Source organism: Gossypium raimondii, chromosome 7 (assembly GCF_025698545.1).
Source record: "Gossypium raimondii isolate GPD5lz chromosome 7, ASM2569854v1, whole genome shotgun sequence".
Classification (NCBI taxonomy): Eukaryota; Viridiplantae; Streptophyta; class Magnoliopsida; order Malvales; family Malvaceae; genus Gossypium; species Gossypium raimondii.
In genome coordinates, this window is record NC_068571.1 from 31,613,761 (window position 1) to 31,685,849 (window position 72,089).

The following is a 72,089-nucleotide window of genomic DNA, read 5'->3' on the forward strand; positions in this document are numbered from 1 at the left end:
GCCCTAATTATGGCTCAAGAATATTTGAATAATGTGTTTTAATTGTGTGGGGTGCCTGGATATATTGTTTCAGATAAGGAAACAATGTTTGTCAACACTTTTTTGGCATGAACTTTTAGGAAATTGGGGTATAAACTTAAGATATCAACAACCTATCATCCCTAAACAGATGGTCAAATTGAGGTTCTCAACGGGTGTGTGGAAGGGTACTTGAGGTGCATGACTAGGGAGAGACTTGGGATTGGTTTTGCTAGCTACCACTAGCTGAATGGTAGTACAATACCTCTCATTATTCCTCTATTGTCACTACTTCTTATGAGGCCTTGTATAGCTAGCCTCCACCATTGCATTCTCCTTACTTAGTAGGGTCTTCTTTGGTGGCCACAGTTGACAAGATTTTACCAACAAAGGGGAAAAAAATGTGAGAATGCTCAAATTTTATTTTCAATAGACCAAGAATAAGATGAAACATATGGTATATAAGAAGGTAGTGATAGGGATTTTTCTATGGGTGATAGGGTCTATTTGAAAGTACAACCTTATAGACAATACACAGTTTGTAAAGGGGAAATCAAAAACTTAAGAGCAAGTACTTTGGTCATTATCTAGTGGTGGACAAGGTTGGGAAGGTGGCATATCAATTATAGTTACGAGAGAGGTCTTAAGTGCACCCTACTTTTCATATGTCTCAACTAAAGAACCATTTAGATGATCAAATTTGCCAAGCTGACTTACTTATTGTTGGCTCTTATGGGGAAATGGTTAAGGAACTTTTAGTTGTATTTGACAGGAAGATGGGCAAGAGAGGCAATCGAGCTGTAATAAAAAAACTAGGTAAGGTGGACAAACTTATTCCTTGGAGATTCGACCTAAGAAAACCTCTATGATTTGCAACAATAACTTCTTTCTTTCAATCCTTAAGGTCAATGATCTCTTTACAATGGAAGATATTGTTGTGAATGAATAAACTGTTATAAGGATAATATGTTGTATGGAATTTTGTGTATCTGTTTTTGTGATACGATGCATATTGTCGTTGTTTGTTGTAATGGTCATTAATAGATTATAGTTACTAGACTGTTATAAGTAAGCACCAATAGTGATGTGGAAGTTTCAAGCAATCAATTTAAGAATTCTTTTTCCCTTCTTCTTTCTTCTCCCTCTTCTTTTTCCCTTCTTTTTTTCTTTAAATTTAGTGTTAGTAATTGGGTATCACCGGAAACAATAGCCATGCACCTTAATAGAAACACAATATAGTGAAAATAGAGAGCATCAATTGAAACTAACAAAGAAGCATTGCCTCAGCTTATAGATGATGTAATTAAAAAGTGGGATCCAACAAAATTATTTTTTATTAATATCTAAGACATATGAAGAATCCTAAGTTATCGTTGAAGTCACCACTGTCCTTAGTAGTTTTCTCTTGCCAAATTAGGCACTAAAATAACTCTCTTCTTCCCCTATTTCTTGTTCTGCCTTTGGATTGTTCTAAAATAACCCCAAATCTCATGAACTTGGAACCCAAAATTTGAACCCTACTTTATCTGATCTTGAGCCTTTCTCTAAAAAGTTTTGATGATGTGTTTCATGTTGCTTTTAATTAATTTGGGGTTTAAGGTTGATAAGAGTTGCTTATATGTAAATTTTAAGTGTTAATTTTTTTAAAATCAAGATTAAATTCATATAAAGCATAAACATTGAAGGCTAAATTTGTTATTGTGCTAATTTTAAACTATCATGTTATCTTTTGATCACAAAGTTAACGATATTTAATAGAATTGGACAAAAATGACAAACAAAATTAGTTAAGTGATTGGTTTATAACTTTTTATAGTTAAATGACAAAAACAAACTTAAGTATAGTTGGGGGCCTACAATGTAATTCATTCTAAAAATATTAAAGTTTAAACCTTAGAATGAATTTCTCAAGAACAAAAAACCTTAAAATGAAAAATTCTCAACAAAGATAGAAATCCTATTACAAATGTAAAACATACAAATGTGTGTGGAAACTATAAATTTAAAACACAAATGTGTTTTTGAAATAAACATACAATAAATAATGAAAGATATTGTTTGAAACTAATTAATAATAACATAATAAATATGTACAATATTAAAATGAAAAAATTAGATTAAAATTGTTTATCATGTTACGAGTTGGTGTCGAGTTGTGACACCAACTCAATCAAAAATATATGTCACACAGTTGATGAAAGTAATAAAATGTGCATAATAAAATTTAAAATATATAAAATATTAAATAAAATTTAGTTGAGTGGTAAAATAAAAGTTTTACTAACTCAATTAATTTGGATTCAAATCCCAATATATATAATTTGTTTTATTGTTTTTAAAATGAAGATTAAATTACTCTTGAATAATATAAAATTTTTAATTACGGAAGGACATTTCGCAATTCTCTTAATTGAGCTGATGATGCGGTTGAGAGTGATATCAACTCAATAGAACATTTAATAAATAGTATAGATAGAAAATTTATTTTTCACCATATTTTAGTATACGGATTAGTAATAAATTAATTTTAAATAGTAATTTTAATCATCCACATGAATTGTTTTTGAAAAGAGAAATTTTTTGTTTATTTTAGAGAGGTTTTAATTTTTGAAATTTTGATTAATCATTCTAATTTCAAATTTATATTTTTATAAATTATTTTTTATTTTAGGTTTAAAAATAAACTTTTTCCATAGTAACCGAACTAAGCTTCCGCAAAGTTGTCTCACTTATAAATCCAAATGACTTTTTTAATGAACTTGTAATGCCCCCCAAAAGCTACGCTATACAATTTCTTAGAGGCTTCAGCCAAGTTTTTGGCTTGACTTGTCTTCCCCTCTGCCCTCTGTTTTCCAATTTTGTTTTTGGCTACATTTTTTTCTCTTAGTTTTCATTTTGTGTATATATATATATATATTTCCCTCCCTTTTTTCTTTTTGAAAAGGCTTTAAAAATTGCAGATAGTAACTGTCACTAACAACTCCCTCCCTCCCTCCACGAACTTTCTTCTTCTTTTTGTTTTCCTGTTTTAAATGCGAATCCTCTCCTTCATTTTCCATTGCTTTTAAGTCTTTATAAGATCAAAGACAAAACGGCTGTTGCTCTGTTTTGTCTCTCTCCCTGGTTTTTGTTTGGTTTGTCTGAAAATATTCGAAACCAATTACCTAAACAATTTTTCGGTCACCGGGATTTTCGAAAAATGAAATGGAACTTATTTTTGAGTATTGACTTCATTAAGGTGAGTCTTCCCCCCCCCCCCTCCCCCCCTCCGTTTTGAAGAGAAAGCAACGTAACAACAACGACCGTTGCTTCTCTTTTTCGTCAACTAATTTTGTCGTGAATTTATGAGAGATTGATGATCATGGTCTTTATTGGATCTTCATTTTGTTCTTCTTCCATTTTTGTTTTGTTGAAAATATATTCTGTTTTATGTAACTTGTTTTCGTAGTTAAAGTAGACATGATTTTCAGTGCTTTCTTCCTCATACTCTCAGGTCTCCATTAAGAAAACGAGGAAAATGAATGAACATTAACAGTAACTTGTTTTACACTCTGAGAAAAAAAAAATACTGTGCAGGTTAGGTAAAGTAGATTATAATCATGGCACAAGTTGAAGTTTATGTTTTATATTAAAAAATTTTCTAGATAAACCAATGATCTACTTTTTATGTTTAATGGATATTAATAATATGAGGTTTTGCTAATAATCTGATGTGAGGTTTGGTTTTGTTTGGCAGGGCCTGGATTATAGGACTAGACTCAAAAGGTTTGAATTTATTACACTTGAAGAAACCGCCACATAACTTGAACGAATTCATGAATCTCCGGCGACAAAGATTTGTAAGGTTTGTAGACAGTTCCAGTTTTGTTTGTTTGCTTTGTTTTCGTCGGTTTAACTTTAGAATTATTGACATATTCCAAGTATATAGTACAAATCCTAGGATGAACATATAAATAGTAGTCAACAATAAGGCCCTGTTTGGAAACTGTGGACGAATTTACATGGTTTGATCGTTGCCTTTTCTTGAATACTAAGAAATTACGACTAGTCTAACTTGTTTCAAATCCAGGTTCCAAGATTGGAATTCAGATGATGGATTGTTTCAAATGAAAGTTGGACAATCATTGAATGCATTTATGGAGCGTCTCCAAGGAGTGTTTGAGAAGGGTGTTGAAAGGATTAGAAGCTTGAAGAAATCAATAAGTTTCCGATCTTTGGGCAGTAATCCGGCAACTGAGAAGGCAAAGGCATTGGGTTCCAAGAAGAGAATTCTTAATCCACAGGGACAGTTTCTTCAGACATGGAACAAAATGTTCCTTTTATCATGTGCCATTGCTCTTGCTGTGGATCCCTTGTTCTTTTACATCCCTGTGGTCGATGGCCGTCGCAAATGCCTTAATTTGGATGACAGATTGGAAATTACAGCTAGCGTGCTTCGAACATTCATAGATGCCTTTTATATACTTCACATGATCTTTCAGTTCCGCACTGCATTTATCGCCCCGTCGTCCCGGGTATTTGGTAGGGGTGAGTTGATTGAGGATCTTTGGCCAATAGCGAAGAGATACTTGTCCAAGTATTTCATCATTGATGTTCTGGCAATTCTTCCACTCCCACAGGTATTTGATGCACCTAATTTATTTCCTTTAGCTTCAAGTTACACATCAAACTTGTTTCGAACAATATCATGATGGTTCTGTTGTTTTAACACTAATGTGTTTGTTTTGCTTAGGTGGTAATCTTAATTATAACTCCAACAATCAAAGGCTCGGTTTCATTGGTCACAAAGGACTTGTTGGAATTCATTATTTTCGCCCAGTATGTTCCGAGGATCATTCGAATCTTTCCTCTTTACAAAGAAGTTACAAGAACTTCTGGCATACTTGCAGAAACAGCATGGGCTGGAGCTGCTTTGAATCTCTTCCTCTATATGCTAGCCAGTCATGTAGTAGGAGCCTTTTGGTACTTGTTCTCAATAGAACGAGAAGACAGCTGCTGGCGCAATGCCATAGGCGAAGGTGAAGAAAGTGCATTGTACTGTGATAAACACACTACGACCATAAACACCACATTAGTGAACTTGCTGAATAGTTCATGCCCATTTATAAATCCTGATGACATAAAGGATTCCAAGGCCTTCAACTTCGGTATATTCATCGATGCACTTGACTCACGGGTGGTAGAAACTTGTGATTTTCCAAAAAAATTCTTTTACTGCTTTTGGTGGGGTTTGCGTAATTTAAGGTTTGTAAACAATGACCCTCTCTAGTTTAGTTCTTGAAAAGTTTGCTAACTTACAGGTTCTTTTCTTATTTTAGTTCTCTGGGTCAAAATCTCAAAACCAGCACTTTTGTGTGGGAAATACTCTTTGCTATCGTGATCTCCATTGCTGGACTGGTTCTGTTTTCACTGCTTATTGGGAATATGCAGGTGTTTTTTAATTCATCGTCATTGTTTTTATTTTTATTTTTATTTCATGTTGCTAACTCTTTCATAGTACCTGAACATTACTTGTTCCGTTTTGCCAGAAATATCTGCAGTCGACTGGAGTCAGAGTCGAGGAAATGAGAGTGAAAAGGCAAGATGCAGAACAATGGATGTCCCATCGAATGCTACCTGAGAACCTGAGGGAACGTATTAGGAAGTATGAGCAGTATAAATGGCAAGAAACCAGAGGGGTTGAAGAAGAGACGTTGATTTCCAGCCTTCCTAAAGATCTCAAGAGGGATATAAAGAGGCATCTTTGCTTGGATCTTCTCAAGAGAGTGAGTGCGCTCCTAATAATTTCCATCTTATGAAATGAGCATGCATATTTACGTCAAAGATTATTAACCTATAGATTTTCCTTTTAGGTGCCAATGTTTGAAAAAATGGATGAGAGACTGTTAGATGCAATGTGTGATCATCTCAAGCCGGCGCTTTACACTGACAAGAGCTACATCGTCCGAGAAGGGGATCCAGTAGAAGAGATGCTGTTTATCATCCGAGGAAATCTAACAAGTACGACCACCAACGGTGGAAGAACCGGCTTCTTCAATGCAGTTCATCTCAAGGCTGGTGATTTTTGTGGAGATCATCTTCTTACATGGGCCTTGGATCTCCAGTCCTCATCCAACCTACCTATCTCAACTAGAACCGTGCAGGCCTTAACTGAAGTTGAAGCCTTTGCTTTAATGGCTGATGACTTGAAGTTCGTTGCCTCCCAGTTCCGTCGTCTTCACAGCAAGCAGTTCCAGCACACTTTCAAGTAAGTCTAGAAGAAATACACTTCGCTTCCATAATTACCAATTCGAATACTTGCCTCAAGTAAACTTTATTTTCAGGTTCTACTCGGTGCAATGGCAGACTTGGGCAGCATCTTTTATACAAGCGGCATGGCGCCGGTACTTCAAGAGGAAGCTTATGAAATCCCTTCGTGAAGCAGAGGATAAGCTGCAGAATGCTTTGGCAAAAGAGTCCGGAACCTCGCCAAGTCTCGGAGCCACTCTTTATGCATCAAAGTTTGCTGCCAATGCATTGCGAACCTTGCGGAAAAATGGTTCGCAAAGCACCAGGCTGCCTCAAAGATTACCACCACTTCTTCCTCAAAAACCAGCCGAGCCTGATTTTACAGCTGAAGACAGCTGATTAACAGTTTTTATCATAAAACGCATTATTCCAAACAGATATATGTATAGTTTTTTCCCCATTCCAAGTTTATTTCCTGAGGAAATTTAAGTTATTATGAAGTTTTCTATACTACATGGGTGATTTTAAATACAGAAACGGAAAAAAGAGCAACGAAGAAAGTATGATTTCACATTAACGTCATGTATGATCTTATTTGTCCACAACTAGGATTTGTTATTCATTAAGTACAATGTAAATTACTTAAAGAAATTTAAAGGATGATGGATTGAGCTAGATATAATTAATATCTTCCCTAGTGTGGCACAACACGATGGTATATCAAACGAAGTCAAGGGAAGAGCCTGCAAGAAGAAAACTCAAATCAATGTGGCCTTAAACGTTGAAAACACTGATGAATGAAAGATGGAAACAAAAAAAAGGAAGAGATTGGTACTTGGAACAATAATCTTTGTCGCCGGTAATTGGCGGAAGAGAAACATCAACACCGCATTGGGTAGCAATTAAAGGTATCCGCGCAGTGAAGGAGTCAGATGTGCCAATATTTGCTAATGCATTAACAAGGCACTCGCAGATAGCCCGTCGGTCATCTTTGGTCTGTGCTTCGTAAGCAATAGTTTGAGCACCCAAACAACATGCCCGCGATGGAACATCTGCAGCACCGTTGCCAGACAGGAAGCTGAGGCATGGGAGTAATTCTATGGCAACTTCAGTGCAGGAAGGTGCTGCTGAAATTTCTTGGACAGTCAGGGCTGATAAAGTAAGCAAGAGGAGCAGGGGTAGAAAGTTGAACGAGCGAGTCATGGTGGCCTATGAATTTATTCCCTGATGTAATTTTGGGGTTGTTTCAAGGACGGGGATCCCAACCTTAAAACATATATTATATATATACCCTTTTAACTGCAGTTTGTTTGTTAGGGGAAGTAGTAGTGAATGTTGCAACGCGAGATTCATGATAATGGAAGTTTGGAAGTGATGCGTCTTCAGCTATTAGAATAATAGGAAAAGAGAATTCAAGTTGGAAAGGTGATTGGTGAATAGGACAGGCACTTAGCACTGTCATTTTTTCAGCCTTGAAATGCTTTTGTTCTGGCCAGCAACCTCAATCAAAATGATCAATTGCGCTTAAAGTCTAAACGTAGGATCTGGAATCCTGCGAATCAACGTCTGAAATTAAACGTAAAAAATTATGAACAAGTAAGGGTAACATTTATTATTATTATTATAAAAAAATGAATAAATAGAAGTGAAACGTAAAATGTTTAAACCAAAATTTCTTTGTTTTAGAAGTTTATGATTAGGTCTTCTTAATTGGTTTTAATTTAATTCTTAACTTTAATTTGTTTTATTATTGAATTTCATTTAAATTTATGAAAGTGAGTAATCTCATGTGTTAAAACAAGGTTGACTTTAAAATCTATGAGCTTTTATTTTATTTCAATACATTTGAATAAATTTAATTTATTATCATCAATAGTTGTTTCATACTATCACTTTTTCTTTATGTATAATTGTTTAATTATTATTATTATATATTTTTCACACTTTAATATATAAGTTAAAATTATAGTGAAATGGTAAGAAGGTTAAAATATAATCTTTAGAACCCATTAATTGAAAATGAATATTCTTTTTAAGCAGGAATAATTTGTTGTTGGAAGTGAGAAAATACACCATTTCAATTGAAATATTTTTCAATCGGGAATAACATGTTTAAAAGTGAGAAAATCAAGTAACTTCAATGAAAAAAATAAAGTTGGAAATTACTATAATTTTATAAAATAAATTAAAAATATTTTCTCGTCTTAATAGAAAAGTTAGAACTCCCATACCAATGATTTGTACAGATGTTACGAGAGTGCCTACTGAACATACTACTTATAAGAGTATAATTGGAAGGCTGTTGTATCTGACTTTGCGTCAGTGTTGACATTTGTGCTAAATATCAAACAAATCACATAAAATCACATGTCAAAGCAGTAAAGAGGATTATCATATAAGTTTTGATCAAAGGACAATGCTGTAAGTCTTGTGGGATAATAGCGATTTTGATTGGACAGGTAATTTATATGATCAAAAAAACACTTCAAGTGATATAGCAAAAAGAGTTGTTGTGCTCAATTGCTTTAGAGTGACATTGCTAGTGACCACTGTCTACTGTGATAATACTAGCGTCATTAATATTTCTAAGAACTCATTGATGAACTTGAGAATTAAACATATTGATATTAGTTGAAGTTTGTGTCTATACAAAACCAATTGACAGTCACAAAAATCTTAAATGCAGCCAAGTTTGTAACCTTGAAGAACTTTGTTGGTATTGTTTTCAAAATTTTCTCTCCATCTCTTAGATAGTTCCCTTTTTGGGACAATATTACCCACGTCTTAGTCTCCACTTTTTCCATCACTTCACTAAGTTTTTTTGCAAGACCTAAAAGTTCAATCGTTTTTCTAAAGGTTTAATGTTTCTCTTTTGTCAACCAAGTTTCTTTCTTCATCTTCAAGCTTCTTCTTTGTTCTAATGGCTTGAGTCAAGTACACCTCACAAGATCAATTCGAAAGACAACAACATGAACTTCAAACGAATGAAGGAGTTAACCCAAACCCTAAAAATTCTGAAGGCATGACTCATGAGGGTGAATCACATGGAGAGTCGGTCATAGTGATGGACTCGGAGGCCACTACCAATGCCACTACTCTTGTGGCGGTTGTTCAAGGGACTCCCACAACCATTGTTCCTTATACCTCATCTAAGGATTTTGGGGGTATGAAAGCTACAAAGGAAGTGGGAGAAGCTACATCACAAGCCATAGATGTAGAAACCATATGAGTTAATCCTTCTACACAAACCCTACAAGTTGCCGCTAAGATTGATAATCTTCTCTCCAGTCTATATATGCCAGAGCATGTTTCTATGCCTAAGTAGAAGATTGATGTCCTGGTCAATGTCATCACAAGTTGATGTGCATTGAATCCACCAAAAATAATTTTTTTTGTACTTAAAAAGAATATATAAATAGTAGTATAGGAGTAGGGTCAATCTACAGGAATTGAGATATCTAAATTTATTTTTCCTTATAACCAGAATGCGTAGTAGACAGTTATTGTGCCCACAACTCATGTTGACCTATATGAAATAAAAGGGGATTAAATATGGAAAATAAACAAATAACATAAAATAATTAAAAAAACAAAATTAAACTAATAAACTGAATGGAAGACACTCTAGCTTCAGGCATGATTTAGGCTTCGACTTCAAGCTAATCTCAAACAATAAATTTTTTCCTCCAACCAATAAGTTGGTTATAGTGATCGAGAAATGTCTCAGACTACCAATCTTTTTGTGTGTAAATTAACTACGGGAACACTCGACAATTAACCCTTACAGAATGAACAGCTCTGAATTCGCGTCCACGATTGAGCCTTGATAGCCTTGCGAACTAGAAAGACTCGGCTAGAATCAACGACCTCAACAGTGCAAGCCATTTAAATTTGATCGTTATTTTCCTTGATGGATCTAACCTCTCACTCAATTAGTTGCATCAAGTTGATTGAATTTTTAAATATAGATGGTTAAATTTGTTAAATTATTTAGAATTAGGACCAAATTGATAGAATGTGTAAATATTGAGTACTAAATATACTATTATACCATTAAAAAAATGCCACATCATCATTTCGTTAAGAATTTAATGGAGGTGACCAAAACAAAATCAATAATAACGTTAATGATTAAATTAAAAATTTTATAACTGGATGGCCAAAACAAAAACATACTAATATTTGAATAGTAAATTGTATAGTTCACCCTTAAATTATTTACTAATTATATATAATTGACAAATACTTCGATGTAGCAAACTTCTAATTTTCTTGGCTAGTAAATTGGCCTAATATATTAAATTGGTTCTTAACTCTTTTTTTCTTTGTTAGTAGTATCCTACAATTAGTTTTTGTCTCTTTTACCAAAAGATAAACAAATCCAATAAAACATATCTCATGTCAAGTTCTTATTAGTTGGTGTTCATTGTTTTTAGTAAATTGAGATAAAATTGTTTGTTTAGGTGCTTCTTATAATTTTAAACTTTTCAAGGATGAATATGAAAATAAAGTATGATTCAAAAACAAATTTACAAATATTTTTTTTAATCTAGGAAGCAACAACCAAATGGTAAAAGTACAATAGAGGCTGTTGTATCAAGAGACGGATTGCATTTTGCATACTTTACTTGAAAAATGAGTAAATTAATCCCTATACGATAGATAAAAAAACAAATTGTCCTTTTTATTAAAAAATTATCAATTTCTACTATTAAAACTTGGCGTGCTTGACAGAATAACTAGACAAATACATTGGCATGCTACATGTTCCTTTGCTGACATATAATGACCAGTTTTTAACCGTAAGAGCAGATAGAATTTTTAACAAAATGATCAGTTTACTCTTTGATCTAATATACAAAAACTAATTTATCCGATTTTTAAATAGATTGGACAAAATGCAATTCAAAAATTCATTTCTCAAATCTTTAATGCTACAGATAGCAAAAGATAATTTACACCTTCATTTTCCAGAGTAGGTTACGCACTTGACAGAAAATTGTGAGTCCTTGCTTTTCAATATAGTAAACATATTCTGGGGACTGTGGGAAGGGATAATTCATAATTGTCATGGATGGTCAAAATCAATAGTCAAAATTTACAGCTTCAATATAGAAAGAAACTTGATTTGAAGCTTATAGCTGCAGTGTAATATATTAAACTATTTTGGTAGATAAAAAAGGTGAATTTAACTATACCCTGGCACCCTGAAGATATGTTCCTCCCCACTCTCCTCATCAACTTTAACAATCCATTTGCTCTTAGCAGTAGCAGTCTTCTTCAGCGGAATTCCCCTTTTAATTTACGTTCCAAAGTGACCTCCACCACCCTGATCATGCCTTTCACTTGTGTTGGTTTTTCCAATTGTAGTAATTTCCATTCCTTTCCCAATGGGATGCTTCATGGACCTCACTGTAACCTTATTCTTCTTTCCTACGATGTGAGCTCCCAAGCCTTGTTTGTCATCCGATAAGTTGGTAGCCACTACTACTGCCCTTTTTGGGTTAACTTTTATCGTATTTGGCAACTTTGGGTAGTCACCATTCTTGCAATCAACTAGAGAAAAATCAATCTTTCCATAATTTTGTAAGTTTTGAATTCTACAACATCAGTGAGACCTAAATCTTTGCTTTCTCTTTTGACTTCAGGAAGGGCTGCCTCTGGTAGAATGCAGACAAATTTGGCCCCAGTATGCTTCGCAGCAGTGGCTAATGCTAATGTGGATGGTGATACACGGGGTTTAACCTCCACTATCAGTTTAGATTTCATGCGTGCTGCTAAAGCTGATATGAACTCGTTGCTTCTAGGCTCTCGTGTTTTCCACTGTAAAAAACGAAAGCAGATCGTCATTATTTATCATTATTTCTAAATAAAAAGACTTGAAAGCATTTTCTTTTCCCTAGTTGATTTTGCAGATCATTATTTATCAGCTGGTTTTCTGCCAAAACTAGCCAACAAGGCAATGGAAATAAGAAACTTTGCATTCATCATCCACCAAGCATCAACGAAATATTTCTATTAACATTCCAAATATGACTATAAAAAGGAAAAAAATGAAGAAGTTGCTTAATTACCAATTGGAGAGTCTCAAGATATGCTTTAGTAGCAGATGCTGCAGACCATTCCATTTGGACAAGAAAAAGGGTATTTGGCAAAGCACAAGATCAAGGAGAGGGAAATCTTTGTGTTCCAATATTCAACCCTTTTCTTTCTTTCGTTTTTTTCAACCTTTCCTGGAATCTTTTGTTTAAAATGAAGGAGGAGAGGAGGCAACTTGCGACGCAAAACAGTAGGGGGTTGGAGCCCTGTTTATAGGTAAACAAAGGCCTGCAATATTGGAACTTGTCTTTCATTTTTATTATCAGTAAAAATCTAGGTTCCTGCTTTGACCACAGCCAACTTGTTTGATTTCTAGTTTGACAAAAATCAGTAATGAGTTTGGCTCTAGCTTTTGATTCTCACCATGTCCTAATGAGTTTGACTCTTGCTTTTGATTGTTGAGTATGCCAAAAATTATGGGTTTACATTTTTAGAATGGCATAACAGAAACTAGAGTGGTTTGACATGCATGCCACTTGTATCTTCAAACCATCCAAAATAGTTTATTTCTAAATTTTTACTAAGAAATTGAACTCAAAATTTATTTTATTTTATAAAAATAGTTTTTGCTCACGCACAAAAAGTTTATTTATTTAAATATGTATAAATACATATAAATTAATTTGTTTTCAAATTTATATTTAAGCCTTTACAAACAGTAGAGTACTTCGTTTTGTTTTTTAGAACCAAATATGCACTATAGTAAATAAATGAAAAGGGTTAAATATCTATTTAACTCTTTCTTGGCACCTCCTCCAAATTCATAAATATTTATGATTTTTTCTCAACTGTTTTCAATTTTATTTTATAACAAAATATATTTATAACTATTTATATAAGTAATATAAAGTTGCAATTTTAAAAAATAATCTAATGTGACATAATTTAAATATTGTTATTTGTCGCACCATATTTACATATTACTTGAAAATTGAATAGTAATATAATTTTGCATTTAAATGCTTAAAATTAACTTAATCAAACACTAAATTTCGGTTTGAATAATCATATACATGAGTTCCTTATGACTATGCTGTGTAGTAAAAAATTACAAAGTATAACATTAATTTTAAATTTAAACATTCCCATTGATTTTGCTTGGTGTCAAAGCTTAATAATTGTTAACTTTGGGTGAACAATTTCATTGTCTTAATAAATGTTTATGGGTGTCAAAGCTTAATAATTGTTAACTTTGGGCGAACAATTTCATTGTCTTAATAAATGTTTATGGGTGTCAATGCTTAATTTCATTATATGGCTTCTTCTTTAGACCAGGAAACCAAAAAAGTGAGATTTAAAGAGAGAGATGGTGATGCGGATGTTGACATGGTTGTGGATTTGGACTCGCAACCAAAGGTTTCATGGAAACAGATGTTAATTGGTATAGGGGTTTCGGAACAAGAAGAAGGATCTCGATCATCTGAAGTCGAATGTACTGAAGATTTTGAATTCCTAGAAGGCGATGTTCAAAAAAACTATTGTCAATGGTATTCCTAGAAGGTTATGTCGCCTTGTATAATCGAATCAGTAGTTTATGGCGCCCATCAAAACCATTCCATTTGATGGATATTGAGAATGGTCACTACCTGGCCAAACTTTAGTGTGTCGCCCTTTCGCAAGGACCTTGGATCATATATGGCCAATACCTCATTATTCAGCATTGGACAAAATCTTTTAATCCCAAGAAACCTTACCCGAGTATGGTGTTGGTGTGGATCAAGCTGTCGGGCCCCCCGAGATTTATGCATAAAAGAAGAATTTTGGAAACAGTTGGAGGGTTGGTGGATAAAGTGGTCAAATTTGACTTCAATAAAAATAGCAAAACCAGGGGTCGATTTGCGAGAATGGTCGTCTTCGTTGATCTTGACAAACCCTTGGTTTCTCAAGTGCTGGTAAATGGAGAACTACAACGGATTGAATATGAGGCTCTACCGACCATTTTCTTTTCGTGTGGAAAATATGGACATCTAAAAGAGTTGTGTCCATCGCCAGTGTCTGATAAAGGAAATGAGACCGGAAAAATAAGTGGTAATTTAGAGTTACCGAAATCGACGACTGAGGGTGAGGGGCCGACGTTCAGACCGTGGATGGTGGTGGAGCGAAAATCTCGACAACGACTGAAGGATCTGAGAAATCAGAGGGAGGGAGATACAGAAAATGAATTTTTGGGATCAAGATTTGCGGCATTGAAGGGATTAGAGAATTTGGAATTAAGGAATACGAAAGGGATGAGAGGATTTCGGTGGGTGTAAGTGAAAAATTAAAAGATAATGGAAAAATAGCTACGCGAATTTCGGGGAAAAGCAAGGAAGGTTTTAAGAATGGTATAGTTGGTAATTTGGGGGACTCAAATAATGATTTGGGTAATGGTTTTTTTTGAAGCGGGCTCCAGGCCTAAAGGGGATTTTTGGAAAATAAAGGAAATTATAGGTCATAACAAGGTTGGAGGAGGCCCTGGTTCTCTCACAAATGGTGCAGATCGCAAGTCAAAATTTGGGGAGATTCGGTTTAAATGGGTCAACGAGTTTGGGCCGAAAACTCAAAAAGAAACGGATCTGGGCTTGAGGTCTGTTGGGTATTGCATGATGAGCTTCTGGATTCCATGAAAACTTTACCTGCTAATTCTTTCCCTAAACTTGATTAGAATGATGAGTTGTTCCTTAGAAAAAAAAGTTTTGAATGAAGAGATAAAGGCCGCCATATTTGACATGGCTCCATAAAAGTGCCTGGAAGTGATGGATATCACGCACTCTTTTTTCCAAGTCAATGGGAGCTAATTGGTGGTGTAATTTGTGATTGGGTAAAGAAAATTTTTGATGGGCAGGTCATTGATAGGGAGCTTAATAATACTTTGCTTGTGTTTTTTCCTAAGGTTCATAACCCTGAAAGCTTTACTCAATTTTGTCCAATAAGTCTTTGTTCAGTTCTTTACAAATTGTTCATGAAGATTATTGCAAATAGATTTAAGGTGATCTTTCCCAGAATTATTGTACTAGAATAGGCTGGCTTTATTGTTGGAAGGAATATCACTAACAACATCACGTTGGCTCAAGAAGTTATCCACTCAATGTGAAGCAAACACAAAAAAAATGCATGGCTATTAAGATTGATTTAGAGAAAACTTATGAAAGGGTTAGTTGGAAATTCATTGACGCCTCTCTCCAAGCGACTTCCATTCCAGATTTCCTCAATAATGTAATTATGTCTACCATCATAAGCTTTACTATGCAGATCCTCTAGAATGTGGTGCCGACTCAAAAGTTTCAGTCTAGTAAGGGGCATCCGACAGGGATGTCCTCTGTCTCCTTATCCTTTTGTTCTCTGCATGGAATGATTGAGTCAGAGTATTAATTCTTCTATAAACTGTGGTAGCTAGCCTCCTATTCGATTATCCAGGTCAGGCCCGTCACTTTTTCATTTTTTTTTGCTGACGATCTTTTTATCTTTGGAAAAGCAAATGAACACCAAGCCACATTGACCAAGGACGGATACCTTTTGTGTCTTTTCTGGGCACCGGGTGAATGCTCACAAGAGGAATATTTTTTCCCAAAAGACTGGATGACGATTTGACAATGCACCTGTGTGACATGCTTGGGTTTCACATCTTTCATGAAAGGGTTACCAATAACTTTCTGAAGTTCATGGTGGAAAACTTTAAATCTAGGTTACAAAGGTGGGATGTGAGGCAATTATCTCTAGTGGGCAAAGTTACCTTAGCTTAATCGATCCTTCTTACAATACCTAGTTACTTCATGCAGTCCTTGAGAATACCGCAAGGTATATGTGACGAAATTGAGAGTATTGTTCATCAATTCATATGGGGCTCGACTAGAGGGAACAAAAATATGAAACTTGTTAGTTGGAACTTGGTGTGTCAGCCAAAGACTTGTGGAGGGCTTGGGTTTCGACAGTTGAATCTGTCGAGTTTTGAGGCTTTGTGGGTTCGTGTGCGATGTGTAATATGGGATTACATGTCATTCCCCTTAGTATTGTTCGTATTAATTGTTCCTTTCTCTAGAGAGCTTTATCTAAAGTTTGGCCTTTCCTTAGAGAAAACATTTACTGGTAAGTTGGAGATGGCAATTCCATTATGTGTTGGAGGGACAGTTGGATTCCGGAGATTGACCCAATAATTAACCTTATCCCAAAAAATGCTAACATTTCCACTGATTGTTGTTTAAGGGAGATGATTACATATGAAGAAACATGGAATCTAGAACTTTTTCGGGTTTGGCCTTCCAAAGATTTAACTAGACGAATTACTAGTATTCTTTCTCCAGATCCTACAGCAGGGTCTGGCAGAATTGCTTGGTTGGAAACCTCTTCAAGGTGTTTCTCTATTAAGAGTGCCTATCATAAGATTAAGGAGAGTTCATGGAATCCTAGGGAAGAAGCTTGGAATTTTCCATGGAAGGTTAAGGGACCATAAAGGGTGCGAGTTTTTCTTGGCTGGCTCTTAAACTGTGATTGCTTACTCAAGTTGAACGGCTAAGGCGTGGTGTGGGTAGTGACGCAAGATGTCTAACTTGTGGCCATGAAGCAGAGGACGTATTACATGTTTTAAGGGATTGTGATATAGCAAAAAAAGTATGGAACCGAATAATCCCTCCCCATAAACTAACTTTTTTCTTTTTAGGTAATTTGTAGGATTGGATTGAGTCTAACTTGGAAAATCGACTCAACATAGTTTGGAGGAATGTCGATTGGTCATGTTTCTTTGGCCTAGTTGGTTGGCGGATATGGAAGAACAAGAATATTTGCACCTTTAATGGGGTCCCATGGAGTGTAAAATGGATTGTTAAAGTTTCGCACAATTGGGCTAATCAATGCATTACAGCTTACAGGGGAGGCATTGCTGTGAGACATACCTCAAGAGCAAATATGGTGGAAACAAAAAGATGGATCTGCATAAGATCTGATGGAGTTGTTAAAACCAACATAGGTTGCGCTGTGGTAGGTGACGTATTGAGAAATCATAATGGAGTTTAGATACTTGGCTACAATAGCAATTGGGGAAATGTTTTGTTTTTGAAGCTGAATTGTGAGGCATACTCGATAGTATGGCACTGTGCAGACAAACAATATGGAAGTCATTGGGAATTTCAATGAATCCTTATCGAAAGGATCAAATTCTGCATTAATAAGGAAGTTTGGTCAATTGAATATGTTCCTAGAGATGAAAACATGGAAGCTGATAGTATCACCAAGCTGACTTTTGGTAGGGATGAGGGTTTATAGTTATATGAAACCTCTTCTTTGGTGTTTTACTAGTATTTTGTAATGTTCTACTTTATTTTCATAAAAAACCCATAATTGAGAATAATATCAAATCATTTTATTTTATTTTAAATATTAAAATTCCTATGTTATAATTTAGATTATCATCTTTCTAAAAAATAAATATTTATATTATTTTAATTTTTCAATAATAAATTTTATAAAATGTTACAAATTTTGTACCTAATTTCAATAATTTAATATAATATTTTTATTTAATACACAAGTAATCTGTGATTTGCATGGAGAAAAAAACTAATTTTGAAATATGACAAAATTACTATATTATTGCTTGAAACTAAAAAATTATAAAAATCTAATGTAAGAAATTTCTTTAAAAATTATAATAAAATTTAAACCTATCGGACAAAACCTAGAAATGGAAAAACTGAGTGTTTGGAATCCAATAATTTATTCTAAACACCATGGACAATTTTACAATTTTTTTAAAAAGAAGTATTGTTGTCGAGAAAGCTTGCTTGAGCCAATGTTAACATTGCCATAATTAGTTATTAAAACTAAACTTTATGACAAAATGAATTCATATTGTACATTGGTTTACAATTGTTTTAATTTGTTTCAAAAGTAATGTTGTAGCATTTAGTTGACATAATTTTTAAATAAAGTATAATATAAAAATTTAGTAAAGATTGAGATAGATATTGTTTATGCAGTGTGGATAAAAATTTTATCTTTGCAGAGCCTTATTTCGAGTTTATTAAACAATTTTCACAATACTCCCAATGTTTTAAGACTTAACTACCCAATAACACAAGGTAAATGTAGCTCACTAATGCAAAATTTTTTACACTCACTCTCGCAAAATATCCTCAGATGCAAGTGAATGAAACTCTCCAATCAAAGATAAAATACTCAGTAAAAATGTCCCAAAATAGGTAGAATAAAGCTCTCACAACTAATGCCAAAGTATGTAAGTCAACATTCTTTATATATGCAATACAAGTGACATTTAAACTTGGATAACACTATCTTACCAACTTTTATTTAAACTTTGAATGATCAGCTGATAATCCTTATTTATAAACATGACAAGCCTCTTGTAAATTCTCTCATTGGTTGGCCGCATAGCTCTTTCCCACAGATAAGAGAGTTGTTGTGAAATTCGAACTATAAAAATAGTCTCCTTCTTATCAAGGACTTTGTGAAATTTATCTAGTTCCACTTTTATAATTAATCCTTATATTTACCATCCATTTTCAAATACAAAACTATTTAATACAAGTATACAAGTCAAAATTGTCAATCTAACAGGCCATGTATAATATGAACATCGAAAAGGTACATTGAATGGCCAAGAAGTTATTGTTTATCATAAAAGAGGTACATTGTAAAGGTAATTCAAATGTTTAATATTGATAAAGCTAAAATGGGGAGCAAGCCAATTGTTATGTAGTTCAAATTGAGTGTTAAATAAGACTGAAGAAAGTTCCTTATTCTTCAATCGTGGGTAGTTTGATGTATGTAATGGTATGCACGAGATTCAACTTTGCCTATTCTATTGGTACAATTGATTGGTTTGTTTCTAATCTAAGCAAAGAACATTGAAATGCGGTGAAGTGGATTATGATATTGTAACACCTCTTACTCAATCCGATCGCCAGATTTTAGCTACAGAGTGCTACAATTAAAGTCAAAATAGAACACATTCAATTCACATCGATTATTTTAAATAAACATGGAATTTCCTCATGATTACTTAATTAACATTCAATTTAAACATGAATAATACAATCATAATAAATTCAATGCATATTCACCAAATATAATTTTGGTCGGGCCTTATACTATCTTATGCATACTCTAATATCAACCTAGAATTTAACTAGGACTAATTTGCAACATTTCCAAAATTACAGATCAATTATATCATAAATAAATCCTTCAAATAATCGATCATGTCATAAACATTCAAATATTATGATATACAATTAAATTTGAATCTTAATCGAGCTTACGAAAGCTCTTAAGTTGACTCAAACACAATAAGGATCAAATGGAAACATTTTCAAACTATAAGGGCACTCATGCAAAATAGGGGACACAAGACTGTGTGCTCGGGTGGTGTATCTCACTGAGATTATGTGGATCAAATTGTAAAATTTCATCAAAAGTTACATGACTATTTGGCTAGGCCCTTCATATCAAATTACCAACATGGGTCATTCATTTACCAAAAACACATTCACCATGTTACTAAATTGTACATTTGTATACATCTTGTCATAACATCAAAATCATCTTCATCAATATACCAAACTTATAAACATTCAAGACAAGATAAGTACAAGCCCAACTCTATATACATGCCACATAATTTGGTCTAGAAACAATTAAAAATCTTCCGAAACAAAAGTTGGATAGTGTGAGCTATTAATAAGCTATAAAAGTAACATGTTTTAATCTCATTCTTAATGCATTTTTGGATGATTTATTATGCAAATTAGTGAATTTGATGCTCCTAATCCTTTAAATTCATGTTTCTATACTTAGGAAAGCATTTGGGAGTGAAATGAGCAAAAAAATAGCCAAAATCAGACAAAAAGAGTTGTTTTCAGGATCCACATGAGCTGGGCATTTCCACACAAGCTAGCCACATGTCCATGTGCCAGCCCGTGTCGATTTCACACTCTGCTTCCCAAATATGCAAAAAAAACCCAATTTTTAGGCTTTCTGAGCATTCTAAAGACTATAAATACCGATTAGAAGAATAGAGAAGGAAGCCATTAGAGAAGGTCGAAGAAAACACTCGAAGAACACCATCGGAGCCAACTCGGAAGTGGATCTCCATCAAGATTGAAGATCTCCTTTTAATTTTTTTCGAAGTTTTATTGAGTTTTTTCATGTCTTGTTGTTTTTCTGACTTTGAGATGTTTTCATTCAGGATTATGAACTAATCCCCTAGATACCTAAGGGAGATGAAACCTATGAGAATCTTATTATTTAATTTTTGTTTTACACGATAAATATTTGATTCTTGTTCTCAATTATGTATGCTTATTTCTTGTTTTAATATTTCGGGATATTAATTCATGTTTAATTTGTTTAATTCAAAGTGGAGCAAAATCCATTGTTTAATAGTAGATCTAGCATAATTGAGTGGAGTTGCATACAATCCTAGAAATAGAACAACATAAATCTACCAGATTAGAGTCAAATCTAATAGGGAATCCATAAATCGAGTTAATGCGACTATAGGGTTTTAATTAGAAAGAGATTTCAATTAATCAACCTAGAATCAATTGTTCTTACTTTCAAAGAGATATTAACATAATTTAGGGATTTAATTTAGGATTTCTCTGAAGGAAGTAACAAGTGAATAAATCGTTTAATTCGATTCATAATAATAGGTAAAGTCTAGATTGATTCTTTCACGGTATTGTCTATCTCATTGGTTATCTTTGATTATTTTCCTATTTCACTCTCTATTGCATTCTTAGTTAAATTAGTTTAGTAATTTTAGATTAGAACACAATCACTCCAATTTGTTGGCTAAATAATAAGAAGACGATAATTACTAGTACTTTTAGTCCTCGTGGATACGATATTCTCTACTCACCATAGCTATACTATTGTTCGATAGGTGCGCTTGCCTTAGTTGTATTTATAGTTAGTTTAGTGACCATCGCCTATTGAGTGATCTCGATCCGCCAAATTCGCAAACGTCAACTACGGGACAAAAACGAGCAAAGTAAGCATTTCAAATTCTTAGTAAGTTCATAGGATTTAAAATAGTAAACTTACCACAATTCATAATTAAACATATTGAAATAATTAATTAAACTCAACTACTTGTTACAACGCTTCACATTATCAAGGTGAGTTCATCAATTATTCCAATCATGTATCAATCCAACATTTACTTGTTATGTCGATCTAGTATCGCATAAACGAGTCGTAAAAAAACTATTAATATGATTCCATTCGCATAATGTACACATCCATTCGAACACGTGTTATCATTAACCCGATAACATTTTCAAACTATAAGGGCACTCATGCAAAATAGGGACACAAGACTGTGTGCTCGGTGGTGTATCTCATCGAGATTATGTGGATCAAATTGTAAAATTTCATCAAAAGTTACATGACTATTTGGCTAGGCCCTTCATATCAAATTACCAACATGGGTCATTCATTTACCAAAACACATTCACCATGTTACTAAATTGTACATTTGTATACATCTTGTCATAACATCAAAATCATCTTCATCAATATACCAAACTTATAAACATTCAAGACAAGATAAGTACAAGCCCAACTCTATATACATGCCACATAATTTGGTCTAGAAACAATTAAAAATCTTCCGAAACAAAAGTTGGATAGTGTGAGCTATTAATAAGCTATAAAAGTAACATGTTTTAATCTCATTCTTAATGCATTTTTGGATGATTTATTATGCAAATTAGTGAATTTGATGCTCCTAATCCTTTAAATTCATGTTTCTATACTTAGGAAAGCATTTGGGAGTGAAATGAGCAAAAAAATAGCCAAAATCAGACAAAAAGAGTTGTTTTCAGGATCCACATGAGCTGGGCATTTCCACACAAGCTAGCCACATGTCCATGTGCCAGCCCGTGTCGATTTCACACTCTGCTTCCCAAATATGCAAAAAAAACCCAATTTTTAGGCTTTCTGAGCATTCTAAAGACTATAAATACCGATTAGAAGAATAGAGAAGGAAGCCATTAGAGAAGGTCAAGAAAACACTCAAGAACACCATCGAGCTAACTCTAAGTGGATCTCCATCAAGATTGAAGATCTCCTTTTAATTTTTTCAAGTTTTATTGAGTTTTTCATGTCTTGTTGTTTTTCGACTTTGAGATGTTTTCATTCGGATTATGAACTAATCCCTAGATACCTAAGGAGATGAAACCTATGAGAATCTTATTATTTAATTTTTGTTTTACACGATAAATATTTGATTCTTGTTCTCAATTATGTATGCTTATTTCTTGTTTTAATATTTCGGGATATTAATTCATGTTTAATTTGTTTAATTCAAAGGAGCAAAATCCATTGTTTAATAGTAGATCTAGCATAATTGAGTGGAGTTGCATACAATCCTAGAAATAGAACAACATAAATCTACCAGATTAGAGTCAAATCTAATAGGGGAATCCATAAATCGAGTTAATGCGACTATAGGGGTTTTAATTAGAAAGAGATTTCAATTAATCAACCTAGAATCAATTGTTCTTACTTTCGAAAGAGATATTAACATAATTTAGGGATTTAATTTAGGGATTTCTACGAAGGAAGTAACAAGTGAATAAATCGTTTAATTCCGATTCATAATAATAGGTAAAGTCTAGATTGATTCTTTCCTGGGTATTGTCTATCTCATTGGTTATCTTTGATTATTTTCCTATTTCACTCTCTATTGCATTCTTAGTTAAATTAGTTTAGTAATTTTAGATTAGAACACAATCACTCCAATTTGTTGGCTAAATAATAAGAAGACGATAATTACTAGTACTTTTAGTCCTCGTGGATACGATATTCTCTACTCACCATAGCTATACTATTGTTCGATAGGTGCGCTTGCCTTAGTTGTATTTATAGTTAGTTTAGTGACCATCAGCTATTGAGTGATCTGATCCGCCAAATTCCGCAAACGTCAACTACAGGACAAAAAACGAGCAAAGTAAGCATTTCAAATTCTTAGTAAGTTCATAGGATTTAAAATAGTAAACTTACCACAATTCATAATTAAACATATTGAAATAATTAATTAAACTCAACTACTTGTTACAACGTTTCACATTATCAAGGTGAGTTCATCAATTATTCCAATCATGTATCAATCCAACATTTACTTGTTATGTCGATCTAGTATCGTACAACGGAGTCGTAAAAAAAACTATTAATATGATTCCATTCGCATAATGTACACATCCATTCAGAACACGTGTTATCATTAACCCGATATAGCATTTCACGGTAATAAGGTAAATCTTTCCCTTTTTCTATTAATCAATAGCCTGATGAATATTAGTAATTCAATTCGGATACCTAGGTAATTACACTTCACCAAGGAACGCCTCAATGCTGAACAAAGACACCACAAATGCAAAAAAGGCATCGAAATGCTTACGGAGGCACTAAAGAGAAATCAAGGGAACAAAGTGCAATCAGTGACACTAAAGTACAATCAGGGGCACAAAAGTGCAATCAGGGAACCGTAATGCAATAAGGGACAACGTAGTGCAAATAGAAGCATGCATATGCTATTAGGAGCACTGTAGGGCTAACAAGAGTACGAAAGTACTATCAGGAGCACCATAGTGCTAACAGGAGTAGGAAAGTACTGTTAGGAGCACCGTAGTGTTATCAGGAGTCGAAAAGTAATGCTAGGAGCACCGTAGTGCTATCAAGGGTATGAAAGTACTTTTAGGAACACCGTAATGCTATCAGGAGTACAAAAGTACTGTCAAGAGCACCTATTCAAGATTCAGTACATTCATGTTATCACAACACTTCCAATAACTAAAGCATGTATAAAATTCATCTCAATATCATCCAATACTCTACACAGAGTTTAATTATCCTATACACATATAAATATCTTTCATTTAAGTCCTCTATCTCAATAATTAGTCAAATTCACACCAATATGATTCGATTAGTCATAACCAACTATCAATTCATATATCAACATTTCTTACAAATTAATCTATTCGTATAAAAATTTACATCCTTTCGATGTAACGCATCTTCCCATATTTATCCTACATTTCAAATTTTATCGAATTAATCCATTTGGTACGGAGACAATATATATATACCTAACAATTCGATCTAAAAAGCAAATCGAATATTAAAACTATATTATGAATTTAAAAAGTAAGTTTCATATGAACTTACGACAAAAAAAAGCAACAAATAAAGCGTCAAAGACTATTAAATATTTTTCCTTTTCCACGTATATCCTCGATTGTTGAAAATCTCGATCTAAAGCATAATTTAATTCAATTATCAATTACAACCCTCATTTAACAACATACTAAAGTTATATGACGGTTTAATTTCATCTATCGAATAATCCTCAAGTTTTGCATTTTATTCAATTTATTCCTAAAATCGAAATATCTTTCAAATTCAAGCTTTATTTTACAATCCAATTTCAATTCCATCCCTATATAGCCCTCTAAATACATAAATTTCATATCAAACTTTACATTATTACATTTTAGTCCCTATACTCAAAACTAACCAAAAATTACTTTACAAATTAGTCATTGAACACATATAAGCTTATAATCAAGCTATTAAACATCATAAGCTTCCAATTTCATCAATGAAAACTTTTAAAATCTTTAACAGTTTTGAAGACGGAGGTACAAATTAATTGGACCTAGTTGTAACAATCTCAAAAATATAAAATTTACGAAAAACGGATGCTTGGGAGACTTGCATGCAAGAGAATAGTAAGCTTCAATGGAACAACAATGGCTTCCCCTCCTTTTTGTTTGAAAATTCGGTGAAGGTGAAGAACATAAAGATGATGCTAGTTTTAAGTTTCTTTTAACTTTTATTATTTTTAGTATAAAACTAAATTAACATTATACTTACCATAATTTACAAACCAACCATTTACCTACCGTCCATCAAACTCTAAAAGTGGATAATTGACACTTAAATACTTCCTATTTAACCATTTTTAGCCCTTTTTAACTAATAACAACCAATACTAATTAACTTTAGTAGTTTTTTATGATTTAATCCTTTTTTCTTAATTAACTATCAAATCATCAAATTTTCTGGACCAAACTTCAATCCAATTATACCAGAACTCCATAAATATCTTATAAAAATATTTACGAGGCCGGTTTATGAAAGCGAGGTCCCGATACTATATTTTCCAAAATCACTAACTTTTGGTACAAACCACTTATGCTTTGACTAATTGGCCAATTAATAAAGCCTTTCAAATCAAAATTCACAATAACACTATATTTAACTCATAAATATTTAATAATAATATTTACGAACTCAGTAGTCAAAATTGTGGTCCCGAAACCACTGTTTCCGACACCACAAAAAAACGGGTTGCTATAGATATATTTCCAAGGCACATCCAACTTGAAACTTTGTTTCGACAATGAGAAACTTGTTCTAGTTGGTTATATATATTCATATATGGTAGAAGATTAAGGTTTTCAAAACTTGATTGATGGTCGAACTAGTTAGGCTATCAGTTTTCGGTCAAATTAGTTTAATCGGTTTGTCCAGTTCAATTGAATAAATTATTAAAAAATAATATTAAAAATAGAGAAAAACCAGTTTAACTGGTCTGACCTATCAATTTAACTAGTTCGATTGATTGGTTCAATTGGCTTATCGGTCAGCTGGTCTAACCCCTTATTCTAGACCAGGGCCCTAACCGATTCATGGCTTGATCGACTGGTCCAGTCTAATTTTGAAAATAGTGTCGAAGACATTGACTCGAGAAAATCTACTTTGGGTTACCTCATCACTTTTCCAAGGAGAGCTGTAGCATGACAATTTAGATTACATAAATGTGTTGCTTTGTCCACTACCAATCACAGCGTGAAAGAAGTTGCTTTAGATGGAGAAATTTATGTAGGAACTCGACTTTACTCAAGATAAGTATATCTTACTTTGTGATATTCAAAGTGCTATTCATCTTGGTAAGAATTTGACTTTCTATGTTCAATTTAAACATATTAATATGAAATATCATAGGATACAAGAAACTAAATTTTTAAAATTTGTTATGATAATGGTTGAGATATATCTACCAAAAACTTATTATTTAAGAAAGTCTGAAATTGTTTCTTAATCATCGGTTTGTCTAACACGTCTTAAAGGAAAATTTTTAAGGTTGTGGGTCTCAGTGAGAAAACCACTTAGTTTCATAGATTAAAATATAGTAAAATTAAACATAGTACTTTTAAAAGTTTTCTATTCCTTTTGTAAAATAAAACTTACATGTTATCTTTTATTGTTCATATTTTCACAATTAATTTACTGTAGTTTAAAATTTTGTAAAAAAAATCTTAGCTACATACTATAAATACAAACTGAACCCTATTAATTAATTTCATTAATATGCAGCAATCCTTTCAAGAAAAAATAAAATAATATGCAGTAATATTGAAAATTAAATAATCTCGTGACTCAACCAGACAACAGTTCTCATCCTACCATTATTTAACAAATATCATTAATGCTTGAAGTTCATAAAATTTAGCGGTCTATGGTGAAGAGTTGAGGTTGGATTATGTTTAGCCTCTTATCATGCGTGGTGGTTCTCTAAACTAGGCAAGTCCCCTAGTCATTACGGTGTCCTTGATGATCTGGAGTGATTCCACGATATCATCACATAGTTGGTGAGGGTTGGGTATGGTTCCTTCATCCACTGACAGAACAATGGTCATCTTGTCGATGTAACTCTGGAAGTTTATCATTAGTGCCTGCAATTTTCAGTAATCAGTAGGATATACAATAAACACATCGCTACTGCTAGTTATTCTCAAATGAAGGCTTACATAAGGTTGACCATAAGAACTTGGAGCAAGGAAAGCCATGGGATGACCACAAAAACCAATTTCCTCCACAGGTCCAACCATATTCGAGAAGCACATTGTTGTGCGAGATATAACTTTGTGGGACAGTGCACTTGCCGCCTGTGTTTTACAAGATTAAAACATATATCACTTTAAGCATAATGAATTAAAATATATTCAGTTATACCTTGATGCCGAAAAGGTTGAGTGCCCAGTCAGCAATATAGAAAGTGCAAAAAGCTTCAAGGGAGCGTTTCTTTCGGTCGATGATGGCCTTAGCATTACGAACATAATCTAATGGATCTTCCCTTACAGCAATGGTAAAGGGGAGAAGAACATAACCAATCCAGTTGCCCCACTTTACTTCAGCATCCTTCTCCATCATATCAGCTAAAGCCTGCCATGAATTAAACAATATGTTTTATTAAGATAAGTGTGGATTTGGAGAACAGGGGCCCAACCTGTAGTGTAAACCATATTAAGCCTGGAATTTAAAGAAATATGTATTAACCTGGATCCCTGGAGCTGGCCTTATGTTGACGAGCAGATTTGATCGGAGGCGAATACTCTTTGGAAGGTTATTCGTTTCTGTTGCTCCCCCATCTTTCTTGTTTTCGCCTAGCAAGTAATTAGAAAGTGAATCATACAATCTTAATTTCTTGTTTCCCACATATATAAATTATTACATGTTGGTAAAAGGTATAGAAATAGAAATCTCACTACATATTCTGTTAATATAGCGTGACAAACCAGCCTGTGTCATCCCAAAAGCAACATCGTTTATGGTCTGCAAAATTAAGCTCAAAGGATTTTAATAAAAATCTTCTAAAATAAATGACAATGGTAATTAAGAAAGCAGTTTATGGAATTTCTTCCTTAGCGACTCACAGTGTTCATCGCATTCTTCACGAACTTGATGTCATCCAAGCTCACTGTCCTGTAAACAATCCGCCGTGGAGTAGACTCACTTCCCGGCAGACCCTTTAGAGGATTCTGAGTATCTGTCAAGAACAATGCCGTGGCAATAAACATGAAAACATCAACCACGGTATTCCAGAACACCTGTAAAACAAACCAAAACCTCAACAGAATCCTCCAAATTCCTATACGATCACTCTTCTTGTCTTTCTTCTTCCTGATGGGAATGGTGGGCAAGGCCTTAGAATCATTCATTTGGCGAGTGCAAGCGAGTAGAAGAGACAGCAGAGAAGTGCCATCGCCAAGGGAGTGATGAATCCTGAAAATACCAACCGCCTCGGATTGGGAAGTTCTTAAGTTGAGCAGATGAAGGTCCCAGAGAGGTTGGGATTTGTCAATGGTGGTTTTGCTCAGGTTGTAGACATAATCTTCAAGGAATTTGTCTGGTGAGTCCATGTTTTGGTCTAGCTCTGGAACTATAACATGCCTTTCCAGATCCACTTCGGTTGGAACCCATCTCATCTCTCCATTGTTCTCGACCTGCCATTTCTTTATATATTAGTTTACTGAAAATGTAAATTAAAAGGAAAACAATATCTTTTAAATGAAATCCACTACTAAAATATATTCTTAAAGTAATCCTCTAGTTTAATTATTTTTTTAAGAAAGGAATGCATCCTGATTTAATAATAGAGTTTATATTTAATGATTTTTTAATAATGAAAAATAATTTTATTTCTTATTCATATTATTATTTAATTGAAATAATCATATTTTTATTATTTAAATAATTTGAAAAAATTATTCAATTTTATAATCGTCAAGATAATGATCTAATGTTGAAGCTATTATAAAGGAGATTTATAAATTTTAAAATATTAAAATTTCTTTTTTTTTTGTAAAATTTAGGATATATTTTTTAATTTCATATTTTTCTATTTTAAAGATTTTATGGTTTTTTAGATGATGATCTCACGGTGACATCATCATATGATACATGATAGCATATGAATGGCCGGATATACTAGCCGATATTTTAACGTCCAAAGGATTGAATCGGGAACATCTAATAACATTAGGGACTAAATTAAAAATATCTAATACTGAAGTGGGACAAAAAAATTTAGTGATCAAAGTGGAAAAAGCAGTATATTTTAGGAACTTCATGTTCATTGTATCATCTATGTTCAAGGTTTGTGGTTTTCATTTCCACCAATGTTATCTCCAAGCTTTAAACTTATTTTTATATTTTTGAGACCGCAATTTATCTTATTATTGCATTCAAGAATTATTAGTGTTTCATGAATATAATAATTAGTTGTGATGGTTGTTTTTCGTATAATTCTAATATTTAAAATAATAATAAAGAAAAATAAACACTAACCCACATAATTTTGGAATAGACTTGCTTTGGTGCCAAAATCAAGTGAATATTTGTCTTGGAGTTGTCGGGTTTAAGACTTTAAGTTGGTAGCTTAAGTTATGTAGACGTTGCAAACATAGATGCGGCTGAACCGAGGTGATTTATGCCAATAGAATATAACTTTCATCACTTCTATATATAGGTTTAACATAGATGCGACTGAACCGAGGTGATTTATGCCAATAGAATAGACACCTCGAGGGTATGTTAAACTGGTAAAGGAATGAAGCCCTAGCATTTTCAATTAGCACAGGTAGGGAAACTAGAGCACCTAAAGAAGGAAGTGTGTTATGTTTGTATTGTACCTGCAAACTAGAGAAACGAGGGTGTCTAAGCAAAGTATGGCCCAAGTTGGCTTTGACGACGTCTGGGTAAATTCTCGTCTTGCACCCCATGATGGCTATAACATAGACGTTGAAATTTGGTTCGTGATACAGGCGAGACGACGGGCTCAATGGCTCTTCTTCGCATGTTCTTTGCCCATTATTCTTACTCACTTCTTCTTCGTCTCTTTGGCTTGCTGATGATCTTGCTGTTTCAATCGGTTTGAGAGCTTGCTTTCTCAATCTGAAACTGTTCGTAGATTCCATTTTTCTTCCTCTAAAAACCCAATTTCCGATGAATTTCTTTTTGGAATTTGACAACGGAAATGGAAAGAAATTATAAATGGTCCGAACGTACGTACGTCGGGGTAGCTCGATTTTGTGTGCCATTTATCATCATGCATTTAAGGTTTCCAACTTTGTTCACTAAAGTTTGTTGGATACATTTATTAGTACTGTTTTGTCTTTTTATAATTTATATTATTTATGAGTCTTTATGTAATTTTTTTGGCTTTATTCATTCTTTGACCCTCAACTATATCCATATCTCCATATTAGTACTTAAACATTTTTTCTCCATTTTAGTACCTAAACTATAATTCCTTTACACTTTAGCCTATGTCGCTAACAGTGTTAAAGAAAAGCAACCAATTAGAACACATCACATAGATCGCTGATGTGGATGATAACGTGGCCATTGACCACATTGATTGTGCGTTGACTGCATTGCCAAACAAAAAATTGTAAAATTTTTATTATAAATCATAAAAATATTTTAAAAATATAAATTTGTAAAAATATTTAAATTATTAAAAAATAAAATTATAAAAATTAAATATTGCAACTAATTATTAAATATTGTTGAAAATAACTTAAAATTTTTAAAATAGTTATTAAAATTACAAATTTTTTTTAAAATTTGTAAAATTATTAAAAAATTGCAAATGATTATTAAAAATTATTTAAAAAATTTGAATCAGTGGCATTTAATTGACAATTTCATAATTTTAAATAATTTTTACAATTTTTAATCAAATCATATGTTGTTATTGTTTCAAGATTGTGAATTTGAAAACAACGCTAAAATAAATCAAGAAAGAAAGTAGATGACAACATAGAAAATCTCTTGTATTCTTTTGGAATTTGTAGAGAAAGTTGAAGAAAAGAAGAATTTGATTAGTTAATTATTTACAATTTTTAATAATTATTTGCGGTTTTAATAAATTTTAAAAAATTTATTATTTTCAATAACTTTTTACAATTTTAAAATATTTTTAAAAATATTTAATTATTATTTACAATATTTATTTTTACAAATTTTAATATTTTTAATAATTTAAATATTTTTACAATTTCTATATTTTTCTAAATATTTTTTTCTAATTATTATTATTATTATTATTACTTTTTTTGGTCTAGTCAATGCAATTAACGACCACGCCAACGTCCACATCAGCTGTTAATGGGACACATGATGTGTTTTGATTGGTTGCTATTTTTTAATACTATTAATGGCATGGCTCGAAAAATGTAACGGAACTATAATTCAAGTATCAAAATGGGACAAGATAAAAATGAATATAATTCATAGGCAAAAAAGTTTATTTTTTAAAATTATAATCGTTTATTGTCAAATTGATATCCATTGAACGAAAATATTTTAATGAAATTAAATTTCTTAGTTATAAATTAGTTCATTTTAATTTAAAATGTAATTAAAACCAGTTGTATCCTTTTATAATAAAAATAAAGTAACTATTTTCATAATTAAAAAAATAATTCGTATAAAGTTTAAGATTAATAATTAGCTTAATCAGTTAGGGTAATAATTAACAAAAAGTTAAGTTGTCTCCATCATTGATATTTTTATTATTTGCATCATAAAAGGTGAAAAGTGAAATAAGGTTGTTGAAAAACAAATTAAGAAATGAGTAGCTAATTGAGGAGACAAGTGGTCTGTCGTTTATTTAATGCTTGAGGTCCATAATTAATGTGCGATAGGCGGTAAAGGAAGGGTGTTTTATGAAATAGGTACCTATATCTCTTTTAGTTTTATCGGTAAGCCCCGTAATCAGTATGGTGCAGCTAGCTGGAGTAATTTTAAGATATCATTATATATTGGCAGGTAAATTGGTGAGGGATAGATAACGCTACGATTCATCTACTCATCGATGGACCCAAAAGCCAGACATGCTAGCCAGCTGTTCTAAATTTAAGATAACAAATCAGCGGGACCAACCAGCCTGTATGATCCATATCCACAGATAAACATCCTTTTGACGTATGAATTTTTCGGACATAACTATTCAACACATTTATGGCATCCTCTTCCTAATGCAAACGCGAGGTGTTGTAGTAAGATTTTAACCTTTTCTGTACCCAATTAAGTTTAACATCAAATGTTGATTTACTTATCTATTTTAATATAAATTAAATTTTATATATTAATTTGGTTAATTGATGGAAATAATTGATTAAAGGTTGATGATTACAAAATAATTGTCTCCATCTATTAGGATTACATAAAAAAGTTAATAGTAAAATTATAACTTTCATCGCTTATGCCTCATTCGGTTACCAGTGTGATAACACGAGGAAAAAAATTATTTATTATTGTTATTGAATACTTTAGAAATCTGAAATTCGATCCGCTCTGGTGACCCAAAATCTGACTTGATTAGGGAAGGACGACACCACCTCGCGACTCTCTAGTAGCTCGCCACTCTACTAGCTTGCCACTCTCTGCTAGCTCGCCTCCTTGTTAGCTCACCTCATTGCTAGCTCGCCTCCTCGCTAGCTCGCCACTCTGCTAGCTCACCTCCTCGCTACCTCACCATTCTGCTAGCTCGTCACCATTTACTAGCTAATCACTATCTGCTAGCCCACCACTTTCTAGCTTGCCATTTTGCTAGCTCGCCTCCTCGCTAACTCGCCACACTGCTATCTCGCCTCCTCGCCAACTTGCCACTCTCTAGCTCATCACTCTACTAGCTCCCCACCCTGCTAGTAGAGTGATGAGCTAGTAGAGTGATGTGGTGTACTCTACTGGAAAGATGGCTATCCATTCAAGCTTTGAAAATTGTAATGAATGGAAGAATTACCCCAACTTCATTGGTTTTTCTAGTGTATCATTCTTCTGAGGTAGGGGTTGGCTTAACTTATAACAGTTCATTTTTCAATGATGTCAGAAACAGTGGTTTCGGAACCACAAATTTGACGAGTGAGTTTGTAGATATTATTATTAAATATTTGCAATTCAAATATAGTATTATATTAAATTTTTAACATGATAAATTTTGCTAATTAAATGAGTAGTTAAGTACACGTGGATTGTCCCTAAAGTCAAGTGGTTTTAGAAAATAAGGTATTGGGACATCATTTCTGTAGGTCGAGCTCGTGGAGTGATTATATAGGTGTATTAGAATTTGGTCCAAAATCTTTTACGTTTGGGTAGTTAATGAAGAAAAAAAGACTAAATCGTAAAAGATGCAAAAGTTAATCGTTATTGGTCTATAATGGCTAAATGGGTTTAAATATGCCATATTTACTTAATTTGGTCGGTTAATGAATGGTTTAAGTATAAAAATTATGTGTTTTATAATAATTTAATAAAGTTAAAAGTTCATAAAATAAAAATAAGAAAAAGGTGGCCATTTTATTCTCACATTCTTCAACCTTTCTTCAATCGAAAACCATTATTGAGAAACCAAAGCTTCGGCCAAAGCTTGTTTCTTTTGCATGCTATGTATTTTTTTTACCTGTTTTTAGTAATTTTTATGTTTTTGAGTTTGTTGTAGCTTAATCTAGCAAACCCAGAGACTAATTCATAAATATGTTAAATCTTTTGAATGTTTTGATTTATGCCATTGATAATTTGTGATTTTTTTTGAAGTTTGATGATAGATTTACAAGCTTGGTTGTTAAATATGACTATTTTGTAAAGTGATTTTGGTTAGTTTTAAAGTTGAATGACTAAATTATTAAAGTAGAAAAGTTGCATGAAATTCTTATGAAAAATTGATAAATATGGGCTGTATAGGGGCTATATAAAATTTGGCTAGCATTGATTTGGTTAAATTGTGATAGATTTGAAAGTTTCGTGTTTAGGGACTAAATCGAATAAAAGGTGAAAGTCTAGGGTAAAAATGTAAATTGTCGATAAAGGGTCAAATATGTGAATTCAAATATTTTAAAGTAATTGAATTGGATAATTGGATTAAACTATTATATTTAGATCAAGAAACGAATCAACCGGTTGATAATAGTGGGAAAAGAAAAGTTGTTGTAGAGGTGTTGATAACTACTGTGTTTTGGTAAATTCGTAAATTGGTTAAACTAATTAACTGTTGTTTTTGCAATTTAGTACCTATTTATGTATGTTGTGATTGAGTTTATTTGCTTGATAAATGGTAATTGATGAAATGGATTAAGTTGCAATGTTAATTAAGTTAAAAATCATGTTTGAAAATGGGAAACTACATGGATAAATTCTTGTGATGAAATTATGTGTATATAATTAAATGATAAAGATATGAAACATAGCCCATATGAGCCTTGTGAATGCTTAGGTAACAAATGACATGTCGTTAGGGTTATTACCATTTCAAGTGTTGGTATTGGATGTCATACAATTGGCTAAGATTATTCATTTGTTACGGATTCTTCACAGCTCGTGTAAGCAGCATTGTGTAGCTTAACATCCCGACCCACAACTCGTGTAAGCAGACTCATTCCATAGCTCGTGTGAGCATTGTCAGTTACAACTTGTTTGAGCATTGTTCTTGCGTATCCAATGTTATTTCATTTTGGTTCATCTAGTGAAAAATGAGTAAATTAGAATGATTATATGAAATGGTTTATGGAAATGGATATATGAAAGGGGACATTTGATGTGGATATTTGAAAGGAAATGAATTATCATGGCATGAAATGTTATTTATTAATTGAATGCGGGTTGGCATATGTGTTATGTTGTACAATAGCTTTGTTGATATTAAATGATCATGATTGACCATTTGACATAGTAGGGAATGTGAAACATGGCAAGAAATACTAATTTGTATGTTAATTTCAATTGAGATGCTTTTAAATGACAGTTATGTTATGTTTAATTATTCAAACTTATTAAGCTTTACACAAACTTACATCGTTTTGGTTTTTCTTCCTTGTAGATCGTTGAATTTGAGCTGGCGATCGGATTGCTTTTGGAGATCACACTATCTGTCAACTCTTTTGGTAGCTATATACTTATTTTTACCCGGTTATAAGTGGCATGTAGATATGGTTTTGGAATAAATATATGCTATGTAACGCCCCAAAAATGGCCCAGAAGTTTCGGCTGAATTTCGGAGGTCACATTATCACCGAAGTGATCGAAGAAAAACTTTTGTTTAACAAACCGAAAAACATTGTAGTATTTAAGTTGCGTAAAATTCTCAGTTATAAATTCCTGATATTTCAAAAGAAGATACAATCCTAATGACACTTACGTACCTAAAACACAAAATTTCATACCACAATTTTCAAAATAGTACTTACAATTCAAGGCATTTAATTATAAACTTAGAAATTATTAAAATACTATTAAAGCCTGTTTTTAACCGTGACTGTCTGAGACCTCCATATACCGAGTCCAGCATTAGAATTCAGAAATGTACCTGCAAGGGGAAACATTAATGGGTGAGCTACACAAGCTCAAAGTGAGTTCGAGACATGACTAACAAAAAAATTACAGACCAAAATTCCAGATAGCAGTACAACAGTGAAACGTACTTACAGAGATATACAGAATTAGAAGGTATACACGAAGCCAACGTCCTAAACGAACGTACTCAAGCAAAGTATTTATCAACACACGCAGTGTTACAAAACCTTATTACATGCAAGAACAATCACAAATAACAAGTCACACAGACAGAATGCAGACAAACAAACTTACATCCAATCACTTAATCAGATGCTTATAAATGCAGTCAAATAGTGAAAACCCACCCATCCAGCCAAAACACCTCTTCGTCCCCTAATCACACCCCAATAAAGTTGTTTAAGCTCATTCAACCAGACACACCACATAGGACCTTGAAAGGCCCATCCAACCCTACACACTATGTATGTGGACTAATCTACTCAGATAATAAAACACAGCGAAGCTGACGTATATACAATACAGTGTATTGCAGTAAAGCGCTGTACAGATATGTTGTAGTTAAACTGCCAAACCAGATCATAATCAGTCTTCTTTCTCTTCACAACCAAACCTCAAATCATGATGCAATGCAATAATGCACACCAAACACGAACAGTTACGCAGACACAAAAGGTCATAAAAAGTCAGTCAAATATAGAATTCCGTGCGATTACAAAAATGCACACTCTTTGGAATTAGACACACAAAATCAGAGTACAGAATCAGAATGGCCTCACACACACAGACTCACTGTCAAATTTCTTTACAGTTATCGGACACGGTTTTATTTTGTAGAGCACATTACAAACATGAACTATCAAATCGAAAGTTTAGCACTACGCTTACAGTTAATCATACGACCCTAAGCCGTAACAGAGTCCTTAATATTTGTACAAAGGCCCTAACAATCGTTGGACAGCACAAGAAACAAAACAGGTAAGTTATGCTACAGGACACAAATTTGCAAAATAGGGCCACACAGCCGTTTGCTCCGACCGTGTAGAAGTGCCTAGGTCGTGTGGGGATCAACATGCCAATATGGAGAGGCACACGTCTCGTGTGAAAAGAGGCACACAACCGTGTGGCTAAGGCACACGCCCGTGTGACCTAGGTACATGGTCGTGTGATCCAGTCGTGTAACTCTCTGTCTGTTTGTGCTAAAATATGGTACATAGTAGACACGACCATGTGAGGGTCTCACATGCTTGTGCGACCATCAGGCACGATCGTGTGTTTAAAACACACGCTTGTGTGAGATCCCTAAATACCCAAATTGGCCACATGATCGTGTGGTATCAAATCACATAACCCTAATTCTCAAACACAAACGTCCGTGTGAAGAAGGGACACGATCGTGTGGTAGTCGACTAAAATCCCCAAATCAGCCACACGGCGTGTTGCACCCAAAAACCCTAAATCTCACTTACATATGGCCATGTGAACCGCCCGTGTAGGGCCATAAGCCCATGTGGCCACTTGTGTGGTCACGAAACCACCCAAAACCAACTTGAAAATCAAGCTTTCCGATCACTAAATCGACCCCCAATCAAAGTATTTCAGAAACATACCATAACAAATCAAATTTTGTGCAACTTAACATCGATTCGAGCCTCAATTGCTCAACAACCAAATCACCCTAAAGGTTGCCGAATTCCACAACAATTCCATATCAAGTTACATAGTTCAAAACACACACGTTATGTCGAAATTCACAGTATCAACTCAATATTTCGATAACGAAAAGAAGAGTTCAAAACCCATACCTTAATTCGCGATCAAAATGCCCAAAACGATCGACGCCTCAAACCCGCCAATTTCGATTTACACTTGACGACTTAGCGAATAATTTCTCTAATGAAAACACTTGGGGACTCGAAACAAAAGATCAAGGCACCAGAAAATAAACAACGGAACAAAATTGGAAAAAGAGATGAAATAATAATAATAATAATAAACTGAAGAAGAAACAGAGAAATGTGGGAACGTGTAAAACAAATTGGGGTCCCCTAAATGTAATACCCTAATACCACTAAATGTAATACCCCAATACCTGACTTAGGATTTTAGACCAGATTTCGAAGGTCACATTAATCACCGAAGTGATCGAAGAAAAATTTTTGTTTAACAAACCAAAAAACATTGCAGTATTTAAGTTACGTAAAATTCTTAGTTATAAAATCTTGATATTTCAAAAGAAGATACAGTCCCAATGACACTTACGTGCGTAAAACACAAAATTTTGTACCATAGTTTTCAAAACAGTACTTACAATTCAAGGCGTTTAATTATAAACTCATAAATTATTAAAATACTATTAAAGACTATTTTTAACCGTGACTGTTCCAGACCTCCGCATACCGAGTCCAGCATCAGAATTCAAAAATATACCTGCAAGGGGAAACACTAAGGGGTGAACTACACGAGTTGATAGTGCAGACTGAAATTCCAAATAGCAGTACAATAGTAAAACGTACTTACAGAGAGATGCATAAATTAGAAAGTATACACGAAGCCACCGTCCCAAATGAACTTACTCAAAAAAAGCACTTATCAACACACACAGTATTACAAAATCTCATTACATGCAAGAACAATCACAAATGATAAGTCACACAGATAGAATGCAGACAAATAAACTTACACTCAATCACTTAATCAGATGCTTATAAATGAAGTCAAGTAGTAAAAACCCACCCATCCAATCAAAACACCTCTCCGTCCCCCGATTACACCCCAACAGAGCTGTTTAAGCTCATCCAACCAGTCACACCACATAGGACCTTGAAAGGCCCATCCAACCCTATACACTATATATGTGGATTAAGCCATTTTAGAGAATAGAACGCAGCGAAGCTGACGTATATACAATACAGTGCATTGCGATAAACCGCTATACATATATGTTGTAGTTAAACTGTCATATTAGATCAGAATCAGTCTTTATTCTCTTCACAACCAAACCCCAAATCATGATGCAATACAATAATTCACACCAAACACGAACAGTCACATAGACATAAAAGGTCGTAAACAGTCAGTCAAATATAAAGTTCTGTGCGATTACAAAAATACACACTCTTTGGAATCAGACACACAGAATCAAATTACAAAATCAGAATGCCCTCACACACACAGACCCAATGTCAAATTTCTTCACAGTTATTGGACATGGTTTTATTTTGCAGAGCATATTACAAACACGAACTATCAAATCGAAAGTTTAGCACCACGCTTACAGTTAATCACACGACCCTAAGCCGTAACAAAGCCCTTAAAACTTATACAGAGGCCCCAACAACTGTTAAACGGTACAAGAAACAGAAAGGATAAGTTATGCTACAGCACAAAAGTTTACAAAATAGGGCCACACGGTTGTGTCCTCCGGTCGTGTGGAAGTGCCTAGACCGTGTAGGGGTTAACACGCCTATGTGGAGAAGCACATGCCCATGTGAAAAGAGGCACAGGGCTGTGTGATATAGGGACATGACCGTGTGATCCGGCCCTGTGTCCAAAACACATGCCCGTGTGGGATCCCTAAATCCCTAAATTAGCCATACGATCGTGTGGCATCAAATCACATAACCCTAATTCTCAAACACACACGCCCGTGTGAAGAAGGGACACGACTGTGTGGAAGTCAACTATAATCCCCAAATGAGCCACACGATCGTGTGACACCCAAATTAGCCCGAAAACCCTAAATCCCATTTACACACGGCCATGTGAACCGCCTGTTTGGTCACCTGTGTGGTCACAGAACCAGCTTGAAAATTAAGCTTTTCGATCACTAAATCGACCCCCAATCAAAGTATTTCAAAAACATAACATAACAAACTAAATTTCTTGCAACTTAACAGCAATTAGAGCCTCAATTGCTCAACTACCAAATCACCCTAAAGGTTGTTGAATTCCACAACAATTCGGTACCGAGTTACACAGTTCAGAACACACACGTTATGTTAAAATTCACAGAATCAACTCAATATTTCGATAACAAAAAGAAGAGTTCAAAACCCACACCTTAATTCGCGATCAAAATGCCCAAAACAATTGACGCCTTAAACTCGCCAATTTCGATTCACACCTGATGACTTAACGAATAATTTCTCTAACGAAAACACTCGGAGACTCAAAACAAAAGATCAAGGCACCAAAAAACAAACAACAGAACAAAATTTGGAAAAGAGGGGAAATGAAAATAATAATAAAAACTGAAAAAACAAAGAAATGTGGGAACGTGTAAAAAAATTAGAGTCCCCTCCTTTTTTTCTCTCTCTCCCACAACTAAAATAAAAATAAACTAGAAATAAAATAACAAACAAAATCTTCTATACTTAAAAACAATACTAAAGCAAAATTATTTCCCTAGAATACACACAAGATGACTCGAACAAAGAACCCAGAGACAAACTAACACACAACTAACCACCAGACCAGCAAGCCCATTCTGAAACTAAAACACAAAAACACATATAATTGGTCGAGCTACGCGCAGACCCTAATCACAAATCTCAAAACTTCTAACCCCAAAATCTAGAGCTTTACATGTTATAAGTATTTGGTTATGTTTTTAACTTTTTGGTATATGAACCAATGTATAAGTGGTAAGTTTTAATGGTTGTGTTGATGGTTGTGATGATGTAAATCTATTTGGTGTTGTTCATTCTATCTTGGTAAAGGAATGTGCATAAATTTTGGTCATTTAGTGAACTTAGTTTCATGAATGTGAACATGATAAAATGATGATAAATTTTATGGATGAATAAGTATAGAATGTTAGATTTTTATGCTTATCTTTATCATTTTTTATGAAATGGTCATTTTATTTTGGTAACTTATGAAATTTGGTTGAGTTGTGCTTGCATTTGAAAGTTTGGTATTAATGAATGATTTTAACACTTGTTACTTGTGGTTTAGAGGATGAATATATAAATATGACAAGTTAGTTATGCTTTAGTTTGGATGATTAAAGTTTATGTTTGAATGGTGCCAATGAGGGCATATTGGTTAGCCATTTAGGTTGAATGCTATTTGGAAGGTTTTGGTACATTTTGAATAGGTTTAAGTGATGATAATTGCATGGTTTGGTACTTAAGGAAGTGTAGGTGAAAATTCTTGTGTTTGAAGGTATTTTTTGGGTTTACACGGTCTGCCATATGATCGTGTACCCTACACGGTTGCATGACACAACTATGTAGCCTATTTGATTTTGGTGCAGTTTTTTCCACACAACCACAGAGAGTTACACGGTCTGGGGACACGGTCGTGTGACCTTAAATTACACTAGCACAATTTGCTACACCATTTGGCTACACAATCATGTCCTTGAACCACACGGACTGAGTTATGTCACACGACCTGATAACATAGTTGTGTGACCCCTATTTTCTCTTTTGCCTGGATTGTTGTAAAAGTTTCAGTTTAGTCTAGAATTGTTCCCAATTTGTTTTAAATGCTTCGAATGTTTTATTTAAGTCTGGTTATAATTGATTATTATGGAAATGATTGTAATTTAATTATGAAAGAATCTATTTGGATATTTATGTCTAGTTAGTAAACAGTGTTAACGTTTTACAGTTGTGATACCTTATAGCTTGGGTCAGGTGACCAGACCGAGTATAGGATGTTATATAACTGGAGATGAACAGGTGCATGCAGATCATATCCATTACTAAAAATAAAATTTAGGGGAGAGCTTTTACTAGTTTCATTTTCTTGCCTTGTACCATAAACCTGAGACCCAAATCTTCATTTGCTTTGAATTTAAGATTATTTCATGGGATTTCTGGGTATTGGCATTGGTTTTTCATAATTTTGTTCTATTACTTTCATGAGAACCAAGGAAATAAGTTATAGAAGAAGTATAATTCATAAGTGAATGTGAGATATTCTTAGCAATATTAAATTATCTAGGCAAACACCTTCTTTTAAAGTTCAGTGTTTTCTTGGTACATGAGGTCTAACTTTTTATGTAGTTCTAGATTTTCCTGATGAATGAGGTGTCCCTGCAATTCAATAATTGAATGTTACTCAACAAGAAAATATGTAACAATGAAAACTTGAATAAAAAGGCAGAAGAGCTTAATATAAAACCTTGTTGTTTAGCTCTTTGATGTCATCTGTTAGAATTTGATCCTGTAAGTAGAGAATAGTAGAAGAGCAATTGCGTAAATATTATCTTCTTATCTTGAATATTTTTTTGTGAAAGTTTCATCCAATTGTAATGTTTGTCATGCCTTTTTCATACAGAAACCTTTCAAACTCATTTCAAGTTGGTTTTCTAGGTTCTGTAGATCATCGATGCTGTAACACCCTCAACTCGATCTGGTTCACCGATCTAAATCTTGGGTGTTACAACACTAATACAAACTTACTCAAAAATAAAACATACTAGTTTTCAAAATTTACATCTTATTTAATAATATTGTTCCAATTGACTTACAACTGGATGTACCGCAGAAAATTACAATCATTGTACAAGACTTCAAATAACGAGAACTTACAAGCGAATATCATAACTTAATTATAATGTTCTATTTTTTTTAATCCTTTAGTGATAATACTGACTACAATTGTGCTTCCAACACATTCTATATGCATAATAGTCCTCATTATTTCTGGCATAGCCTTGGCATCGTCTTTCCTAGCGTAAACCCAATCAACTTACCTGCAACATAATACACAAAGGTAAGTTTATGAGAACTTAGTGAGTTAAACTCGATTTATCTGTATTGCCTCAATACAATGCATCTGTGAATTTCATTATCATTTCATTGTTCTTCGTTCTTCGTTCTTCGACTTGACTTTGGATAGTATCTTTCTTCTTCATACCATATATGCCATTCCTTACTTTGTAACCACGCCTAAACCTTAGCATCTTCAATATATTACTAACATTTTTCTTCCAGCCTTTTCGTAATTCCTTAACTGTTTCCATTCTAGAACCCATACCTACAAAACACTGTTGATCAAGTTGTTCTTCTAGTCTACTTGGTTCATACTATGTATTCGCCACATTCCTTGGCCCATTTCATTTTCTCTGTACATATCTTAAGACTATGCTGGATACGCCACAACATTTCTTATGGAACTTTTTCTCTCAATGTTCACCATACGCACTATTCTTCAAGAGTTCTCCATATGTACTATTCCTTCCAGTCCTTCAGGGCTAGCCACACATATCATTCCTTCGGAGTTTTTCATACTTACCATTCTTCTCTTTTAGGGTTCTCCACAAAAGTGTTTCCTTTAGATGATTGCCACATGAGTCTTCCTTTAGAATACGCCACGAAGGTTTTCATTTCCATTGATCACCACCAGGGCTTCAATTTTATAGATTGCACAAAGACTTCTACTTTTCTGGCTTGTTCACAATAGGGATTCTCTTAGACTCACATTATGTGAGGTTTTCCCCTCATCATCTTGGGTCATACAGATAACTCCATTATGTAATAATCTTTCTTTAGTTCTTTCCATATGATCTCATAACCTACCAGTTATGGTCTTATACGACATGGTAAGAGAAATGATGACGTAAGAGAAATAGATCCATTGAAACACTATCCATAGTGAATGTATTTTCTCGTTAAGTACAGGAATGACTTGATAATTAATTTAAGTTTTTCAAATTATTATTTATTAAATAATTGAAATATGAAGATGGAATTAAAATAATTAGTCATTATGAGATTTATAAGATTTGTTGATTGAGGAAATTAAATATATTTCTTTATGGATTATATTATAGTAAAGTTGTTATAACTTTAACGGAATTAGAATTTGGTTGAGAAAATTATTTATTTGACAAATCAATTTAGATAATTTTATTAACTAAATTAATTGATTGAATAATATTTATTTTAAGAAATAAAAAATAAATATTGGGTTGGATTAAATTATAAAGTGTTAGGTCAAAATTTCAAGAAGCACATATAATTTGACCCAATACATGAGAGACCCAACTTAGCCCTTGTCTAAACACAATGGGCGACAACCCTAGTAAAATTAAAAGGGGTGTGTTGCCCTTCACTCCTTTACTTGTAGTAGGAGTTGTATCTATTTAATTAATATCATTTATCAATGACATAATCAACTAGAACTCTTATACATCTCTCTATAAATAAAGAGCATTGGTTGACCTAAAAACATACTGCACAACACATCATTATTCTGCCAGAAAGTAGTAGAATTTTATTTACTAAGAATAAATTTTATTTTTAAGGAATTATGAGTTTTACCGGTTTATAGAGAGAACTTACTTTCTTACTGAAAGTAAATATATCAGTTCTTTTTGTGAATTGGTTCGTGTTGCTCGAGCCCACACTTGACGCAATTCGTGGTTAGAGGATAATGGAGAAGGTCGTTCAGTTGAAAGCCAAGATCGACTTGAGTCCACCTCACACAAAGCACAAGTATAATTTTGGTTAAGTTTTATTACTTAAATATCACAAAAAGGCTTAATTTAAAAAAAACCTTCCACCATAACTATAATAATCATTTTTTAAACCAATTTTTCCAACATTATGAGGGATTTTTGAGTTGGTTATCCTTACTTGATATGCTACTAAGTTTTTTGTTCAAAAATGCCAAATAGGTTGATTGTTAATGCCAATTATAAGCTGCTAGCTTCAACACCAATTGTAACTTAAGGAAAAGTTGAGGAAATTATGGCATCAGATAACTTACCTTATTTGATGGTCATATTTTGAACAAATTGAATTAGTCCTTAAATTGTTGAATATTGAAGATTGTTAATAGCACATTTATAAAGACTTTGTACTCGAGAATCAAGTCAAGCAAGAATCATGATGAAACATTCAATTCAATCCAAGTTACTTTAAATAGAAAATTTGATATTCAAAAGAGTTGGATATTAAGAAGATATATGTAGTAGAATATTGAAAACCTTTTAAATGAGCTATTTTAGAGTAATATGCGATTATAATTTGTTGCAATTCAACAAGCTTTTTTACTTGTATATATTCTTCGATATGTAAATTGAGAGAAAATTATAATTGTTTAATTAGGAGTTGGCTTATTGAGTGCAAGTATTGTAAGTAAACAATTTACACCTAAGCTTCTAAGAGGAAACTCTTAGAGGAAAAGTTAATTAGTTCAAGTATAGGAGTGAGATTGCTACTTGATGAGTGAATGAAACTTGTAGATTATAGTGGATTAACTCTTTGGATAAGGTCTCACAGACGTAGAAAGTTTTCAAACTACATAAACAATTTTCTGGTATCCATATCTATTTTTCTACTAGTAGTCACTACGTCCATTTACAAATAAACAAAGTTGAGAAACAAAAAATCAAAAATCTTTAAGCTTTTGTTATTTAATTTAATAGAGATTAAATCATATTCATTAATTTGGTTACTTGATGAACTTATCGAATTAAAGATTGATCACTATAAATTACTCTTTCCGACTACACAAAAAAATCAATCATTCAAGATTTGTGAAACAAAGAAACAAAAATCAAGAAAAGAAGAATTACTTTCTTGTGATCTTCATCAAATCCAAGGTTAACTCTAATTTTTTATATTCGTAAAAATAATATAATCATGAAAATTCTAGAATTATTGATTATAGGGTAAAATATAAAATTAGTACCTAAACAAGTCCACTTTTTTCATATTGGTACTTAAGGTTTTTTTTTTGTCCCAGATTGGTATCCGAACTTTTTTCTGTCAACTAAACCGGCACCTTAGTCTAACATTGTTAAGTTTAGGATAGGTGGAAAAATAAGATTGTGACACTTGGCATAAATGACGTCATGATGAGATCATAATCTAATTTTTTTTTAAAAACTTTTTTTCTTTTGACTTTTCTCCCTCCAAATTTCTTCTTCTTCTTCTTCTTTTTCTTCTTCTTCCCTCAATCTAGATATCTCTTTCTTGTTTGGAAATGACAGCCAACAATCTTTTGTTTGCTTAAAAGAATCGAAAAAATTTTACGTATCCTTCAGTCTTTCTCAGGTATTTCTTCAATGGTAGATTTGGGTATTAAATCATGCATTTCATTGAAAAGAAGCAATCTAAAATGTAACTAATAGAGAGAAATATGAAACATAAAAAATGGGTTTTGAAGGAAGGTTTCTAAGAAGTGCTTCAAGTCAATCAATTTTCATCCCAACATCTAAAAGCTTGGAACGAGCGGCAATGTTTATAACGCAATTTCCATGGTCTTGTAGTGATAGGTTCTTGTTGTTTACTCTATTTTCTATATCTTCCACCAACTTTAATGCTTCTTCAGCTTCCCTTATCCATGCATCCACCATGAAAGCTTGTAACACCCTTAACCCTTATCTGTCGCCGGAACAGGGTTACGGAGCATTACCAAATTTTACAAACCAATTACGAACACTTTATATCATTTAATACACATATTAGAAATCAATCACAATTCACTCACATTGTCCCTTATATGAGCCCTCGAGGCCCAAAACATGTATTAGAAATAAGTCGAGACTAAACCGAAAAATCAAAGAATTTTTCTCAAAATTTCAAAATTTTTCCTAGGTGCAGGGCACACACGTCCGTGTGGCCAAGCTGTGTGGTTCACACGGCTAAGATACACTCTCATGTTTTAGGCAGCGTGGGCATTTGATGTGAGGCACACAGTCGTGTCCTAGTCCGTGTCCATACTCGTGTAACTCTCTAACTTGGATCACACGGCCAAGCCACAAGCCCATGTGCTAGGCGATGTGAAAGGTGCAGGGGTCACACGGCCAAGTCACACGCCCGTGTGCTAGGCTGTGTGCAAAAAACCTGGGCATTCTATTTCAAAATTTAAGATGTAGGGGACACATGGCCAGACCACACGCCCATGTGCCAGGCCGTGTGTCACACACGGCTGAGACACATGCTTGTGTCTCTGCCTATGTGGACGAAAATAGGCTATTTTAAGGCCACATTTCTCACCCAATCTTGCTATCAACCTAGGCACAACCATTTCCACACTTACAAATCACAACAAGTCCTTCAATTCAAGCCAAAACCAAGTTTTATACATAACATATCATCTCATATACTCAAATATCCAAACTTACCAAATTATCCATGTACATATATATACATATTTTACTAAATTTACTAACTCTATCCATGTCTTAATATGCTTTTTGATTAACCATCATTAATTCATTTTAAACACACTTCATGCAAGATTAATCCATACTTATATAAGGTGATTGGAAATATAAACAAAGTGTAACTCATAATATTTATACAAACCAACTTTACTTAAAATTATTCCAAACCCTATACATGCCATATAAACCAAAATATTCATTGCAAAATCTACCGGATTAAGTTGGATAGTATGGCTCGATGTGTTGATCCGATCTCTCGACTTCACGATAATCTACAAGAACATTAAACAACACAAGTAAGATTAATGAAGCTTAGTAAGTTCAATATGTTAAACATAGATCTTACCGAACTTAATATAATAAATTAAATAGTAAATAAATCATATATTCTCCCTGTCAAACACCACATAAATCGATGAACACACTTCCTTCAAATCAATAACAATAATAAATGATAAATCTTTCAATTTCAATCATATAAGTCTTTTACCAAATCTTACCGAATCGGAGAACGACTTATAGATATGAGTACATCGTATTTAAAAGCCCGAAGGTTGCACAGAAGCACAAAAGTGCTAAATAGAAACCCATAAGGGTTAAACGGAAGCTCATAGGAGTTGAACGGAAACCCTTAAGGGTTGAAATGAAGCTCAAAAGAGCTAAAGAAAAACCCATTAGGGTTAAACGGAAACTCATATGAGTTAACAAAAGTTCGTGAGAGCTAAACGGAAAGTAAACATGAAAATTTGCAACAAGTGTTGAACCTCAGTTTACTTGGGTATTTTTCCGTCAATTCATCCTTTTCATTTACCGTCAATTCATCATTTGCCATAGAACGATTATATTCAATCCCGTGTTCCACTCGCTTTAAACATTCAATTCAATTTCATAATTTAACAATAATTTTATTTTCAAACAATGAAAATGAATAAATACATACTACCATTCATCAATTTAATAAATAAATATTAAATTTTAACAATATGGCCTTACTTGAATTAAATTGTATGATTTGTAGTAGTTTAGGGACTATTCCGCTAATTTCCCTTTTTCATGATTGTCTACGAGCTCATGATCTAAAATATAAAATTATTCATTCATTAACATATATTTTAGTTTCAATTCACTTCACCATTAATACCCTCAATTTTTAAAATTACACAGTTACCTAATTTTTACAAGTTTTACAATTTAGTCCCTTACTAATTAGTCAATCAAATGAACTAATTTTTCTCAATTGATAATTTATTTAAATATTTCAAGCTATCATACAACCCTTGATCAACATAATTTAATACCAAACCCTAATATTTAATCTTTTCACCATTTGGTCCTAAAATTAATATCTATCAAATTCACTTTATAAAATCATCATATAACAAAATTAGTGCTCTAAATCCGTGTTAATTCATCATAAACATTTAGTATCCATCAATAATAACTTTCAAAATTACCCATAAAATAAAAAATTAATGAAATAGATAGTTGGACCTAATTGTAGAAGTCCTAAAAACAAAAAATTTCAAGAAAAGAGATAGAATTGAACTCACATCAAGTAAAAATATGAAAAACCAGCTTTAGGAACTCTCTTATGGCTGTTTTTGGTCGAATACTGATAAAGAAATGTCTAGAATTCAATTTGGTCATGTGTTTTATTTTTAATTTCAACTAATTTATCATTTTGCCCTTAGTTCACACTATTTCATTATTTATTTTCTACACTCATGCCGTCCAGCCTTCTCATTTTAGGCTTATTTACCCTTCAAGTCCTCCCTCATTTAAAATTTATTCAATTTAATCACTATTTCTTTAATTAGCAAAGTTTACACCTTTTTCAATTTAGTCCTTTTTATTTAATTATCAAAACGTTGAAATTTTTCTAATCAAACTTTAATACTACCTCTTTTATAAAATATTTACGGCTCAGTTTAGGTCTCGATACCTTGTTTTCAAAACCAATTAACCTAAATCCTTATAACACAAATTACTCATTCAAAAATTCTCCTAAAATCATATTTGACTCGTGAATACTAAATAATAAAATTTACGAGCTCACTTGTCGGATTTGGTGGTCTCGAACCTCTATTTCCAACATCACTGAAAATCAGGCTGTTACAACACTCCCCTATTTAGGAAATTTCATCCTCGAAATTTATTACCTGAGAATAGATTTAGATATTATGATCTTATCGATTCTTCTGTTTACCAAGTAGCCTCCTCTGAACCGATAAGCCACAGGGACAATTCTTTCAACAATCTCATACGGTTTGATAAATCTTAGGCTTAGTTTTCCTTTCCTGCCGAATTGTAACACTTTCTTCCAATGAGAGACTTTTAAAAACGTTCGATCACCAACTGCAAATTCTATATCTCTTCTTTTCAAGTCTGCATATGATTTTTGACTGTCAGAAGCAGCATTCAAACTGTCTCGGATGATTCAAAATTTTTCTTCAGTTTCTCGGATCAAGTCGACTCCAACTAACTTGGATTCACTCAATTCAAACCAATACAATGGAGTCTTACATTTCCTCCCATAAAGAGCTTCAAATAGTGCCATTTTGATACAAGATCGATAACTGTTATTATATGCAAATTCAACCAACGGTAAGTATTTTTCTCAGCTACCTCCAAACTCAAGTATACAACATATCAACATATCTTCCAGAATCTGAATCACTCGTTCTAATTGCTCGTTAGTCTGTGGGTGAAATGTTGTGCTGAAATTTAACTTAGTGCCCAGAGCTTATTGTAGTTTACTCCAAAATCTCGATGTGAATCTCAGATCTCGATCAGAAATAATAGATATCGGAACCCCGTGTAACCTCACTATCTCTACTATATACAATTCCACTAACTTCTCAAGTGAAAAGTCTGTTCTGACTGGGATAAAATGTGCCGACTTAGTCAATCTATCAACAATCACCCAGATCGAATCTTTCTTTCTTGGAGTCATAGGCAAACTGGATACAAAATCCATCGTGATATGCTCCCACTTTCATTCAGGAACCATAACAGGTTGTAGTAAACTCGTTGGTACCTGATGTTCTGCTTTCACTTGTTGCCAAATCAAACACTTAGCTACTAACTCAAAAATTTCTCATTTCATACCCGACCACCAATACATTCGTTTCAAATCACAATACATCTTTGTACTACCGGGATGAATAGAATATGTGCTATTGTGAGCTTTGGAAAGAATATCATTTCTCAAATCTGAATTATTCGGAACACAAATTCAATTGTGATAACGTAACATACCACTATCATAGATGCTATATTCTGAACTCAACTTGTCCAGAATCATCTATCGTTTTAACACCAATTTCGAATCTTCATCTTGCAATTACCAAATTTATTGAAGAAAAAGAGGTTTCGTTCTCAACTTTGCCAATACAGGACCATCCTCATTAAGAGTTAATTGAGTGTTCAACGCTCGAACTGCAAATAATGATGACTTCCGACTAAGTGCATCTGCAACCACATTAGCTTTTCCCAGATTGTAATCAATAACCAGATCATAATCTTTCAAAAACTCCAACCATCGTCTCTGTGTCAAATTCAGCACTTTCTGAGTCATCAAATACTTCAAACTTTTATGATCCATAAACACGTAACATTTCTCGCCATATAAATAATGTCTTCAAATCTTTAAAGCAAATAAAATTACTCCCAACTCAAGATCATGTGTAGGACAATTTTTCTCGTGTGGCTTTAATTATCGAGAAGCATAGGCCACTACTTTTCCTAATTGTATCAATACACAACCCAATCCATTTAGAGACGCATCACTATAAACAACATACGGTGCACCCAGTTCTGGTTGAGTTAAGACCGGAGCTTCTGTCAACATCTTTTTCAACTAATCAAAACTCCACTGACACTCATCAGACCAAATAAATTCAACATTTTTTTACAATAATCGAGTCAATTCTGAAGCAATCATCGAAAAGTTCTTGACAAAACATCGATAATAACCTGCTAGACCCAAAAAACTTCGCACTTCTAAAACATTCTTCGCAATTTTCCAATTTACCACTACAGATACTTTGCTCGGATAAACTCGAATCCCATTGGCTGATACAAAGCGACCCAAAAATCCAACCTCGTGAAGCCAGAATTCACATTTGCTAAACTTTGTGTACAACTACTTTTCTCTCAAAGTCTGTAGCACAATTCTCAAATGTTATGCATGCTCAAATTCTACCTTGGAATAGATCAGTATATCATCGATAAACACAACCACAAATCTATCCAAATAAGGTTGAAAATTCTGATTCATCAAATCCATGAAAACAACAAGTTCATTAGTCAAGCTGAATGCCATTACCAAAAACTCATAATAACTATACCGAGTTCTAAAAGCGGTCTTCAGCTCATCACACTCTTTAACTTTCAACTGATAATACCCAGATCTGAGGTCTATCTTTGAAAACACTGCAGCACCTTTCAGTTGGTCAGACAAGTTGTCGATATGGGGCAAAAGATATTTATTTTTAATCGTAACCTTGTTCAACTGTCTATAATCTATACACAGTCTCAAAGAACCATCTTTCTTTTTGACAAATAATAAAGGTGCACCCCAAGGAGACTTGCTCGGCCTGATGAATCCTTGATAACTCTTGCAACTGTGCCTTTAGTTCTTTTAACTCAGCTAGTTCCATTCGGTATGGTGTTATTGATATCGGAGTTGTTTTCGAAACAACATCAATCACAAATTCAACTTCACGATCAGGTGGTAAACCCAAAATTCCTTAGGAAATACATCAACAAACTCATTAACAACCGGTAACTCTTCTAGCTTTGATTCAAAATCCTGAGTATCAAGAATGTAGGCTAGAAATGCTTCATTACTTTTACGCAACAGTCTCTAAGCAAAAAAAAAAAGCTAAAATAATTCTAACAATATCTTTTGGATTCTAAGACTCAACTGAAATTACTTCCCTTGTCTAACATTTTAGATCAATCTGTTTCTCTCTACAATTTACTACAGAATCATGCTTCATTAACTAATCCATTCCAAGAATAACATCAAATTCCCGAAATGGTAGTAACATTAAATCAGTAGGGAATTCACAGCTTTTCATTTTCAATGAACAGTCATGAAACAGTAAATTAACTATTACACTTTGGCCTATGGATTGGTGACTTGAATATCATAATTGGTAGGTTCAACAGACAATTTCTTTTCTGTTACTAATGCAGTGCGAATATAAAAATGCATGGACCCAAGGTCAATCAATGCATATACAATAACATCAAAAAGATAAAATGTACCAGCAATCATGTCTAGAGCCGTAGCTTCTTCTCTCGCTCGGATGGCGTAAATACGTGCAGGTGCCCTCGCCTCTGACTGGGCAGTAGAATCTTTCATACTCGAACGAGCTATTCCAGTAACACTGTTTTGGCCTAAACGTCTACTTCTCTGGGAAGTGGCTAACTATTTCTTTTTCTACTCTTCCTCTTATTTTTGTAATTGAGGACAGTTTCAGTTAAAATGGTCAGTGGCTCCACATTTGTAACAAGCCCCCGCTTTACTTTTAAATTCACAAATTGAGCTAATAGAACCTAACTTTCGCACTTTACGCGAGTTAGTCCTGTTTTAAAAATTGATCATATAAACGGTAAAATTTCGTAACGAAATTTTTATACAATAATACTATCATGCTTTAGATATTAAAATAATATTAAAATAAATTTTTTAACTTTATATTTGTGATCCCGAAACTACTATTCTGATTTCATTGAAAACAGGCCGTTACAACTCTCCCCTCTTAGGAATTTTCCTCCCCAAAAATCTTACAAGAAAATAGGTTAATGTATTGTTTTATCATATTTTCCTCCCCAAGTAGCCTTCTCAATACCTTGACGATGCCAAAGAAATTTCACTAAGACTATTCTTTTGTTTTTTAACTCTTTGATCTCTCGAGTTAAGATTCTGATCGGTTCTTCATTATACGACATGTCGAGCTGAATCTCAACCTCGATCGGAGAAATTATATGCGAAGGATATGACCAGTACCGTCGTAACATGGATGCATGAAACACGTTATGAATCTTTTCCACCTCTAACGGTAATTCAAGTCGATAAGCCACTGGCCTAATTCTCTAGATAATCTCGTATGGTCTGATAAATCGCAAACTCAACTTTCCTTTGTGTCCAAATCGGAGAATTCTTTTCCAATGCGATACTTTCAGAAACACTTTATCACTGATCTGGAGTTCAATTTCTTTACGTTTCAAATCCGCATACGATTTCTGTCGATCTGAAGCTACTTTCAAACTGTAACGAATCACTTTCACATTCTCTTCGGTCTCTCGGATCAAATCAACCCCGTGTATCTTTTCTCACCAAGCTCAGTCCTGTATAATGGAGTTCGACATTTATGACCATATAAAGCTTCATACGGTGCCATCTTTATGCTCGATTGAAAACTATTATTAAACGTGAATTCAACCAACAGTAAATATTTTTCCCAATTACCTCCGAACTCTAAAACATAGCATCAAAGCATATCTTCGAGAATCTAAATCACTCTCTCAGACTGACCATCGGTTTGAGGGTGAAAAGCAGTGCTAAAATGCAACCGCGTACCCAAAGCCTCTTGTAACTTCTTCCAAAATCATGATGTAAATCGCGGATCTTTATCCGAAATAATAGAGACTGACACTCTGTGTAATCTGACAATTTCAGAAATATACAACTCAGGTAAACTGTCAAGTGAGAAGTTTGTACGTACCGGAATAAAATGTGCACACTTCGTCAACCAATCAACAACAACACAAATAACATCTTTCTTTTTCGGAGATAGGGGTAACCCCGATACAAAATCCATCGTAACTCTATCCCATTTCCACTCCGGTATCATTACTGGCTGTAACAGTCCTGAAGGCACTTGATATCCGGCTTTAACCTGTTGGCAAATCAAACATCTGGACACAAAGTCAGAAATGTTGCGTTTAATACCCAACCACCCGTACATTTGTCTCAAATCACTGTACATCTTATTACTCCCTGGGTGAACAGACAAGCTACCACTGTGAGCTTCGTGCAAAATTTGTTGTATAAGTTCTATATTCTTCGGCACATAAAATTTACCTCGGAACAACAAACAACCACCGAGTCCGACCTGAAATTCAGAATCAGAAGTCTACTTACACAGTACTCTTTTAGCTTACAATTCATTATCACATTTCTGAGCTTCGAAAATTTGCTAAAGAAATAACGGTTTAGCTTTTAACTCAGCTAAAATCGAACCTTCATCAGACAAAGTTAATCGCGTATTCATCGCTCGCAAAACAAACAAAGATTTTCTACTTAAAGTATCTGGAACTACATTGGATTTCCCTAGATGATAATCAATCACTAACTCATAATCTTTCAACAGTTCGAGCCATCTTTGATGTCTTAAATTCAGATCTTTCTATGACATCAAATACTTTAAACTCTTGTAATTGGTAAATATGTGAGATTTTTCACTGAACAAATGTGTCACCAAAATTTTCAATGCAAACACAATAGTGGCTAATTCCAAGTCGTATATCGGATAATTCTTCTCGTGCATCTTTAACTGCCTGGAAGCATATGCTATCACTTTGCAATACTGCATTAAAAAACATCCCAAACCGTTCAATGACACATCACTAAAAATCACAAATTCTTTACCCAACTCAAGCTAAACCAAAATTGGTGCTTCAGTTAACAATGCTTTCAACTGATTAAAACTTTGTTGGCATTTCTCAGACCACTCAAAATTTACATCTTTGTGCAATAACCAAGTCATTGGTATAGCTCTCATTGAGAACCCTTTTACAAATCTTCGATAATAGCCCGCTAATCCCAAAAAGCTTCTGACCTTAGATATGTTTCTTGGTGGTTTCCAGTTAACAACTGCTGAAATCTTGCTTGGGTTTATTCTGATGCCTTCAGCCAAAACGATGTGTCCCAAAAATCCAACTTCTCGGAGCCAAAACTCGCATTTGCTGAATTTAGCAAATAGTTTTTTATCTCTCAAATTTTGTAATACAATTCTCAAATGCTCGACATGTTAAGACTCATCACGAGAATAAATCAAAATATCATCAATGAATACAACGACGAATCTGTCTAAATACGGTTTGAAAATTCTCTTCATCAAATCCATAAAGACTATAAGGGCGTTAGTTAACCCAAATGGCATAACAAGAAATTTATAGTACCCGTACTTGGTTCTAAACGCAGTTTTCGGCACATCCGAATCTTTAACCCGCAACTGATAATAACCATACCGCAAATAAATCTTTGAAAACAATGTTGCACCTTTCAACTGATCAAACAAATCATCAATTCGCGACTATGGATACTTATTCTTAATCGTAACCTTGTTAAGCTGTCGATAATCGATACACAGTATCATTGATCCATCTTTCTTCTTTACAAACAAAACTGGTGCACCCCAGGATGAAAAACTCGATCGTGCAAAACCTCTATCTGTTAACTCTTGCAACTGAGCTTTTAACTCTTTCAACTCTGTAGGAGCCATTCTGTACGAAGCTATCGATATCGGTGATGTTCTCGATACTAACTCAGTAGAAAATTCAACCTCTTTGATCGGTGGAAACCTGGATAATTCTTCTGGAAACACATCTGAATATTCACAAACCACTGGTACTGATTCAATCTTCGATTCAGAAACTTTTGTATCCAATACATATGCAAGGTAAGCAAGCCATCCCTTTCTCACATACTTTTGTGCTAACATAGCCGATATCACAATACGCAACCCACTCGAATCATCGGATTCGATACGAGTTTTACCGTTCTGACATTTTAATACAATCAGTTTTCATCTATAGTTTACAATAGCATAATGCAGAGTCAGCCAATCCATGCCCAAAATCACATCAAATTCATCAAACAGTAAAAACATCAAATCGGCCGGATAACTACAAACCCAAGTCATCAAAGGACAATTTTTGCAGACTTTATCAATTAGGACATACTGACCTAAGGGGTTTGACACTTTAACCATGAATTTAGTGGATTCAACTGGTAAACTCTTACTAGACACTAAATTCATACATACATAAGAATGGGTTGATCTAGGATCAATCAAAGCAGTTACTTCAGTGTTATAAAGAGAAAAAATATCGTTGATAATAGCTGGCGTCGACGCATCTTCGCGAGCTCGTACGGCATAAGCTCTGACTGGCTTCCGTGCCTCGGATCTCACTGTAGAATCCCTCGTTGCACCTCGACTACCACTCATATTTTTGGTGTTTCGGGGCGATCTCCTTTTAGCAGCTGTATTGCTCGGCCTCGCAGTTTGAATTTTTTCTTTCTCGAACTTCTCAGGGCAATCTCTAAGGTAGTGGTCGAAGGAACCACACTTGAAACATACTCCGCTCTTAACTCGACATTCATCATAATATGGTCTGTTGCAGTGTTTGCACTCGAGTCTAGCATTTCTAAAACTACCAACACTCGCTACGAATGTAGCCTGGGGTTTAAGACTGGATTGTCACGTATCTCTATTAGTATACCCCGCAAAAACAGTAAGACAATAATGATATTCTTTAGATTTTTTTATGTTGACTGATGAGACTTTCCCGTAAATCTCTTTCTCGAATCTCTAGCTTCAAATTTGATTTTTCTCTTTTCTTTGCTAAGCTCTTCGGCTTTGTGTGCTCTATCAACTAACAGAACGAACTTTTTCAGTTCAAGTATTCCAACTAACAACTTAATGTCTTCATTCAACCCATCTTCAAAATGTTTGCACATAACCACTTCAGTTGGAATGCACTCTCGGGCATACTTGCTCAACTGGACAAATTCTCTTTCATACTCAGCTATGGTCAGACGACTCTGTTTTAGTTCTAGAAATTCTTTACCCTTTTAATCAAGAAATCGTTGACTGATATATTTCTTACGAAATTAAGATTAGAAGAATTCTCAAGTGATCCTCTCTCTCGGCAGTACAAAAATCAAAGTATTCCACCACTAGTAAGTTGAACCTTTCAGAAGAGACACAGTACATTTAATACATTCGGTTGGAATACAAGACAATTTACCAAAGACCCGGATCACATTCTCTAACCAAAACTTAGATCTCTTCAGATCATCATTAACGGTAGCTCTAAACTCTTCGGCCCCATATTTTCAAGTTTTATCAACAGGCGATTTCCTCAAGTTTACGGGTTCTAAATTTTGAGGAGCTACGGGGACTGGTTGTAAAAAAGGCGGGGGTGAAGGTTGTTGAGCAGTCGGATTAGTTCAAACGAATTCAGTGAACCACTCGTTCATATTTGGAAGAAGGCTTCCTTAGCCTCTCCTCCATGACCCTCAGATATGGGTCTTGACCCAGATGATGCTGCTCCGTAAATAGAGGCTGGCGCGTTACTTTCTACATCATCGAAGTTTGCTCGGTTGGAATCCATTACTATATGAAATCATGATTTAAACTGTTAGGGGACATCACACTATCATAGGTTATAAAATGACATGTATAGCTAGACTCACATATGCTATGTTAGTCCGAGAATCAACTTAACTGTAGCTCTGATACCAATAAAATTGTAACACCCCTAACCTGTATCCGACGCCAAAACCGGGTTATGGAGCATTACCGACTTATAACTCAATCAATCAAACATTTCGTGTACATTTCTCACTCAATTCAAAAACTATTCATAAACATTCACATGGTCTCAAATACGAGCCTTCGAGGCCCAAAATATACATTAAAAGTGGTTCGAAACTAAACCGAGTACTCAAGAAATTTCTAAAAAAATATTACAATTTTTTAAAGTACAGGGACACACGCCCGTGTGGCCAGGCCGTGTGAGAGGCACGTTTGTGTCTTAGGCCATGTGGACATTCAAAATAGGAATACACGGTCGTATCCCAGCCCGTATCCAACCCCGTGTAACTCATTGACTTGGGTCACATGGCCAACCCATACGCTCGTGTGCCAGGCCATGTACCCTTTAAAATGGCCTCATACGCTTGTGTGCCAAGCCGTGTGCTAGGCTGTGCGAAAACTGGAGGGTATACTGACTTGTGCCACATGGCCAAGCCACACGCCCGTGTGCTAGGCCACGTGAAGCTACTGACTTGATTTCTATAGAAGTATCAGGGGACACACGACCGTGTCACCTGGCCGTGTGTCACACACGGCTGAGACACACGCCCGTGTCTCTGCCCTTGTGGACAAAAATAGGTCATTTTTCAAGCTGCATTTCTCACCCAAATAAGTACCAACCTTGACACCACAATGTGCACACATACATAATCAAGTTTATAACATGTAATATCCACACATACAACATGATATCTATAAGCACATCAATTGACCACTTTAAAACACGTCAAATATACTTCCAAAATATATCTAAATGGTCAAACTCATATATGAGACATTGTGGCTAACTTAGCATGCATACCACATTTCCATTTCAACCATTTGGTATCCCAAATACCAATTCACAAACAAGGCATTCACATAGCAATTATACCTCACATATCATAAGGTCATTTGCACCTATTTACATATCAAAACATATACAATTTTCAAGTCAACTCAAATGGCTAAATACACAACAAAACTTATAGGCTATAATTAGCCAAAATGACCTATACATGCCATTTAACCAAAATATATAAGTCCAAAGTACCAAAATAAGCGTTTGATAGTGTGATCGGTCTCCGACAACTTCCAATCTGAACGAGCTTCCGAATCACTGTAAAATACGAAAAAATAAACAGAGTAAACAATTAAGCTTAGTAAGTTCGTATAATACAGAATTAAACTTACCATTTAACCATAAATTTAGGTAAGTAACTCAAAGCATAACACAATTCAATTTGGTCAAAGCCTATCACAAAACCATTAACCATGTTAGCCATGTATTCATATAAAATCGAGAAACATAAATGAATTTAACAATTATTAAATTTTCATGTGCATGTAGCATCTATATCCTATATTCGTATATCATATATAACCATTTCCATGTAATTACCTGTACTAGTTCATATTGAACTTGAATAATCTCGTAATAATACTATGCCCGTTAAATCACTTAGAATATCGTTAGATACGCGGGTAGTACACACGAGGCGTACTGAACTGTAAGTCCGTCAATTTCTGTACTTGTATGCTCTTACGAGCCATAATCGGTAAGCTCCTCCGAGCTAAAATACGATAAGCTCATACGAGCTGAGAATCGGTAAGCTCTTACGAGCTGCAAATCGGTAAGCTCATACGAGCTATGGTGAGTCCGCAACACATGTAAAACCTCAACCAAAATCGGTAACCCTAATGACATGTCATTTGTATCCTACGAATTTCTAAAGTTCAAACGGGGCTCGGTATTCTTCATACTTCATCAATTATGCCTTCGATAATTATACATTGAAATTACACAATTCACATACATATATTTCAATTAAAGTATGTAAATACATAATTTAATTACACAAACTTACCTCAAACTCGTACTACGGAAAACGATCGTTTATTTGATAACTTTGTCCTTTCCCGATCTAATTCTGAACGTGGCTTTTCTTGATCTATATAATAAAATTTAACCACTTTAACCTATCTTCTATTCTATTAAATCCAAAATTCACGTTTCGAAAAAATTACTATTTTGCCCATATACTTTTACCTTTTATACAATTTAGTCCCTAGGCTCGTAAAATTAAATTCATGCAATTTCATCCACAAACAAGCCTAGCAAAATTATATATGTGCTTATATAAGCCCATACATTTCACAATTTCACACATTTAACACATAATTTTCATATTACTCAATTTAATCCCTAATTGACAATTTCAACTAAACTCACTTAACAAAAGTTGTTTATTTAACAACCAAGATTCATTTTATTCCATTAAAATTAAAGAATAATTAAAATGTTCTCATAACCCAAGACTTTTAATCATATTGCAAATGAGTCCCCTATTTAGCTAGCTTAAGCTACAACGATCCAGAAAACATAAAAATTAACAAAAACAGGACCAAGGATCACTTACATGCAAGGGATTTTCTTTGTCAAAATTTCAAGCTCTCATATGGCCATTATTTGCTGTAATTTTTGGTGCATGAAATAATGAAAGAGATGACCATTTGTGTTTTATTTAATTTTTATCTTTAATTACCTAATTACCTTTTTACCCTTACCTAACTTTAAAATTTTCATAAATACCATGCCATGCACATCCACTAACTCAATTAGTGGTCTAATTATCAATCAAGGACCTCCACTTTAAATTTATATAGCTATTTAACACATTTAGCTAATAGAACCCAACTTTCACACTTTATGCGATTTAGTCCTTTTTCACAAATTGAGCATACAAACGGTAAAATTTCTTAACAAAATTTTTATACAATAATACTATCATGCTGTAGATATTAAAATAATATTAAAATAATTTTTTTACTTCAGATTTGTGGTCCCAAAAACACTATTCAGATTTCACTAAAATGGGCCGTTACAAAAATATTCAAAAATAAATCAATGCATGTCGGTCAATATCAGTACCACATGGTGGTGGTCGATGGTTACGCTCTGGATTCCTTCTTGGTTCAGCCTTCGGACGGGGTTGTGGTTGTTCGGGATCAGCTTCTGGTTGTGGGTATTGGAAAGATGACCCACCTTGATAGAACAAAGATTGCAGAGGTGTTTGCATCACCCACAGTGAATGAGCATAACTGACTTGAACCCCACAAGGAGATGGGGATTGGAAATGAGATGAGCTCCCCGATGGTGCCTCGTGCGGTCCCTCCTGTGATAATGGCCTACATATTGTCGGTTGACTCGGAGTCATCGGGAAATGAGATGCAACGGGCCATACATTCCAACCTGGCATAGGAGTGGAAAAAGGATACACATAAGGGTTAGGATACGCACCTTGCATAATCTGAAGGGGATATAGTGTGGGCATCGTCGCTTGCTCCGTTGGGGCCGGTGCTTGCGTGGGAAGTGTTGATGGCCCCACCTCGCCATCCATTTTCCTTGGATTTAAAGGACCTTGTTGTTCCCTTTTGACACGGATTTGCTGACACCTCTCATCTTCCGAGAGCAAATATGGTTTGCCATGGATCTTAAACCAGGACATGTAATTCGTATTGTTCGCTAACTCCGAAATGATAATTGGTTCATGAGTAGGTTTATTATCGTACCGATTTTTCTATTTTTCAATATTTTCAGAGTGGAAGAGTGGCCAATGCATATCCGATCACCGTAAGTCAATTTTGTGCTTATCATCGAACACCTCAGGTGCCACAGGAATCGATTGTCTAAATTCAAATTGCCGCAACACTTTATTCGTCTAGTGTATCTTGACAGTAGCATAGCTGACCAATGGGACCCTAACATGCCAGATGTTCAGATTCTGTAAGAATTCATACGAAATTACTGCCCGAATTGTCAAATCCTTGTTGGTATCCATTGAAACTATATGAAGATGATAAAATATTAGTTATATACATAATACTAAATACTAAATACTAAATCGACTATGTTATGTATATATAGTTCAGAATGAAATAAATACTTACATACGCTTTCGACCGTTGGTTTAATAAAAGTTGTATATCTTCAAGAGCGGTAAGTATTCCTCTATAACTCAGCGAATGGTTCCACGTATTTAAATAAAATTTTAGCATAATATTTTAATTTAAATCTATTTAATAATTTAAAATCTAATATAAATTTTACATTGTTACAAGTGGGAATGTATACAGGTGGTCTACTCGAGGACATAAAAATGGAAAGTGAAATTGAGCCCATGATTGTAGCAGTGATAGGCAACCCCCGATTTTTATTTTATTTTGTTGCATTGCTCGACACATCTCTCGGTACAATATCGCCAACATGGTAAACCCCCAATTGAGTTCGCCAGCTACTCTAAAATTGATGAGTTTCAGCAGCCACCTCAAATGTACGAGGTTTCGTGACTTGGCCGGCATCAGATAACCTCTGAAGATCTGAAAGATGTATGCCTGAACATATTATACTCTTTGTACTTCAGTCAAATCATCCTCTAGCACCAGGAATATCAATCGTAACAAGCCTATATCGATCCAACCTCCGTAAATAATACCCGGAATCGCACTCAAAAGATCGTAACATATGGCTCTCCAATCAGCAGATTGAGCAAACCTAGTGAGTACGGACCCATCCACTGATAACCCCGATTGTAATTGCATGTCCTCCAAAGTGATGGTACATTCCCCTCATGGAAGATGAAAAATGTGCGTCTCAAGTCTCCACCTCTCCACAAACAAGCTGATGAGTTTTGGGTCCAACTTGTACCCCCGACCTATATTGGCCATGTGCCAAAAACTCGCTTCCCTCAATTAATTTTCAATCAACGGTGATGGAGGACCAGGTAGATTATGAATAAAATATTGTAACACTCGATCTACCGACTATTATAAAAAATTATAAAAATATTAATTAAATTATAAAAATTAAATAATATTTAAAAAATAAAATTAACCCTTACCATTTGCATTTGGTTAATGGAGATATGTTTATCATTGAGACGAATTAATTGTCCAGTCATTGCTAACATGATCAAATTTCTTAGAAATTATAAAAAAAATACTAATTTAGACAAAAATAAAAAAATTTAGAGAGCTTTGAGAGCTTTTTTGAGAAATTTAGAGGGCAAATTACACATAAAAGCCCTATTTTTTAAAAATTTACCGAAATGGGCTCGGTATTTTATTATTTACCAGAATGGGCCATTTTCCCTAAAATCGCGTCCACGTCAGCGCGATGTCAGGGGATGTGTCAGCAAATCGCGTCCACGTCAGCGTGATTACTTACGTGGCAACAAATCGCGTCCACGTAAGCGCGATTTGCTAACGTGGAAGCAATAATTCATGAACAGTTTATGTTTTTTAGCTTGGAAAACTTTGAAAAGCCACAACTTTTGGCTCGGTTGTCCGATTGAGATGATTTTTTTTTATTTTGAAAAACTTTTCGAGATCTACACGCTGACAAACCCCAAAAGCAGTTTGCCACAGTTTTCGTCGAAAAAAATCCTTTTTTGCCCCTAAATTTTGATTTTTTGGGTTTAAAATTGAATTTTGAAACATTCAAATCATTATTTTCCTTATTTATTTGAAGTAAACACCGGATTTTTTTTACAAAATTATTGTATTATTTTTTCTGATTTGACACGTGTATGGAATAGGTTCGATAAATCATTAGAACGTCAGTAAAATAATTAAGATAATAACAGTGTTTTTAAAATATGTCAATTAATTAGTTTAGTTGGTTTAGATGCTTGCTCTTTTCCCTTAGTACCTTGGTTCGAATCTTGTTGCCAATAAATTTGAATCTTTTTTGTATTTGTTGCATTTATTTTTTAATCAATTAACTCTTCAATATTACATTAATATATATTATTAGTACAATAGTATAGACGGATTGGCAATTTGAGCTACAATATTATGAATATTAACTACAATACATAATTTGAGCTACATATTACAGTAATACATTAATATGTATTATTAGGGGCAAAATACCAAAAAAAGGGGCAAATTACACATAAAAAGGGGGGTATTTATATTTTTTTGGGCCGTTGGGTATTGTTCACTTTGGGGCGAAATCGCGTCCACGTCAACATGAGTTCTTGGCGTGGACGCGATTTGATTTCCAGCACTCTCGACATCATGTTGACGTGGACGCGATTTCGCGGAAAATGGACCATTCCGGTAAATAATTAAATAATTGGCCCATTTAGGTAATTTTTAAAAAGAAGGGCTTTTATTGGAAAATTTCCCAAATTTAGAGAGAAATTTGGAAGACTAATAAAATTGGTGTGAAAAATTGGAATGGGGGGATTTTATCCTTTTTTTTTCTGACGGTTGGGCCAAATGGTCAAATTTTTAAATGGTCGTCAAAGGTGACAATTGCAGGATTATACAGCCAAAAGCGCATCCTCGTCGGTGTTGCTTTTGCCTGACACAAAGAAAAAAAACGCTGATGTAAAAGTATTTTTTTACTTTTCTCTTAAAAATGCTTTCACGTCAGCGCATTTTTGAATGTTTAGTCCATATCCATTATTATTTTTTGACACGAACAATTTCCATAAAGAATTTTGAAAATCAACCTATGTTGGTACTAATCCCGATTATGAAGGTCCCATAAAAGTTGAGATAAATGTCGGTTTTGTTAAATCTTAAATATATTATATTTAAGGTCGTCAAATCTTGATATTTGATCATAAAGTTAAGTGGTCAGAACCGATTGACTAGACACACGAAATTCTTAATACCTTCGAAAAGACAGGAACTCAAGACCTAGCTACTGGACACATATATGCAGGTTTAGATATTCTTTCCAGTAGAAAACACTATATTCACAGTATATATGCATGAGATAACACGTAGATATATGAATATATTTATTTACGCTTTTTTTTTCATCTATGAATTAAAAAGTTTACTTAGTGAAATAAAGGAGTTGAAAATTAATTAGTGAAATAGTTGAAATTCGCATTGAAGTAGCCAAGTTCGAAGTCAGGACCAGGAGGTGCCAACTTTCATTCATGATAGCTGTCGAAACCGTTTTTTTGAAAACAAAAATTTTAGTTGTCGACTTAAAAAAACAAAATTGGGAGTCGCCACTGATCCTTGATTAAGGTGTGATCGGCTCACCTTAAAAATGATTTTGGTCTACGAAATTTGAGAAAATGAGTTCGGCAGTCAGTTACGCACGAGGAAGGATTAGCACCCTTGTAACGCCCAAAATCGGTACCGAATTGATTCTTTAATGCCTTGGTGTCAAAAATTTGAAAAGATTTTAAGAGGAAACTTTTTATCCCATGAATGAATCAAAATAATAAGACATTCTTATTTCAAAGAACTAAAACACCACACCCAGTGAGTTAGGGCACAATATTTTTAAATCTTTAAAATACCCGAATATTGCCTTTTGCTTTTGAGAATTCTTATTTCGAGAAGTCAAAATATCAAGACCAGTAAGTTAGGAGCCAGCATTTTTGAATTCCCAAGAATAAGCTTTTATTTAAAATTTGCGAATTTAATGCAAAATGAATACTTAGCATTCTAAATTCATCGAAGAATAATCGCAGTCCAGTAAGTTAGGACACGGTCTTTCTCGAGAATCATGAACGCCAAGTACTTTGAAAATTTATAAAATATATTGATTTTAATGTTTTGACAAAACCAAAATATATTTCCCGAAAGGTATGTTAAAAGTTAATGTATAATATGAAACAAAACTTTAATTTAAGACCAATATGAATAAATATTTACAAATATATATATATATATATAAGTACAATATACAAGTAAATTTGCAAATATGTGTACGCATATATTTAACACGCATAAATATAAGTATACATGAAAAGGTAAGTGAAGAAATATATAAAAAACCTATAATAATTTCTAAGAATATACATGTATATATGTAATAACAATAAAATAAGAGTATAAAAACATGCAGATGTGTATACGTTTTCAAAAATAAAAAATGTATTAGCATATATATATGAAATACAAAGTATATAAAAGTAAAAAAATAGAAAATAAAAAATGAAAATGTATGTATATGCGTATATATTTACAGAAAAAGAACAATATATATAATATAAATAAACTATGAAAAAATATATATATGTGTGTGAAAATCTGTATGTATATAATATAAGGAAAATGTATGAGTTATAAAATGAAAAAAATGTATATGTATTATACATACAAAATAATAATAATAATAATAAAATCATGATAAAATAGTATAACATAATTTAGAAAAAATAATAATAAAACAGTTTGAAAAAAGGGTTAAATTGAACTAAAAAGAAAGAAATGGGTGAATTCGAAAAAAAGGACCACATTGAATGCGCGCGCAAGAGTGGAGGACCAAAAGGGAAATTATCCCCTCCTTCCAAAACGCTGCGCAGCAAGGGACTAAATTGAAACGGACATTGAATATGCGGCCCAATTTAAAAAAACAAGTCTGGTTTAATTGAAGCGCGTTGCAAAAGGGAGGGGTCAAATGCGCAATTTCCCCTTTGAAGCCAAACGCGCGGATCCTCCCCTTCGGGTCGGGTCACCGTGCGGGTCAAGGCCTGGACAAAACGGCGCCGTTTTGATCTATTATTTAAAACAGATCCCCTTTTCCCCTTTCGTCTTATTTGTTTAGAAGCAAAATAAAAAAAAGAATAGAATAAAAAAAACCGATTCACCTTCAAGAAATCTCTTTGTTTTAGTATTTACTTTCCATTTTTATTGTATATCTCTGCACTGAAAAAACCCCCCTTTTACACTGAATCCCCACGGCTTTTAAATAGTCAAAAATAACAAAAAAAATCATATCTCCCCTTCAATATTAGTTGCGATTTTTGCTACTACTCTGCTATTACTGTGTCATAGGCCTCTTTTTCGCAGGTTTGGTGGCGACGTGTGCGGAGCGACAAGCGTGACGTGCAGGAGCGACGGGCGCGATGTGTAGCGCTTATGAGGGTGGTGCTTGTGAGGTGATCTTGTGCTGGGCCAAAGTCATTAAGGTTCTTCTTTGGAATTTAGTTAGTGAAATTTGTTGGGGTTTGGGCTGTAAAACCTGGACTGCTTACTTTTTGTTTTGTAAGGACCCGAGTAAATTGGGCTTATTATAGTTGCCCCTCTTTGCTCGTTGTCGTGTAACGGGAACAGAGCAAAGACTAAAAAGCCCAATTGTGCCCGGTCTTACTAAGCCTCGACTTCTTCGGTGCTTTTCTTCTTCAAGTAGCCTCGTTCCTTCCTACTACATCTTCAGAAGTATAAGAACTAGTGCTTCAATCTACTCCACTATAATGTCGGAGGGATAGGATTCATACATTATAGCTTCTCAAAAGAAAAAAAAATTGATATCTTTAATCTGCTCCACTGCAACTTCAGGGAGATAAGACTTATAGCTTCAACTTGTTCTGCTACAACCAAAAGATAAATCTTGACGCGATCTGCTCTGCTGCAACTTCAGAGAGATAAGATCTGTGGTTTTAATCCACTCCATTGCAACTTCATGGAGATAGGAATACTGGGTTCAATGTACTCCACTGTAACCTCAAGGAGGTAAAATCTGCCATCTTCGATCTACTCCACTACTGCCTAGGGAGATAAGATCTGTAATATTTAATCTATTCCACTGTTGCCTAGGGAGATAGAATTACTGGCTTCAATGTACTCCACTGTAACCTCAGGGAGGTAAAATCTACCATCTTTGATCTGCTCCACTACTGCTTAAGGAGATAAGATCTGTAATTTTCAATCTATTCCACTCTTTGCCTGTGGAGATAGAATTATCGGCTTCAATATACTCGCCGCAACCTCGTGGAGGTAAAATCATCATCTTTGATCTGCTCCACTCTCGCTTAGGGAGATAAGATCGTAATCTTCAATCTATTCCTTTGTTGCCGGGAGATAGAATTATCGCTTCAATGTACTCCACTTGTAACCTCGGGGAGGTAAATCCGCCATCTTGATCTGCTCCACTCTCGCTAGGAGATTAGATCTGTAATTTCAATCTATTCCACTGCTGCCCAGGTACATAGAATTACTGGCTTCAATGTACTCCACTGTAACCTCAGGGAGGTCAAATCCGCCATCCTTGATCTGCTCCACTACTACTTAGGGAGATAAGATCTATAATCTTCAATATATTCCACTGCTGCCCAGGGAGATAGAATTACTGGCTTCAATGTACTCCACTGTAACCTCAGGGAGGTAAAATCTGCCATCTTCGATCTACTCCACTACTGTCTAGGGAGATAAGATCTGTAATCTTCAATCTATTCCACTGTTGCCCAGGAAGATAGAATTAATGGCTTCAATATACTCCGCTGCAACCTCGGGGAGGTAAAATCTGCCATCTTTAATATGCTCCACTACTGCTTAGGGAGATAAGATCTGTAATCTTCAATCTATTCCACTGTTGCCCAGGGAGATAGAATTGCTGGCTTCAATGTACTCCACTGTAACCTCAGGGAGGTAAAATCCTCCATCTTCGATCTGCTCCACTACTACTTAGGGAGATTAGATCTGTAATCTTCAATCTATTCCACTGCTGCCCAGGGAGATAGAATTACTGGCTTCAATGTACTCCACTGTAACCTCAGGGAGGTAAAATCCGCCATCCTTGATCTGCTCCACTACTACTTAGGGAGATAAGATCTGTAATCTTTAATCTATTCCACTGCTGCCAGGGAGATAGAATTACTGGCTTCAATGTACTCCACTGTAACCTCAGGGAGGTAAAATCTGCCATCTTCAATCTACTCCACTACTGTCTAGGGAGATAAGATCTGTAATCTTCAATCTATTCCATTGTTACCCAGGAAGATAGAATTACTGGCTTCAATGTACTCCACTGTAACCTCAAGGAGGTAAAATCTGTCATCTTCGATCTACTCCACTACTATCTAGGGAGATAAGATCTGTAATCTTCAATCTATTCCACTGTTGCCCAGGAAGATAGAATTATTGGCTTCAATGTACTCCACTGTAACCTCAGGGAGGTAAAATTCGCCATCCTTGATCTGCTCTACTACTGCTTAGGGAGATAAGATCTGTAATCTTCAATCTACTTCATGCCAATACATGAAGACAAGATCTGCTTCTTTTTAACCTGCTCCACTGTTACTCAGGGAGATAAGGCTTATGATTTGACCGATCTGCTCTCTGTGGAACATGACCTATATGATTCATTTTATGAACCTAATTATGCCTAGTGATTAGGATGTCATGATCAGAATGAATCAAATGCCCCTAACTAGACATGTATGAATGACATTTGAATGAATGCAGAATGTCATGAAAATGATATTTTAACGATTGAGTTATTATTACTCCAAGTTTATTAAAGTTTTATCGCTAATGTGCTATAGCGCCTTTGCTTGACTAGCGTCTCCAGAGAAACACTTGACCAGATTGCCCCCACTGTAAACCTCTAAGTTTAATCTATTGGAATGCAAAATTTGTATCATCTTTCTCCCGTTGTAACCCAAGAGTAAAAAGATTCGACATTTTCTCAATCCTCTGCTATCACAATTCAAGTATATAGGATGTGAAACTCTTTGGTCTCTTACACCATTCCCAGGGTGTCATACCAAATGCGCATGCACCAATGAAGAATTTTCTTCTCCAAGAATAACTTATTATTATTATTCCGTGATCATTGCTTGCTTGTTCATTTAAGCTTTGTCACCAACATGACATATTGCCTTTTTTCAATCAATATTTTAGACAACAAAATTCAAAAGGATAGTCTTAATTTAGACTCTTCCTTATTAGATATTCAACCTTTAAGCTTGATGTGTTCTAAATAATAGCCCTGTTTCAGGTTACCGTATTATTTAGAAACTTCTAGACTAATATGTAAAACTTCTCTTGTGAAAGTTTTATTAGTCTATTAATTATTATTCTAATACAACATGCTTGCAAAAAAATCATGGATAAGAATAGAGTTGGCTCTGAGCATAGCTCGAAATGAATAAATTGTCAAGGATAATAAAGACGGATAACAAAGAAATTGATTTAGGAATGTATCTTAAAAAAGAATAAAGTATTCCAAGGACAACAAATTCAACATAAATAGTAAGAAAATTAGGTGCCCCAGATATCGCAGCTTGAATTTCTCTGTACAAACTTTCTGAATACCCTTCTGAGTTTGACATGTATTTGAGAGATCTGCAATACTCTGTCAATGCTTCAGGATATCGCCTACCCTTTCCTGTTGATTCAAGTATAACAAGATCACCACATGCCCCAATCTGATCAAGATTTGAACTGCTCTGATCACCTCATGCCCCATTCTGATCAATATTTGAGCCGCCCTTTCCGGGTTTTCAACTCAAATCCCCTTTGGTCTAAGACGCCCTTTGCAGGTTTTCACCTTAGCCTCTCCATTTTACTTTTCCTTTTTTCAGTTTTCATTTTCACTTTTTCATTTTTCATTTCGTCATTTTTTACGACTCAAAATGCCCTTTGCGGGTTTTTACCTTGGTCATCTCGTTCTTTAAGCAGAGTATTTCCTGACTGAACCTGAATTTACAGGACTTTGCAGGTTTATCATCCATCTCACTCAAAATCAAAGCTCATTTGGAAGAAACCTTCTCTACAACATAAGCTTCTTCCCAATTTGACATCCGTTTCCCTCCAAAATATTTTTTTGTAGAGGGAGGATCTTCAACATTTGGTCACCCTCGTGGAATTCTCTGGGATGAACCTTTTGTTATAGGCTCGCATCATTCATTTCTGGTATATCTAACCGTAATGAATAGCTTCTAGCCTTTTTCTTCAATTAGGTTCAACTAATCGTATCGGGATCGGATCTTCATCCTACTTCAGCTCAGCTAAAACTTGAAGAGAAAGAATTTCAACTTCAATGAAAAAACGTGATAAACTGAAAAGAGTGGCATTGCCCCGGTAGAGTTTTCACTGCACCTTTCATGATATTCACCTTGAACATACTACAAATTTCTGATATTGGGCTGTTGTTCAAATTGCAATGACAGCGCTTAAACCGGGTACATCCTGGTATGACCATGCGAAGGCATCTTTGAATGCTTAAAGTAACTCAGCAACGTCTTACTTTGTTTTTTCGGTCATGCATGTTCCCTCAAGGTCACAGTCTCTATTGTCTCCTCATGAGGTAAAATTTCCTTCCTGCTCTACCATCCTTAATAAGTCTAGAAATAAGCTACAATCCATGTCATCATCAAAGTTGTGAGATCCCTCTAAACACATGTCTCACTCAAAAGGAGATTCTGAGTCCGTAGCAGCGTCACTCATATCATTGATATTTGGGGACCCATTGTGGGTACCAAAGAATATACAAAAGAATATATGAATAATATGAATGAACGAATGAATGGTTTGGCAGAAAAATCCAAAAGAATGAAAGAAAAAATCGTAAAGAATGAAAGAACATTTGCTCAGAGATGATTGCAATAATGTATTTCATTAAAATAATGTTTGGACGTGAGCCTATCTCACAAAGAAATTCTTATTGCTTCTAGGCTGAAAGCAACAAGTGTGTTCTGAACATTACTCTAACAGACTCTAAATACCTCAGGGGTTTCCTCTACAGCCCCATTATTTAGAACACCTCTAAGGCGAATATCTAACAAGGATCCTTTTAATTATGTCTGCATATATGGCATCGATGTGCAAATTTCTCACCACTTCTTCATACATTGCAGTCCCTCAATCCTCAATCATGATTGGGTAACGGATTTTCTGCACTTGATGAGTCACCCAACTTGACAATACCCATGTTGATGAATTTTTCAACTAGTTTTTTGAAGGTAATACAATTCTCTATTGAGTGCCCCGTAATTCCCGCGTGGTAGTCACATTGCGCGTTCGCATCATACCACTTAGGATACGGAGGTTTTAAGTAATGAGGAGCAACTACATGCGCATCAAACAAGCTTTGATACAGATCCTTATATGACATCGGAATTGGTGTGAGCTAGAGCTTCTCAGTACCTGGTTTCACTCTAGATTCTTGTCTTAATAAACCTTGTTGGTTAGTAGCCACCTCTCTTGGCTGACTCACAATAACTGGTTTAGAGTAACTCGTGTTGTTCACCTCATTTTCTCTTTTCCTTAAGATTGACCTCTTGTTACTCTCCTCTGTATCAATTTTCCCGCTCCTTATGGTATTCTCGATCATCTCTTCATTCATAACTATATCAGGAAAGCTTTTTGTAGCACTCCCTAACATATGCGTAATGAACGGTGCCTTTAGTGTGTTAATAAACAGCATGGTCATTTCTTTCTCCAAGAGCGGTGGTTGGACTTGGACTGCGACTTCCCTTCATCTTTGTGCATACTGCCTAAAGCTTTCGCTCGGCTTCTTCTCCATATTTTGGAGGGTAATTCTATCAGGAGCCATGTCTGTTACATGACTATACTGTTTCATGAATGCTTGCGCCAAATCTCTCCATGAACCAATCATGGTAAACTCAATTGATTGTACCATTTAGATGCTGCCCCTGCGAGGCTATCTTGGAAACAATGTATCAGTAACTGGTCATTGTCAACATATCCGGCCATTCGCCTGCAGAACATGGTGATATGAGCTTCTGGGCAACTTGTCTCATTGTACTTCTCAAATTCTGGCATCTTCAACTTGTGAGGAAATACTAAATCTGGGACCAAACTCAACTCTTTGGCGTCGATTCCCCGATAATTTTTAGTGACTCCATCGCCTTGAACTTCTCCTCAAGCCATTTGCACATTTCTTCTAACTGTTTTGGTAACTCTTCCTTTATTCTTTCCCTCTCGGCCACTTCATCAAAGTCAGGAATGGCAGAGTTAACAGGGTTGTTGCCGAGGTTAAAGCCCGATCCAGCTTGAAAGTTTGAAGCACTGGCCTGGAACTGTTCAAGCCTGATTGTAACAGTAGGTTTGTGCGGATATTCAGCTTGAGTTTGCGCATGTAGTGGAGG

At 34.4% G+C, this 72,089-nt stretch overlaps 4 protein-coding genes across 6 annotated transcripts; 1 reads left to right on the forward strand and 3 right to left on the reverse strand.

Annotated features, from left to right (window-relative positions):
* The first annotated feature begins 2,826 nt into the window (after positions 1-2,826).
* On the forward strand, positions 2,827-6,706 carry LOC105795979 (cyclic nucleotide-gated ion channel 1). 2 transcript variants are annotated; one of them, XM_012625628.2, is made up of 8 exons: positions 2,827-3,256; positions 3,755-3,862; positions 4,088-4,637; positions 4,751-5,262; positions 5,337-5,448; positions 5,547-5,783; positions 5,871-6,265; positions 6,342-6,706. In XM_012625628.2, exons 2-8 carry the CDS (start codon positions 3,834-3,836, stop codon positions 6,643-6,645), a joined length of 2,139 nt encoding a protein of 712 aa, XP_012481082.1. In that variant the 5' UTR covers positions 2,827-3,256; positions 3,755-3,833; the 3' UTR covers positions 6,646-6,706. The 2 variants fall into 2 exon arrangements, with proteins under 2 accessions (XP_012481082.1, XP_052489245.1); XM_052633285.1 differs by lacking the exon at positions 2,827-3,256 and having other exon boundaries at positions 3,622-3,862.
* A 137-nt stretch (positions 6,707-6,843) lies between these two features.
* Positions 6,844-7,500, reverse strand: LOC105795991 (non-specific lipid-transfer protein A). Its single transcript, XM_012625644.2, has 2 exons — positions 7,082-7,500; positions 6,844-6,989 (listed from the first exon to the last, which is right to left on the reverse strand). Exons 1-2 carry the CDS (start codon positions 7,447-7,449, stop codon positions 6,977-6,979), a joined length of 381 nt encoding a protein of 126 aa, XP_012481098.1. The 5' UTR covers positions 7,450-7,500; the 3' UTR covers positions 6,844-6,976.
* A 3,753-nt stretch (positions 7,501-11,253) lies between these two features.
* LOC105795999 (uncharacterized) lies at positions 11,254-12,972 on the reverse strand. Its single transcript, XM_012625651.2, has 2 exons — positions 12,321-12,972; positions 11,254-12,069 (listed from the first exon to the last, which is right to left on the reverse strand). The coding sequence occupies exons 1-2, from the start codon at positions 12,372-12,374 to the stop codon at positions 11,803-11,805; spliced, it is 321 nt and encodes a 106-aa protein (XP_012481105.1). The 5' UTR covers positions 12,375-12,972; the 3' UTR covers positions 11,254-11,802.
* A 13,713-nt stretch (positions 12,973-26,685) lies between these two features.
* Positions 26,686-30,216, reverse strand: LOC105795968 (wax ester synthase/diacylglycerol acyltransferase 11). Of its 2 annotated transcripts, none has more exons than XM_012625620.2 (7): positions 29,826-30,216; positions 28,068-28,637; positions 27,903-27,966; positions 27,691-27,797; positions 27,367-27,576; positions 27,162-27,299; positions 26,686-27,086 (listed from the first exon to the last, which is right to left on the reverse strand). In XM_012625620.2, the coding sequence occupies exons 1-7, from the start codon at positions 30,108-30,110 to the stop codon at positions 26,931-26,933; spliced, it is 1,530 nt and encodes a 509-aa protein (XP_012481074.1). In that variant the 5' UTR covers positions 30,111-30,216; the 3' UTR covers positions 26,686-26,930. The 2 variants fall into 2 exon arrangements, with proteins under 2 accessions (XP_012481074.1, XP_012481071.1); XM_012625617.2 differs by having other exon boundaries at positions 27,900-27,966; positions 29,826-30,215.
* Positions 30,217-72,089: the final 41,873 nt, after the last annotated feature.

Bases quoted from the DNA above. Each gene is read 5' to 3' on its own strand.
- LOC105795979 (XM_012625628.2), top strand. From the start codon at position 3,834: ATGAATCTCCGGCGACAAAGATTTGTAAG. The intron at 3,863-4,087 runs GTTTGTAGACAG...TTTCAAATCCAG, and splicing joins CGGCGACAAAGATTTGTAAG to GTTCCAAGATTGGAATTCAG. The intron at 5,263-5,336 runs GTTTGTAAACAA...TTCTTATTTTAG, and splicing joins TGGGGTTTGCGTAATTTAAG to TTCTCTGGGTCAAAATCTCA.
- LOC105795991 (XM_012625644.2), bottom strand. From the start codon at position 7,449: ATGACTCGCTCGTTCAACTTTCTACCCCTGCTCCTCTTGCTTACTTTA.
- LOC105795999 (XM_012625651.2), bottom strand. From the start codon at position 12,374: ATGGAATGGTCTGCAGCATCTGCTACTAAAGCATATCTTGAGACTCTC. The intron at 12,070-12,320 runs GTAATTAAGCAA...CGTTTTTTACAG, and splicing joins ATCTTGAGACTCTCCAATTG to TGGAAAACACGAGAGCCTAG.
- LOC105795968 (XM_012625617.2), bottom strand. From the start codon at position 30,110: ATGGAATCTACGAACAGTTTCAGATTGAGAAAGCAAGCTCTCAAACCG. The intron at 27,967-28,067 runs GTGAGTCGCTAA...TTAATTTTGCAG, and splicing joins TGAAGAATGCGATGAACACT to ACCATAAACGATGTTGCTTT. The intron at 27,300-27,366 runs GTATAACTGAAT...TGTAAAACACAG, and splicing joins TCAACCTTTTCGGCATCAAG to GCGGCAAGTGCACTGTCCCA.